This window comes from Lynx canadensis, chromosome X, assembly GCF_007474595.2.
Source record: "Lynx canadensis isolate LIC74 chromosome X, mLynCan4.pri.v2, whole genome shotgun sequence".
Lineage (NCBI taxonomy): Eukaryota > Metazoa > Chordata > Mammalia > Carnivora > Felidae > Lynx > Lynx canadensis.
The window spans coordinates 102,695,247-102,767,335 of NC_044321.2; the positions used below are offsets into that span (position 1 = coordinate 102,695,247).

The 72,089-nt window shown below is 36.8% G+C and overlaps 1 long non-coding RNA gene across 1 annotated transcript; it reads right to left on the reverse strand.

Moving 5' to 3' along the window:
* Positions 1–13,446: 13,446 nt before the first annotated feature.
* Positions 13,447–30,695, reverse strand: LOC115507421. Its single transcript, XR_003966645.1, has 3 exons — positions 30,618–30,695; positions 29,471–29,476; positions 13,447–13,457 (listed from the first exon to the last, which is right to left on the reverse strand). It is a non-coding gene; the product is annotated as an uncharacterized LOC115507421 (long non-coding RNA).
* Positions 30,696–72,089: the final 41,394 nt, after the last annotated feature.

Here is a 72,089-nt window from a genome sequence, read left to right on the forward strand (position 1 = left end):
TTTTATACATCCTACATGTATCTAATTATATTGACTTTTTGTATATATATTTCCATGCAGGTAAGTTACAGTGTAAGTCCATTACATCATTTAATCTTCTGAAAGTAACTAATCATCTAACCTTTTTCTTTACCTTCATTGTTCAATTTTATCATGCCCTCCAAGTCCAAATTTTCTTCCAATTTTGTTTACATATTGATCATATTTGTCCCTCTTATTTTTTTTCCTTTATAGACTTGTAGATTTGGAACATTATTCGAGGTTTAAATACACTGTATGAAAACATCAATTTGCCTAATTGTTTCAATCTTAAAAAGAAGATCTATCAAAACTTTAAAAACCTTTAGGGGAGCCTGGGTGGCTCAGTCAGTTAAGTGTCCGACTTCAGCTCAGGTCATGATCTTGTGGTTCACAAGTTCAGGACCGCCGCCTCCACCCCACCCCCATCTCTGCCAGGGCTCTGTGCTGACAGCTCAGAGCCAGGAGCCTGCTTCAGATTCTGTCTCCCTCTCTTTCTGCCCCTCCCCCACTCGCGGTCTCTTTCTCTCAAAAATAAATAAACATTAAAAAAACTTTAAAAACCTTTAAGATCTCAGTTTCTATGAGTGAATTTTCAAGAAAGAGAAAGAAGAAATGGGGAGAGGGAGGGAGGAGGAGGAGGAGGAGAGAGAGAGAGAGAGAGATTGCAGCCAAAGATACCTACTCATAAGGAAGTATATTAAAGTGAGGTTTTTTTTTATTTATTTTTTTGATACTGCCATTGCATGAGTTTAAAGTTTCTGGAAATATATGAATTTTTTATGTTTGTTTTAACATCCATTTTGAGATTTGCAATGGATATATTCTACTCCTTAGAAGAATATTCTTTCTTTTTTTAAGGTCAATTGGACCTGGCTTATAATTTGGAAAAATATTTCACCATAACAAAAGTACTAAGAAAATTACCATATTAAATCACTTCTACTTTGCAATGAATCTTATTGTATGTTCCTGAATATAAACTCCATTAATTTAGTTGGTGAAGCAAAGTAACTTAAAAAGTTGTTTTCCTTCAACAAATGATAGAATTCTTCAGCAAACTGACTACCTTCTTAACATATAACCATATGGTTCTCTTTTATTCTAAAGAACAGAATATCTTTTATTCTCTCTTCATTCTCTATTTATCTTTATCATTAATCAAGGCTCTGATATCACATTCCAAAGATAAACTCTGTATATGCTTTCTGAATATTTTTTTTGGATTATCATAGTCATCATGGGTATTAATTGAGCACTTAAAATCATATTATAATCACATAATCTCTGGAGTTAAATTCTATTTTTTCCCCAATAGGCTAGATTTAAAACATAATTTTTGTAGGCTAATTTAAACTACATGAGATGGAAGGAAAAAAATCTGTATTTCCATCTGGAAATCTGAAATTTTATAGAATAAAAAATAAATAATAAATCTAGATGCTCTAATCATTTTTCCTTTCTCTAGAGGATTTTTTAAATCATTGTCATTCAGTATATCTTTAATTCACTTAATGTCTGTCTTGGAAGTTATTCAAAATTTTCATCTTAAGGTATACATGAAATGTGGAAAATATGTGTTTAGCTATGAAATATGAAATGTCCCCTAATTTGTGATGGTGCTGTAGGACCATTCATTTAAAACTGTTTATGTAAGCGCATCCTACTTTTGCCTAACAGAGGTTACAATATGATTTGGTTAAAATGGGCTCCTGGCACTAAATTCGGGACATAAAATTTAGCATATATTTGTGAACTGTAAATACATTTTATGGTGAAACAATTGGACAAGTCACATCGTCATTAGGCTTCAGGTTTTATTTTTATATCTAATAGAAAGTTTGGGACTTATCTCTTTAGGAACTTTCTAGCCCTAACAGTCCTTAGAGTTAATCTAAGAACTTAATTATGTGAGTCTGTCTGTAAAATTGAGAATAACTCGTTGACTTGCATATTCTTCCTGATTGCTATAGATACATACTTGATTTTTAGACAAGATGTGTGGTGAGAAGAGCGGCAAGAACTCCACCTGCCATCCATCAATTTAAAAAAAAAAAACCCAAAACAAACAAACAAACAAACAAAAAAAAAACATTGAATCGCGGCTAGTAGCGTTCCCACAGGAAATAGACAAACCTGTATGTCACTTTTGTGATCACTGCAGGCAAAGAAGGTATGTCTTATCTCTGTAAGAGACACATATTTACTTCAAGGCAGAACCAAAACCCTGCTTATAGGATACTGTTTTTTTCTTCAACACACACGTAGACTATGCTATTTCTGATTAAAAGAAAGAAATAATATTTTACCTTCAGATATGTGCACATTTAATAGGCCAAGTAAGAAAAGAACTACTAGGCTAAGAATTTCCACTGCTTGAGATATTGAAAATGAAATCATCATTGAAGAATCTGAGAAATAGGTAATTCTAATACCCCTCCAACTGAAGCAATCTGGGGTTTGGGGAGTTACTATTTACTATGATTTTAATGTATGTGTTCCCCCCCAAATTCATAAACTGAAATCCTAATGCCCAATGTGATGGCATTAGGAGGTGAAGCCTTTAAGAGTTACTTAAATTATAGAGTTAAGCCCTTATGAATGGGATTAGTGCCTTTATAAAAGAGACTCCTTCCACCAAACTCCTTCCATCATATGTGGGCAAAATAAAAGGTCTGTGTTTTGCAAGACAGCCTCCACCCAATCATACTTACATCCTGATTTCAATTTCAGCCTCCAGAAGTGTGAGCAATACATTTCTGTTGTATTACTCCTCCAAACTACGTCCCCACACTTCCTACCTTCTTCAATGTGGCTTCTTCTCTCTTCTTAGTTGTGGAGTTCTTCTTTAGTTCTTCCAGTCTTCAGGTTCGTTTCTGGGGTATTTAGAATAATTTGATAGTTATCTAGTTGTGTTTGCAGGACAAGATGAGCCTAGGGTCCTCCTACTCCACTGCATCTTATTTATCTCCATTTCTTTTGTTTATAAGCCACCAAGTATATGGATTATTTTGTGTGGTATTTTGCTATGGTTACCTGAATTGACTAAGACACTATTCAAAGTTCAAAGTTAAAACTGTAGGACTCAGTAAGGATTTTTTCTTTTCTTTTCTTTTCTTTTCTTTTCTTTTCTTTTCTTTTCTTTTCTTTTTGTAACTCCAGAAAGAGGGAGAAATCAAGAATGGAGGTAGTGTTTCTGACTAAAATACTTGAAGAAAGGGGTTCTTTCAACCTATAAGTACAAAACTGAAGCAGCAGACCCAGAATTGAAATGGAGAAAGTATTCATGGGAAAAATTGTCTTTGAGAAAGCCTATATTATGAGGAACTTAAAGGGATATTCAAATTAACTAGTACTTTCATTTTGTCCCTATCCCATCATAATTTTGATATTAAATTTTTCTATCTCTATGATAAGGAACTTTAAATAAGAACACACATTTTGGTGCATTAGGCTTGTAGAGGCTGAAGGATCATTGTAGCAGAAAAGAGGAAGCATGTTGTACCACATTCCATCTAAGATCCAGCTGGAAAGAGTAATTTCCCCATAAGGTTGTTGCATGAAATTAAATGTGTTGATAAAGTATTTCAATTATATTAAGTAACTCTGGCTAATTCTAGTTTTGAGGCTCAATGAGTGATAATTAAATCAACATAAGTTAACTAAGGCTTTTTCCTTAAGAATGGAAGGAGTCACTGAATTATTATGCATTATATTTTCTTAAGGATAGATATGCTAAATGACTTTTGAGTTGACCAGAATTAGCAATCATGGTAAATCTTTGTCATTGTTGTTGACTGCTGACAAAATCACAATGTTTGGGAATGTTCCACCTTATGCTGCAGAATTTTCTCTCATTACAAAGACTTTTTTTTCTCAAATTTTTTTATTATATTTTGTTTAGTTAAGATATAGTGTAACATTGGTTTCAGGAGTACCATGTAGTGATTCATCACTTACATATTCATTACAAAGACTTAAAATGCCAGATATTTAATTTTGCAGATTCCATTGCAATGAGAGTGCAGGGATATGACCTAATATTGACAAACTGAAAGCACTATTTCATATTTTGAATAAGAAACAACCGGCTAGAAGAGACGGGGCCACTGCATAACTGACTGTAATGAGAGTAAGGTATTAGCAGCAGATACATCCAATTTCTAGAGGCTGGATGGCATTAGGTCTAGCAGTAGCATTAGTCAGTGTTCTTGTTAGTGGCTGTAGCAAGCTGTGGTATCTGTGAACAGTAGCAATAACTATGTGGATTTTAGAAACCTAACACTGTGGTATTATTTGGAACATATTTTCTAGCACATAGACTCCAAGCTTTGTTCTTCTGTCTTCCTATAAATACTTTGATCTTTCAAATATCTTCAAGAGATATTCTCTGCTTAAATTAATCAGGGGTTGTTTCTGTTGTTTAAACCTAAAAACTCAACTGACACACAATAATCAACAAATAGAATCATCAGCTCTTATTCTGTAGATACCATATTGCTTACTATACAGCTATCTATATATGACTCATGGTGAATTGAGCCCTATAATACAAACAATAATTGTAGCTCTTTCTTTGGGAATGATCTACATGAACTTCATGTAAGATTACACATAATAAACTATAACAAATGAAACCCATAATGTTAGTAAGTTTTTTTAGATGCAATGTTGTTAAGGCTTTTTAGATATCTGATAGTGAATCTTCTTTCTCAATTTCTTTCTCTCTCTCAAGTTAGTTGGCTGGGTAGATGGCCAAGTGGGAGGACCCTAAGCTCAACTCATCTGGCAGATACCACTAAATAGCACCCACATCTGCATAAATAACCCAGGAAACACCCAAAAACTGGCAGGACGATGTCTACACCTAAAGATAGGGAAGAGGCCATATCAAAGAAGGTAGGAAAGGTGAATATGTGGTCTGAGTGAAATTTGTCATGGTTCTCCATGGTGGAGAGGATGCCTATGGCATGAAGAAGGGCAGAAAACAGAGTTTTATACCAGGATTCCCACAAACAGGAAGGACAAATCTCTGTAATATTTTACCTTGAAAGTGATAGGTGCTGATTTTTGTGAGTTCTCAAAACCAGCAGGACTTAAAGTGTGCAATTTAAAAGATCCACAGCCCTGGCTTTGGGAAGCCTAGAATGCATTAGGAAGCAGTGTCCCCATCCTTAAAGAGACAGCACAGCATATAGTCCCTAAAGACACAGTGTAGAACCGGCAGTTTGAAAAAATATTAGGAACAGGCAGGAAGGAAGTGACTTGCTCATCTCAGAGCATGTCCTGGAGACACAGGGATCATTGGGAGGCAGTCATAAAAGGGAAGTATATAGCAATCCAGGCCTTCCTAAAGAAGGAAGAAAGGTCTCAGATACATAACCTAGACTTACACCTTAAAGAGCTGGAAAAAGAACAGCAAATAAAACCCAAAACCAGCAGAAGATGGGAAATAATAAAGACTAAAGCAGAAATCAATGCTATTGAAACAAAACAAACAAACAACAACAACAACAACAACAAAACAAAACAATGGAACAGATCAATGAAACAAGAATCTGGTTCTTTGAAATAATTAACAAAACTGATAAACCACTAGCCAGTTTGATCAAAAAGAAAAAGGAAAGGACCTAAATAAATAAAATCAAGAATGAAAGAGGAGAGATCACAACTAACACAGCAGAAATAAAACAATAATAAGAGAATATGATGAGCAATTATACACCGATAAAATGGGCCATCTGGAAGAAATGGACAAATTCCTAGAAACATATAAACTACCAAAACTGAAACAGGAAGAAATAGAAAACTTGAACAGACACATAACCAGTAAAGAAATCTAATTAGTACTCAAAAATCTCCCAAAAAACAAGAGTCCAGGACCAGATGGCTTTCCAGTGGAATTCTACCAAACATGTAAGGAAGAGTTAACACCTATTCTCTCAAAGCTGTTCCAAAAAAATAGGAATGGAAGGAAAACTTCCAAACTCTTTCTATTCATCCAGAATTACCTTGATGCCAAAACCAGACAAAGAACCCACTAAAAGGAGAACTATAGACCAATTTCCCTGATGAACATGGATACAAAAATCCTCAACAAGATATTAGGCAACTGGTTCCAACAATACATTAAAAATATTATTCACCACGAACAAGTGGGATTTATACCTGGGATGCAGGGCTGGTTCAATATCCACAAAACAATCAATGTGATTCATCACATCAATAAAAGAAAAGACAAGAACCACATGATATCTCAACAGATGCAGAGAAAGCATTTGACAAAATACAGTATCCTTTCTTGATAAAAATCCTCAGGAAAGTAGGGATAGAAAGATCATACCTTGAGACCATAAAACCTATATATGAATGACCCAACGTTAATATCATCCTCAGTGGGGAAAAACTGAAAGCTTTCCCCCTAAGGTCAGGAATCAGACAGGGATGTCCACTCTCACCACTGTTATTCAACACCAATCAGACAACACAAAGAAATAAAAGGCATCCAAATCAGCCAGGAGGAGGTCAAACGTTCACTATTCACAGATGACATGATACTCTATATGAAAAACCCAAAATATGTCACCAAAAAAACTGCTAGAACTGATTCATGAAGTCAGCAAAGTGGCAGATTTCAATGCACAGAAATCGGTTGCATTCCTATACACCAATAATGAAGCAACAGAAAGAGAAATCAAGGAATCGATCCCATTGACAATTGAACCAAATACCATAAAATACCTAGGAATAAATCTAACCAAAGTGGTGAAAAATCTATACGGTGAAAATTATAGGAATCTTATGAAAGAAATTGAAGAAGACACAAAAAATGGAAAAATATTCCCCGGTCCTGGATAGAAAGAACAAATATTGTTAAAATGTCAATACTACCCGAAGCAATCAACATATTCAATGCAATCCCTATCAAAATAACACCAGCATTCTTCACAGAGTTAGAACAAACAATCCTAAAATGTGTATGGAACCAGAAAAGACCCCAAATAGCCAAAGCAATCTTGAAAAAGAAAAACAAAGCAGGAGGCATCACAATCCCGGACTTCAAGCTGTATTATAAAGCTGTAATCATCAAGACAGTATGGTACTGGCACAAAAACTGACACTCAGATCAGTGGAACAGAATAGGGAACCCAGAAATGGACCCACAAACATATGGCCAACTAATCTTTGACAAATCAGGAAAGAATATCCAATGGAACAAAGATAGTCTTTTCAGCAACTGCCACTGGGAAAACTGGACAGCGACATGGAGAAAAATGAACCTGGGCCATTTTCTTACACCATACACAGAAATAAACTCAAAATGGATGAAAGAGCTAAATGTAAGACAGGAAGCCATCAAAATCCTAGAGGAGAAAGCAGGCAAAAACCTCTTTGACCTCAGACGCAGTAACTTCTTACTCAACACATCTCCAGAGGCAAGGAAAACAAAAGCAAAAATGAACTATTGGGATCTCATCAAAATAAAAGCTTCTGCACAGCAAAGGAAACAATCAGCAAAACTAAAAGGCAACCGATGGAATGGGAGAAGATATTTGATAATGACATATAAGATAAAAGGTTAGTATCCAAAATCTATAAAGAACTTATCAAACTCAACTCCCAAAAAACAAAAAATACAGTGAAGAAATGGGCAAAAGACATGAATAGACATTTTTCCAAAGAAGACATCAAATGGTAAAGATACATGAATAAATGCTCAACATCACTCATCATCAGGAAAATACAAATTAAAACCACAATGAGAAACGACCTTACTCCAGTCAGAATGGATAAAATTAACAACTCAGGCAACAACAGATGTTGGTGTTGGCAATTAACAAAGAAAGAGGATCTCTTTTGTACTGCTGGTGGTAATGCAAACTGGTGCAGCCACTCAGGAAAACAGTATGGAGATTCGTCAAAAAACTAAAAATAGAACTACCCTATGACCCAGAAATTACACTACTGTGTAGTTATGCAAATTTTCAGGTGGCAGATTTGAAGGGGCACATGCACCCCAATGTTTATAACAGTGCTATTGAAAATAGGCAGAGTATGGAAAGTGCCCAAATGTCCATCAACAGATGAATGGATAAAGAATATGTGGTGTGTGTGTGTGTGTGTGTGTGTGTGTGTGTGTATCCAATGGAGTATTACTCGGCAATCAAAATGAATGAAATGTTGCCAATTTCATTAAGGTGGATGGAACTAGAGGGTATTATGCTAAGTGAAATTAGTCAGAGAAAGACAAATATCATATGACTTCACTCATATGATGACTTTAAGACACAGAAAAGATGAACATAAGGGAAGGGAAGCAAAAATAATATAAAAACAGGGAGGGGGACAAAACATAAAAGTCTCATAAATATAGAGAACAAACGTCACTGGAGGGGTTGTGGGAGGGGGGATGGTCTAAATGGGTAAGGGGAATTAAGGGATCTACTGTTGAAATAATTGTTGCACTACATCTAACTAACTTGGATGTAAATTTAAAAATAATAAAATAAAAAGTAAAAAATCAAAAAAAATAACATTCTAAAAATAAATAAATAAATAAATAAATAAGCAGGAGACATGAATAGACATTTCTCCAAAGAAGACATCCAGATGGCCAACAGACATATGAAAAGATGTTCAACATCCCTCATCATCAGGGAAATGAAAATCAAAACTACAATAAGATATCACCTCACACATGTCAGAATAACTAAAGTCAACACAAGAAACATGTATTGGCAAGGATGTGGAGTAAAAGGACTCTCTTACACTGTTGGTGGGATGTGGAAAACAGCATGGAAGTTCCTCAAAAAAATCAAAGAAAGAAATACTCAAAGATCCAGAAATTCCACTACTGGGTATTTTTACCTAAAAAATACAAGAACACTAATTTAAAGGGATACATGCACCCCTGTGTTTATTGCATCGTTATTTACAATAGCAAATCTATGGAAGCAGCCCAAGTGTCCAACAGTAGGTGAATCTGTGAAGAAGAGTTGTATATATATATATATATATATATATACACACACACACACATATACACACACACATATATATACATATATATGGAACATTATATACATTATATACATATATATATATATATGGAATACTCAGCCATAAAAATGAAATTTTGTTATTTGCAATAACATGGAAGAAGCTAGGGAGTATAATTCTAGGTGAAATAAATCAGCCAGAGAAAAACAAACACCACATGATCTCACTCATATGTGGAATTTAAGACAAAACAAACAATCAAATCAAAGAAGAGAGAGAGAGAGAGAAACCAAGAAACAGACTCAACTATAAAGAACAAACTGATGGTTACCAGAGGGGAAGCAGGTGGCGGTTTGGGAGAAATAAGGGATTAAGATTAAAGAGTGCACTTATTATGATGAAAAATAAATAAAATAATTGAAAAATAAGAAACTCAAACTCTCTTTCATACTTCAGATTGTCAATATCAATTAATTCTATAATCTTTCCAAAGAGTTATGCTAAATTCTACTAGTTCCAGGGAGCACAGCATGTAAAAGAATGAAAGAAAGAAAAGCAAAGAAGAAAGAAAGAAAGAAAGAAAGAAAGAAAGAAAGAAAGAAAGAGAAAGAAAGAAAGATGGAGGGAGGAAATAAGGAGAGTAAGAATGGAAGAAACAACAGAAGAAAGAGCAAATGGAAGAAACTAATTAAGAAATGAAAGAAAGAAAGAAAGAAAGAAAGAAAGAAAGAAAGAAAGAAGGAAAGAAAGGGAGGAAGGAAGGAAAGAAGGGAAAGAAAAGAGAGAAAGAAAGATATATCTTCAGGTAAATTGTTGAAAGCCCTGAAAATCAAGACCGTTTCTAATTAGACCCTATCTATGGGAACCTACAAAAAGTGGTATAATTTTAAAAATCATAAAATTTCACTTGTTCTTCCGAAAATAATTATTAAATTTCATTTCTTTTGTGATTTTAATACCTTAAGAAGAGATATAGTTTACAATAAAACCACCATCTTTTAAGGAAACAGAAAAAAAAATAACCGTATTCATTTCTGAGACATCCTTTCTCTATAACCAGAGGAACAAAAGAAAACTATGGAAAGTTATGTTAAAAACAGAAAGAAGATATTATATTCATTAGGATTTGATTTTCTTTATCTTCACCTTCACTTTGCCTTCACCTTCAGCTTTACCTTCACAGTCCGAGGTGTCTTAATACTGGTATTTTTGCTTATACACAAGGTTAATATTTCTAATTCATGGGCACAGAAAGGGCCTTCTCTTAAATTTAAAAACATAATGCCATCTATTGACATTGATATCTTCTCATCCTCTTTACCTTGTTGCACCTTCTAAAGAGACGTTTTTGTCTATCACTGGACCTGATGGAGAAAAAAAAAGCTTCCCATACTTTTATATCAATCAATCATACACGCATGGTTTGGTAACACATACTCTTTTACTACAAACACGGACCTAGATACTTTAATGAAGTGAAGAAGAGCACACAGAAAATTATCATGTATGTATGTACAAAAATGAGGGTTTCAGCAGCTGCAAATTAGCTTGTAGCCCAGCCATAAAAAGAATAAAGATCATAATCATTCCCCTGTCACAGAAGTGTGGTGAGCTGCAGGCCATTGATGATTCTTATTTTAAAAAAAAATGTAGTTCTTCTTAGAATGAAGATCCCTAAGATTAAATACAAAACACAAAGAAAACAATAATATAAATTTTATCTATTTTAGTGATATGAATTATCATTTTTATGACACCTGAGTAATGAACACTTAGCTAGGAATCCAGTAACACCAGACATGTATATATATATGTTGAGTGACATGCTGATCTGACAAAGAAATTTAGAACAAAGAGGAAGGTGAAAGATATAGGACTGAAATGTAACTGTGGAAGGGAAGTTGCCCCTTAAATACTAATTTGTTAGAAAAAAGTAAAGTGCACTGTATATGCCTAATTGCATAAATATCCTAAAAATGAAATGTCCCTGAATACTAGTTGCATGATTAATGTATAAACTAGTACAACCTCTGAAGCTATAAGTATATAATTCCTGATCACATAGTGAGATTAAATCATTCAGTTTTATCTGAGCCATCACTACCTTTTATTTTTATTTTTATTTTTTTGAGTATACAAATATTGACACACAATATTACATTAGTTTCAGATGTACAAAGTAGTGATTTGACAAAATTATACATTATGCTATGTTCTTCACAAGTGTAGCTACCATTGGGCCCTATATATTGCTAATACAATATCATTCACTATATTCCTTATGCTGTGCCTATTATTCCTGTGACTTATTCATTCCATCAGTGGAAGTCTGTATCTTCCATTCCCCTTCACTCATTTTTCCCAACCCCTAGTCCCCTCCTCTCTGACAACCATCATTCCTTTCTCTATATTTATAGGTCCAATTCTGATTTTTGCTTATTTTTTTGGATTCCACTTGTGAGTGAAATCAGATGGTTTTTGTCTTCCTCAATCTGACTTATTTCACTTAACATAATACTCTGTAGGCCCATCCAAGTTCTCACAAATGGCATGATCTCATCCTTTTTATGGCTGCATTATGTTACATCATATATATTCCCCCATATATCCCTTATCCATTTGTCTATTTATGGACATTTAGGTCGCTTCCATATTTTGGCTGTTGTAAATAATGTTGCAATAAACATAGGGGTGCATGAATCATTTTTAATTAGTGTTTTCATTTTCTTTGGGTAAATACCAAATAGTGGAATTATTGACTCATAAAGTATTTCCGTTTTTATTTTTTTCGGTAACCACCTCACTGGTTTCCCAAGTGGCTGTACCATTTTACATTCCCAACAATGTGTGAGTCTTCCATTTCTCCACATTCTTGTCATCAACACTTACTATTTCATGTCTTTTTTATTTTAACCATTCCAACAGATGTAAGGTGATATCTCATTGTGGTTTGGATATGTATTTTCCTCATGATGAGTGATGTTGCGCATCTTTCCATGTGTCTGTAAGCTATCTGTACATGTTCTTCAGAGAAATGTCTGTTCAGATATTCTGCCCATTTTTAATTGGATTATTTGCGGGGGTGGTCTTGAGCTATATAATTTATTTTTATATTTTGGATATTTACTGCTTATCAAAAAAGCACTTGACAAAATTCAACATCCATTCATGATAAAAACTCTTAACAAAGTGGGGTTAGAAGGGACATATCTCAACATAATAAAGGCCACATATGGAAAACCTATAGCTAACATCAGACTCAATGAGGAAAACCTGAAAGTGTTTTCTCTAAGATCAGGAAAAAAACAAGAATGACCATTCTCTACGCTTTTATTCAACATAGTACTGGAAGTCCTTGTCATAGCAATCAGACAAGAAAATGAAATAAGAAGCATCCATATTGGTAAAGAAGAAATTAAACTGTCAATATTTGTGGGCAACATGATAATATAAAGAGAAAATCATAAAAACTCTACAAAAAACTGTTAGGATGAATAAATGAGTTTAGTAAAGTTGCAGACACAAAATTAATACGCAGGAATCAGTAGTATTTCCATACACAAATAATAAAGTATTGGAAAGAGAAACTAAGAAAACAATACCAGAATTCCCGGAAGATGGCGGCTTAGGAGGACACTGGGCTTTCCGCGCGTCCTGCTGATCACTTAGATTCCACCTACACCTGCCTAACTAACCCAGAAAACCGCCAGAGGATTAGCAGAATGGAGTCTCTGGAGCCAAGCACAGACGAGAGGCCCACGGAAGAGGGTAGGAAGGGCAGAGAGGTGGTGTGTGCTCCACGGACTGGCGGGAGGGAGCCGGGGCGGAGGGGCGGCCTGCCGGCCAAGCAGAGCCCCTGAGTCTGGCTGGCAAAAGCGGAGGGGCTGGATGGAGTGTGTTCTGACAGCAAGCTCGACTTAGCCTCTGGGAGGTCATAAGTTATCAGCTCTGTTCGGGAAGCGGGAAGGCTGGAGGACAAAGGGAGGGAGAGTTGCTGAGCCCCCTGAGGACAGAGCTCAGCTTGGCAGGGAACAAAGGCGCTCACCAGCGCCATCTCCCTCGCCCATCCCCCAGCCAAAATCCCAAAGGGAACCAGGTCCTGCCAGGGAACTTGCTCGCTCAGCGCAAACAACCAACTCTGTGCTTCTTCGGAACCAAACCTCCAAAGCGGATCTGACTCCCTCCCGCTGCCACAGGGCCCCTCCTGAAGTGGATCACCTAAGGAGAAGCGAGCTAAGCCTGCCCCCCCTGCCCCTGTGCACCTTGCCTACCCACCCCAGCTAATACGCCAGATCCTCAGCACCACAAGCCTGCAGTGTGCAAGAAGCCCAGATGGGCCATGCCACCCCACAGTGAATCCCGCCCCTAGGAGAGGGGAAGAGAAGGCACACACCAGTCTGACTGTGGCCCCAGCAGTGGGCTTAGGGCAGACATCAGGTCTGACTGCAGCCCCGCCCACCAACTCCAGTTATACACCACAGCACAGGGGAAGTGCCCTGCAGGTCCTCACCACACCAGGGACTATCCAAAATGACCAAGCGGAAGAATTCCCCTCAGAAGAATCTCCAGGAAATAACAACAGCTAATGAACTGATCAAAAAGGATTTAAATAATATAACAGAAAGTGAATTTAGAATAAGAGTCATAAAATTAATCGCTGGGCTTGAAAACAGTATACAGGACAGCAGAGAATCTCTTGCTACAGAGATCAAGGGACTAAGGAACAGTCACGAGGAGCTGAAAAATGCTTTAAATGAAATGCAAAACAAAATGGAAACCACCACAGCTCGGATGGAAGAGGCAGAGGAGAGAATAGGTGAACTAGAAGATAAAGTTATGGAAAAAGAGGAAGCTGAGAAAAAGAGAGATAAAAAAAAATCCAGGAGTATGAGGGGAAAATTAGAGAACTAAGTGATACAAAAAAAGAAATAATATACGCATACTTGGTATCCCAGAGGAGGAAGAGAGAGGGAAAGGTGCTGAAGGGGTACTTGAAGAAATTATAGCTGAGAACTTCCCTGAACTGGGGAAGGAAAAAGGCATTGAAATCCAAGAGGCACAGAGAACTCCCTTCAGACATAACTTGAATTGATCTTCTGCACGACATATCATAGTGAAACTGGCAAAATACCAGGATAAAGAGAAAATTCTGAAAGCAGCAAGGGATAAACGTGCCCTCACATATAAAGGGAGACCTATAAGACTCGTGACTGATCTCTCTGTTGAAACTTGGCAGGCCAGAAAGAATTGGCACGAGATCTTCAGTGTGCTAGACAGCAAAAATATGCAGCCGAGAATCCTTTATCCAGCAAGTCTGTCATTTAGAATAGAAGGAGAGATAAAGGTCTTCCCAAACAAACAAAAACTGAAGGAATTCCTCACCACTAAACCAGCCCTACAAGAGATCCTAAGGGGGACCCTGTGAGACAAAGTACCAGAGACATCACTACAAGCATAAAACATACAGACATCACAATGACTCTAAACCCGTATCTTTCTACAATAACACTGAATGTAAATGGATTAAATGCACAACCAAACAACATAGGGTATCAGAATGGATAAAAAAACAAGACCCATCTATTTGCTGTCTACAAGAGACTCATTTTAGACCTGAGGACACCTTCAGATTGAGAGTGAGGGGATGGAGAACTATTTATCATGCTACTGGAAGCCAAAAGAAAGCTGGAGTAGCCATACTTATATCAGACAAACTAGACTTTCAATTAAAGGCTGTAACAAGAGATGAAGAAGGGCATTATATAATAATTACAGGGTCTATCCATCAGGAAGAGCTAACAATTATAAATGTCTATGCGCCGAATACTGGAGCCCCCAAATATATAAAACAATTACTCACAAACTTAAGCAACCTTATTGATAAGAATGTGGTAATTGCAGGGGACATTAACACTCCACTTACAGAAATGGATAGATCATCTAGACACACGGTCAATACAGAAACAAGGGCCCTGAATGAGACATTGGATCAGATGGACTTGACAGATATATTTAGAACTCTGCATCCCAAAGCAACAGAATATACTTTCTTCTTGAGTGCACATGGAACATTCTCCAAGATAGATCATATACTGGGTCACAAAACAGCCCTTCAAAAGTTCACAAGAATTGATTATACCATGCATACTTTCAGGCCACAATGCTATGAAGCTTGAAATCAACCACAGGAAAAAGTCTGGAAAACCTCCAAGTGCATGAAGGTTAAAGAACACCCTACTAAAGAATGAGTGGTCAATCAGGCAATTAGAGAAGAAATTAAAAAATATATGGAAACAAATGAAAATGAAAATACAACAATCCAAATGCTTTGGGACACAGGGAAGGCAGTCCTGACAGGAAAATCCATCGCAATCCAGGCCTATCTCAAGAAACAAGAAAAATCCCAAATACAAAATCTAACAGCACACCTAAAGGAAATAGAAGCAGAACAGCAAAGGCAGCCTAAACCCAGCAGAAGAAGAGAAATAATAAAGATCAGAGCAGAAATAAACAATATAGAATCTAAAAAAACGGCAGAGCAGATCAACGAAACCAAGAGTTGTTTTTTTGAAAAAATAAACAAAATTGACAAACCTCTAGCCAGCCTTCTCAAAAAGAAAAGGGAGATGACCCAAATAGATAAAATCATGAATGAAAATGGAATGATTACAACCAATCCCTCAGAGATACAAACAATTATCAGGGAATACTATGAAAAATTATATGCCTACAAATTGGACAACCTGGAAGAAATGGACAAATTCCTAAACACCCACACTCTTCCAAAACTCAATCAGGAGGAAAGAGAAAGCTTGAACAGACCCATAACCAGCGAAGAAATTGAATTGGTTATCAAAAATCTCCCAACAAATAAGAGTCCAGGACCAGATGGCTTCCCAGGGGAGTTCTACCAGACGTTTAAAGCAGAGATAATACCTATCCTTCTCAAGCTATTCCAAGAAATAGAAGGGGAAGGAAAACTTCCAGACTCATTCTATGAAGCCAGTATTACTTTGATTCCTAAATCAAACAGAGACCCAGTAAAAAAAGAGAACTACAGGCCAATATCCCTGATGAATATGGATGCAAAAATTATCAATAAGATACTAGCAAATCGAATTCAAAAGCATATAAAAAGAATTATTCACCATGACCAAATGGGATTCATTCCTGGGATGCAGGGCTGGTTCAACATTCGCAAATCAATCAACGTGATACATCACATTAAAAAAAAAAAAAAAGAGAAGAACCATATGATCCTGTCAATCGATGCAGAAAAGGCCTTTGACAAAATCCAGCACCCTTTCTTAATAAAAACCCTTGAGAAAGTCGGGATAGAAGGAACATACTTAAAGATCATAAAAGCCATTTATGAAAAGCCCACAGCTAATATCCTCAATGGGGAAAAACTGAGAGCTTTTTCCCTGAGATCAGGAACACGACAGGGATGCCCACTCTCACCGCTGTTGGTTAACATAGTGCTGGAAGTTCTAGCATCAGCAATCAGACAACAAAAGGAAATCAAAGGCATCCAAATTGGCAAAGATAAAGTGAAGCTTTCGCTTTTTGCACATGACATGATACTATACATGGAAAATCCGATAGACTCCACCAAAAGTCTGCTAGAACTGATACATGAATTCAGCAAAGTTGCAGGATACAAAATCAATGTACAGAAATCAGTTGCATTCTTATACACTAACAATGAAGCAACAGAAAGACAAATAAAGAAACTGATCCCATTCACAATTGCACCAAGAAGCATAAAATACCTGGGAATACATCTAACCAAAGATGTAAAGGATCTGTATGCTGAAAACTATAGAAAGCCTATGAAGGTAATTGAAGAAGACTTAAAGAAATGGAAAGACATTCCCTGCTCATGGATTGGAAGAATAAATATGGTCAAAATGTCAATACTACCCAAAGCTATCTACACATTCAATACAATCCCAGTCAAAATTGCACCAACATTCTTCTCAAAACTAGAACAAGCAATCCTAAAATTCATATGGAACCACAAAAGGCCCTGAAGAGCCAAAGTAATTTTGAAGAAGAAGACCAAAGCAGGAGGCATCACAATCCCAGACTTTAGCCTCTACTACAAAGCTGTAATCATCAAGACAGCATGGTATTGGCACAAAAACAGACACATAGACCAATGGAATAGAATAGAAACCCCAGAACTAGACCCACAAACATATGGCCAACTCATCTTTGACAAAGCAGGAAAGAACATCCAATGGAAAAAAGACAGTCTCTTTAACAAATGGTGCTGGGAGAACTGGACAGCAACATGCAGAAGGTTGAAACTAGATCACTTTCTCACACCATTCCAAAAATAAACTTAAAATGGATAAAGGACCTGAATGTGAGACAGGACACCATCAAAACCCTAGAGGAGAAAGCAGGAAAAGACCTCTCTGACCTCAACCGTAGCAATCTCTTACTTGACACATCCCCAAAGGCAAGGGAATTAAAAGCAAAAATGAATTACTGGGACCTTATGAAGATAAAAAGCTTCTGCACAGCAAAGGAAACAACCAACAAAACTAAAAGGCAACCGACAGAATGGGAAAAGATATTTGCAAAGGACATATCGGACAAAGGGCTAGTATCCAAAATCTATAAAGAGCTCACCAAACTCCACACCCGAAAAACAAATAACCCAGTGAAGAAATGGGCAGAAAACATGAATAGACACTTCTCTAAAGAAGACATCCGGATGGCCAACAGGCACATGAAAAGATGTTCAACGTCGCTGCTTATCAGGGAAATACAAATCAAAACCACATTCAGATATCACCTCACACCAGTCAGAGTGGCCAAAATGAACAAATCAGGAGACTATAGATGCTGGAGAGGATGTGGAGAAACCGGAACCCTCTTGCACTTTTGGTGGGAATGCAAATTGGTGCAGCCGCTCTGGAAAGCAGTGTGGAGGTTCCTCAGAAAATTAAAAATAGACCTACCCTATGACCCAGCAATAGCACTGCTAAGAATTTATCCAAGGGATACAGGAGTACTGATGCATAGGGGCACATGTACCCCAATGTTTATAGCAGTACTCTCAACAAGAGCCAATTTATGGAAAGAGCCTAAATGTCCATCAACTGATGAATGGATAAAGAAATTGTGGTTTATATGCACAATGGAATACTACGTGGCAATGAGAAAGAATGAAATATGGCCTTTTGTAGCAACGTGGATGGAACTGTAGAGTGTGATGCTAAGTGAAATAAGCCATACAGAGAAAGACAGATACCATATGTTTTCACTCTTATGTGGATCCTGAGAAACTTAACAGAAACCCATGGGGGAGGGTAAGGAAAAAAAAAAGAGGTTAGAGTGGGAGAGAGCCAAAGCATAAGAGACTGTTAAAAACTGAGAACAAACTGAGGGTTGATGGGGGGTGGGAGGGAGGAGAGGGTGGGTGATGGGTATTGAGGAGGGCACCTTTTGGGATGAGCACTGGGTGTTGTATGGAAACCAATTTGACAATAAATTTCATATATTAAAAAAAAAAAAACAGGCCAATGGAGTCAATATTTGACCAAAATGACCTATATGAAAGTGAAAGCCCTTTTTTTAAGTTTATTTATTTATTTTGAGAGACAGAGAGCATGAGTGGGGGGAGGGGCAGAGAGAGAGAATTCCAAGCAGGCTCATTGTTGTCAGTTCAGAATCCAACTCACGGTTTGAACTCATGAACCATGAGATCACGACGATAGCTGAAACTAAGAGTTGGATGCTTAACCAACTGAGCCACCCAGGCGACCCATGAAAGGCCTTTTTAATGACACTATAAACACTACTTTATTGAAAGATATATCTCCTTTTGGAGTTTTCAAGACAAGAGAATATTTAAATCTGGGTTATTTCTGGGAGTTTTCAAAAGCCACTTTATGTCTGTGTGTGGGGAACCCCTTATTAAAAAAAACTTTAAACATTTTGTTTTGGGGGCACCTGGGTGGCTCAGTCAGTTAAGCGACTGGCTTCAGCTCAGGTGATGATCTCACAGTTTGTGAGTTCAAGCCCCACATCAGGCTCTGTGTTCACATCTCAGAGCCTGGAGCCTGCTTCAGATTCTGTGTCCCTCTGTCCCTCTGTGTTTCTGTCTCTCAAAAATAAGTAAACATTAAAAAAATTAAAATAAATAAATAAATAAATATTTTGTTTTGTTATGCTCTTATTGGTACTTAGCAATAAGGCTAACAATATAAAAAATAAATGGAAATCCTGTTGCAGATATTCATGCAATCTGTTATTCTTCCGATTCTATGACAGAAGTACATTCCAGTGAATTGAAATAAACACACGGCTGCCAAAATAATCTTTTCAGGTAATTGTTTCAAAAAGATGTTATATATTAACATCTGAGGCTCACTGTGAAAACTTTCTTCTGGGCTTTAACTTAGAATCATAATTTAGTTTAAGACTTCTTTCAAGTTGGGTAAAAACAGCAGGATTAGTTTTGTGGGCCCACTGATTAAAAACTCTGGTACTCCTAGAACATATATAAAGACGTATCCATTAGTATCAACAAACATTTAAAACAGAAGTGACTACTGAGAATTTTATAGAAATTTTCCTAATACAATTAAGACAGAGGAAATTTATTCACTATAGGAAAAAAAAAAACAAAACTAAACTCCGTAAATTTCCAAGATCAAGTCATCATTATATTTTGACAAGGATAAATGAAAATGTATTCAAGTATTTTACTTTACTCAATTAAGATTCATATTCCACTTATTTTCCAATACATGAGGATGCTCTGTCATAATTACAATGGAGTCAGCATTGTTAGAAACATATCTGGATCACTATAAAAGAGAACATATTTAAGGAAGAAAAAAATGAATAAATGTGTAGCTTTATATAGTTTTCAATTTTCAAAGAAAGGAAAGTGAGAAAATTAATAAAGACAATGCTTTTCTTCATTTAAAACCATTTTTATTGAGATATAATTGACATGCAACATTATATTAGTTTTAGGGGGCACCATAATGATTTGATATATGTCTATATTGTGAAATGATTATCACAATAAGTTTAGTTAACATCCTGAACTGCACATTTTTTTCTTGCAATGAGAATGTTTAACATTTACTTTTTAAGCAACTTTCAAATACAAAATACAAAATTGATAACTATAGTCACCATGATGTATATTACATCCCCAGGATGTATGTATTTCATAAGTAGAAGTTTTCACCTTTTGGCCAACTTCACACATTTGGCCCACCCCCCTGCTTCCACCTGTGGCAACCACCAATGTGAACTCTGTATCTATTTGTTCAGGCTTTTTTGGTTTGGTTTGGTTTTGGTTTTGGTTTTAAGATTAATCATTTAACTGATATAATAAAGCATTAATATTTCTCTAAATTATTTAATTTAGCATAATGCCCTCAAGGTCCATCCATGCTGTCACAAATGACAAAATTCCTTTCATTTTTATAGCTGATTAATATTCCAGTGCCAGTGTGCTACACACACACATTTTATTTTTTCTTTTTCTTTTTTAATTAAATTGAAGTTAGCATATAATATAGTATTGGTCTTGGGAGTAGAATTTAATAACTCCTCACTTGCATATAACACCTTGTGCTTATGCCAGTGAGTGTTCTCCTTAATGCCCATCACCCATCTAGCCCACCCCTCCCCACATACCTTCCAGCAACCCTCAGTTTGCTCTCTGTAAGAGTCTCTTTTGATTTGTTTTTTGTTTTTATTTTATTTTATTTTTCCTTTCCTTTCCCTACGTTCATCTGTTTTCTTTCTTAAATTCCACATGAGAGAAATCATATGATATTTGTTTTTCTCTGTCTGACTTATTTTGCTTAGCATAACACACTCTAGTTCCACCACATTATTGCAAATGGCAAGATTTCATTCTTTTTGATCAGTGAGTAATATTCCATTCTATGTATATACCATATCTTATTTATCCACTCATAAGTTAATGGACATTTGGACTCCTTCCATAATTTGGCTGTTGTTGATAGCGCTGCTATAAACATTGGGGTGCATGTGCCTCTTCAAATAGACATTTTTTGGTACTCATTGGATAAATAAATAATAGCACAGTTGCTGGGTCATAGAGTAGTTCTATTTTTAGTTTTTTTGGGGGCCTCTGTACTATTCTCCAGAGTGACTACACAAGTTGCATTCCCACCAATAGTGCAAGAGGGTTCTTCTTTCTCCACATCCTCACCAACATCTGTTGTTTCCTGAGTTATTAATTTTAGCCATTCTGACTGGTCTTACTGTGATTTTGATTTGTATTTCCTTGATAATGAGTGATGATGAACAACTTTTCATGTGTCTGTTAGCCATCTGGCTCTTCTTTGGAAGTGTCTATTCATGACTTCTGTGCATTTCTTCACTGTATTATTTTTTTTGGGGGGGTGTTGAATTTGATAAGTTCTTCATAGATTTTGGATACTAACCCTTTATCTGATATGTCTTTGGAAATATCCTCCCATTCTGTCAGTTGCCTTTTATTTTTCCTGATTGTTTCCTTTGCTGTGAAGAAGCTTTTTATTTTGGTAAGATCTCAATAGTTCATTTTTGCTTTTGTTTCCCTTGTCTCTGGAGATATGTCCAGTGAGAAGCTCCTGCAGCTAAGGTTAAGGAGATTGCAGCCTGTTTTCTTTTTTCTTAAGCATTTTTTTTGTTTATAGAAAGAGCATGATTGGGGGAGGGGCAAAGAGATAAGGAGATGGAGAATCTCAAGCAGGCTCCACGCTTTAAGTGCAGAGCCTGATGTGGGGCTTGAACTCACAAACCGTGAGATCATGACCTGAGCAAAAATCAAAAGTCCGACACTTACCTGACTGAGTCTCGCAGGCACCACCACTGCCTGTTTTCTCCTCTAGGTATTTGATGATTTCCTGTCTTAAATTTAATTCTTTCATCCACTTTGCATTTATTTTTGTGTATGGTATAAGAAAGTGGTCCAGTTTTATTCTTCTGGATGTCACTGTCCAGTTTTCTCAGCACCATTTGCTGAAGAGACTGCTTTTTTCCATTGGATATTCTTGCTTTGTCAAAGATTAGTTGGCCATACATTTGTGGGTCCATTTCTGGGTTCTGGGTTCTATTGTCTTCCATTGATCTATGTGTCTTTTTGTGTGTGTGTGCCAATACCATACTGTCTTAATGATGAAGCTTTGTAGTAAAGTTTAAAGTCTGGAATTGTGATGCCGCCAGTTTTGCTTTTCTTTTTCAACAATTACTTTGGCTATTTGAGGTCTTTTCTGGTTATATACAAATTTTAGAATTGTATATTCTAGTTGTGTCAGGAATGCTGGTGTTACTTTGGTAGGGATTGCATTGAATATGTAGATTGCTTGGTGTAGTATAGCCATTTTAAGAATATTTGGTCTTTTTGTCCATGAGCATGAAATATTTTTCCATTTCTTTGTGTCTTCTTCAGTTTCTTTCATCAGCATTCTATAGTTTTCAGCATTCAGTGGCACCTGGGTGGCTCAGTTGGTTAAGCGTCCGACTTCAGCTCAGGTCATGATCTTGCAGTCCGTAAATTTAAGCCCCGTGTCAGGCTCTATGCTGACAGCTGAGAGCCTGGAGCCTGCTTCAGATTCTGTGTCTCCCTTTCTCCCCCACCCCCCTATGCTTTGCCTCTCTCTGTCTCTGAAAAATGAATAAACCTTAAAAAATGTATAGTTTTCAGCATTCAGATTTTTTACCTCTTTAGTTAAGTTTATTCCTAGGAATTTTATTACTTTTGTTGCAATTGTAAATGGGATTAATTCCTTGATTTCTCTTCCTGACGCTTAATTGTTGGTGTATAGAAATGCAACAGATTTCTGTATGTTGATTTCATATCCTGCAACTTTGTTTAATTCAAGTCTGAGTTCTAGCAGGTTTTTTTTCCTTTTTTTTTTTCCTTTTTTTTGTGGAATCGTTTGGGTTTTCCACATAGAGTATCATGCCATCTGTGAAGAGTGAAAGTTTGACTTCTTCCTTGCTGATTTGGATGCTTTTTATTTCTTTTTGTTGTCTGATTGCTGAGGCCAGGGCTTCCAGTACTATGTTGAACAATAGTGGTGAGAGTGGACATCCCCCTGTCGTGTTCCTGACCTCAGGGGGGAAGCTCTTAGATTTTCCCCATTGAGGATGATATTAGCTTTGGGGCTTTCATATATGGTCTTTATTATGTTGAGGTATGTTATTTCTATCCCAACTTTCTTGATGGTATTTGTCAAGAAAGGATGATGTATTTTGTCAAATGTTTTTTCTGCCTCAATTGAGAGTACCATGTGGTTCTTATCCTTTCTTTCATTTATGTGAGGTATCACATTGATTGATTTGCAGATATTAAACCACCCATACAGCCCATAAATCCCACTTGATCTTGGTGAATAATTCTTTTTAATATATTATGTGAGTCAATTTGCTAGTATCTTGTTTAGAATTTTTGCATCCTGGTTCATCAGGGAAACTGGTCTGTAATTATTCTTTATATTGGGGTCTTTGGTATTTGAATCAAGGTAATGCTGGCCTCAGGGAATGAGTTTGGAAGTTGTCCTTCCATTTCTTTTTTTTTTTTTTTTTGCGGGGGGGACAGTTTCAAAAGAATAGATATTAACTCTTATTTAAAGGTTTTGTAAAATTCCTCTATGAAGCAGTCAGGCCCTGGACTCTTGTTTGTTGGAAGATTTTTAAATACTGATTCAATTCCTTTACTTGTATAGGTCCATTCAAATTTTCTATTTCTTCCTATTTTAGTTTGGGTAGTTTCTGTTTCTAGGAATTTATCCATTTCTTCTAGATTGCCCAGTTTGTTGGCATATAATTGCTTATAATATTCTTTTTATTGATTGTATTTCTGCAGTGTCAGAAATTCATTCTTTTTGATTGCTGAGTAATACCCCATTGTGTGTGTATATGTGTGTGTGTGTGTGTGTGTGTGTGTGTGTGTGTGTGTATATATATATATATATATATATATATATACACCACATGTTCTTTATCCATTCATCCATCGATGGACATTTGGGCTCTTTCCATACTTTGGTTATTGGTGAGAGTGCTGCTGTAAACATTGGGGTGCATTTGCCCCTTCGAAAAGGCATACCTGTATCTCTTGGATAAATACCTAGTAGTGCAATTTCTGGGTCGTAGGGTAGTTCTGTTTTTAGTTTTTTGAGAAACCTCCATAGTGTTTTCCAGAGTGGCTGTGCCAGTTTGCATTCCCACCAGAAGTGCCAAAGAGATCCTCTATCTCCACATCCTCACCAACATCTGTTTTTTCCTGAGTTGTTAATGTTAGCCGTTTGAACAGGTGTGAGGTGGTATCTCAGTGTGGTTTTGATTTGTGAGGTGGTATCTCAATGTGGTTTGATTTCCCTGATAGTGAGTGATGTTGAACATTTTTTCATGTGTCACGTGGCCATCTGGATGTCTTCTTTGGAGAAGTGTCTATTCATGTCTTTTGCCCATTTCTTCACTGGATTATTTGTTTTTTGGGTGTTGAGTTTGGTAAGTTATTTATAGATTTTAGATTTTAACCCTCTATATGATAGATCTTTGGAAATATCTTCCCATTCTGTTAGTTGTCTTTTAGTTTTGCTGATTGTTTCCTTTGCTGTGCAGAAGCTTTTTATCTCGATGAGCTCCCAATAGTTCATTTTTGCTTTTGTTTCCCTCACCTCTGGAGATGTGTTGAGTAAGAAGTTGCTGTGGCCAAGGTCAAAGAGGTTTTGCCTGCTTTCTCCTGGAAGATTTTGATGGCTTCCAGTCTTACATTTAGGTTTTTCATCCATTTTGAGCTTATTTCTGTGTATGGTGTTAAGAAAATGGTCCAGGTTCATTTTTCTGCATGTCACTGTCCAGTTTTCCCAGCACCACTTGCTGAGGAGACTGTCTTTATCCCTTGAATATACTGTCCTGCTTTGTCAAATATTAGTTGGCCATACATTTGTGGCTCCGTTTCTGGGTTCTCTATTCTGTTCCATTGATCTGAGTGTCTGTTTTTGTGCCAGTACCATACTGTCTTGATGATTACAGTTTTGTAATACAGCTTGAGGTCTGGGATTGTGATGCCACCTGCTTTGTTTTTCATCTTCAAGATTGTTTTGGCTATTTGGGGTCTTTTCTGGTTCCATACAAATTTTAGGATTGTTTGTTCTAGCTCTGTGAAGAATGCTGGTATTATTTTGATAGGGATTGAATTGAATATGTTGATTGTTTTGGGTAGTATTGACATTTTAAGAATATTTGTTCTTATCCAGGAGCATAAAATATTTTTTTCCATTTTATTGTGTCTTTTTCAGTTTGTTTCATAAGCTTTCTATAGTTTTCAGTGTATAGATTTTTCACTACTTTGGTTAGATTTATTCCTAGGTATTTTATGGTTTTTGGTACAATTATCAATGGGATCGATTCCTTGATTTCTCTTTCTGTTTCTTCATTTGGTGTATAGGAAGGCGACCAATTTCTGTACATTGATTTTATATCCTACCACTTTGCTGAATTCATGGATCAGTTCTAGCATTTTTTTGATGGAATTACTTGGGTTTTTCATATAGACTATCATATCATCTGCGAAGAGTGAAAGTACAACCTCCTCCTGGCCGATTTGGATGCCTTTTATTTCTTTGTGTTGTCTGATTGCAGAGGCTAAGACTTTAAATACTGTGTTGAATGACAGTGGTGAGAGTGGACATCCCTGTCTTGCTCCTGACCTTAGGGGGAAAGCTCTCAGTTTTTCCCCATTGAGGATGATATTAGCGTTGGGTCATGGATATATGGCTTTTATGATCTCGAGGTATGATACTTCTACCCCTACTTTCTTGAGGCTTTTTATCAAGAAAGGATGATGTATTTTGTGAAGTGCTTTCTCTGCATTTTTTTGAGAGGATCATGTGGTTATTTTCCTTTCTTTTATTGATGTGATGAGTCACATTGATTGTTTTGTGGATATTGAACCAGCCCTGCATCCCAAGTATAAATGTCAATTGGCCATGGTGAATAGTTCTTTAATTTGTATTGTTGGAACCAGTTGGCTAATATCTTGTTGAGGACTTTTGCATCCATGTTCATCAGGGAAATTGATCTATAGTTCTCCTTTTTAGTGGGTGTCTGTCTGGTTTTGGAATCAAGGTAATGCTGGCTTCATAGAGAGTTTGGAAGTTTTCCTTCCATTTATATTTTTGGAACAGCTTCAAGATAATAGGTGTTAACTCTTTCTTAAATGTTTGGTAGAATTCCCCTGGAAAGCCATCTGGCCCTGGACTCTTGGTTTTTGGGAGATTTTTTTTTTATTACTAATTCGATTACTTTACTGGTTATGGGTCTGTTCATATTTTCTATTTCTTCGTGTTTCAGTTTTGGTAGTGTATATGTTTCTAGGAATTTGTCCATTTCTTCCAGAGTTCCTATTTTATTGGCATGTAATTGCCATTATATTGTCTTATTTTTGTTTGTATTTCTTCTGTGTTGGTTGTAATCTCTCCTCTTTCATTATTGATTTTATTTATTTGGGTCCTTTCCTTTTTCTTTTTGATCAAACTGGCTAGTGGTTTATCAATTTTGTAAATTCTTTCAAAGAACCAGCTTATGGTTTCATTGATCTGTTCTACTGGGTTTTTGTTTGTTTGTTTTGTTTTGATAGCATTGATTTCTGCTTTAATTTTTATTATTTCCTGTCTCTTGCTGGTTTTGGGTTTTATTTGCTGTTCTTTTTCCAGCCATTTAAGGTGTAAGGTTAGATTGTGTATCTGAGACCTTTCTTCCTTCTTTAGGAAGGCCTGGATTGCTATATACTTCCCTCTTATGACTGCCTTTGTTGAGTCCCAGAGGTTATGGGCTGTTGTGTTATCTTTTTCATTGGCTTCCATGTAATTTTTAATTTCCTCTTTAAATTCTTGGTTAGCCCATTCATTCTTTAGTAAGATATTCTTTAGTTTCCAAGTATTTGTTATCTCTCCAAATTTTTTTCTTGTGGTTGATTTCAAGTTTCACAGCATTGTGGTCTGAAAATATGCACGGTATGATCTTGATCTTTTTGTACTTGTTGAGGGCTGATATGGTCCCAATATGTGATCTATTCTGGAGAACGTTCCATGTACACTTGAGAAGAATGTATATTCTGCTGATTTAGGATGAAATGTTCTGAATATATCTGTTAAGTCCATCTGGTCCTGTGTGTCTTTCAAAGCCAATGTTTCCTTGTTGATTTTCTGTTTAAATGATCTGTCCATTTCTGTGAGTGGGTTGTTGAAGTCCCCTACTATTATGGTATTATCATCAAAGAGTTTCTTTATGTTTGTTATTAGTTGATTTCTATATTTGGGTGCTCTCACATTTGGAGCAGAAATGTTTAGAATTGTTAGGACTTCTTGGTGAATAGACCCCTTAATTATGATATAATGCCCTTCTTCATGTCTTGTTACAGTCTTCATTTTAAAGCCTAGATTTTCTGATATAAGTATGGCTAGTCTGCCTTTCTTTTGTTGACCATTAGCATGATAGATGGTTCTCTATCCCCTTACTTTCAATCTGAAGGTGTCTTTAGGTCTAAAGTGGGTCTATATGCTTGTAAACAGTATAAAGTTGGATTTGTTTTCTTACTATTCTGTTACCCTATGCCTTTTGATTGGAGCATTTAGTACCCACTTTAGAGTGAGTACTGAAAGATATGAATTTATTGCCATTATGTTGCTTGTAGAGTTGGAGTTTCGGGTGGTTTTCTCTGGTCCTTTCTAATCTTTATTGTTTTTGGTCTTTTTGTTTTTTTCCTTCTTTTGTCCCTTCAGAGTCCCCCTTAAAATTTCTTGCAGGACTGGTTTAGTGGTCACGGACTCCTTTAAATTTTGGGGGGGAAACTTTTAATCTCTCCCAATTTGAATGACAGCCTTGCTGGATAAAGAATTCTTGGATGCATATTTTTCTGATTCAGCACATTGAATATATCCTGCCACTCCTTTCTGGCCTTCCAAGTTTCTGTGGATAGGTCTACTGCAAACCTGATCTTTCTTCCCTTGTAGGTTAAAGACTTTTTTTCCCTTTCTGTTTTCATGATTCTCTCCTTGCCTGAGTATTTTGTGAATTTGACTATGATATGTCTTGTTGATGGTCAGTTTTAGTCAAATCTTATGGGAGTCCTCTGTGCTTCCTGGATTTTGATGTCTGTCTTTCCCCAGGTTAGGAAAGTTTTCTACTATGATTTGCTCACATAACCCTTCTACCCCTTTTTCTCTCTCTTCATCTTCTGAGAGTCCTATGATTCTGATGTTGTTCCTTTTTAATGAACCACTGATTTTCCTAATTCTTAAATCGTGCTCTTTTGCATTAGTCTCCCTCTTTCTCTGCTTCATTTTTCTCTATAAGTTTGTCCTCTATATCGCTGATTCTTTGTTCTGCCTCATCCATCCTTGCCCCTGTGGGAACCATTTGAGATTGCAGCTCAGTTATAGCATTTTTTTATTTCATCCTGACTAGCTTTTCCTCCTTTTATCTCTGCAGAGAATGATTCTAATCTCTTTTTGGCCCCAGCTAAGAGGGATTCTAATCTATATTTAACCCCAGCTAGTATTCTTATTATCATGATTCTAAATTCTGGTTCAGATTCTTGCCTGTATCTGTGTAAATTCCCTGGCTGTCGTTTCTTCCTGCTGTTTCTTTTGGGGTGATTTCCTTCATTTCATCATTTTGAAGGAAGAAAAGGAATTAATAAGGTAAAAAATTAAAATTAAAAATTTAAAACAACACACATACACACAAAAAAAATCAAATAAATGATGCCGGATCCTAGATGTGTTTGGTCTGGTTATTGAAAAGAGCTTGATAGATTAGAGAAAAAGCGGGGGGGTGGGGAGAGGGAGGAAAGAAAAAAAAAAGAAAAAAACAAGAAAAAAAGGAAAACTTTTGAAAATTTGAGAAAATGAATACAATGAAATAGAATAAAATGACATGATGGAAGTAAAATAGAATTTGAAAAATTTACAAAAAAGTTAAAAAATATATAGTAGAAAAAAATTAAGAAAAATATTTTTAATAAAAATTGAAAAGAAAAATATTTTTTTTCTCTTTCTGTATTCAAGAAAAAGAAAAGACATAAAAAAATTGAATGGATGAACCACCGAGCATACTAAAATATGATTGAAATTACATTATTTTCTCCTAGAAGTCAAACTATGAAGCACTTTACAGTCCTTAAACTAAGCAGGCAGAGAGATTTTTGGTGTTCCTGAAGAGCGAGGTTGGCCCAGTTGGGCGGGGCTTCTGTAATGGCTCCGTTCTCCACTAGATGGCGCCACTTAGCTTACTGGAGTGGATTGTTGTTGCTCCTGTAGTTGTGTATATGCATGCATGGGAAGGGTGAAAATGGCTTCACTCAGCTACCCAGTCTCTAGTATTGGAACTCTGTGCTCTCCCCGACCAGCAATTGCATACCTGTCCTTTGCCTGTGGCTTCTGTCCACTCCCCTCTTTTACACTGTGACCAAGCTGTCAGGTTGACAGGTGGCACCTCCCTCCTGAGTTTTATCTCAGATGCGACTGTGTTTCCCAGCCCCTCACTTCTGTGAGACTGTTGGTTTGACCCACTCAGATACTCTAGGGAAAGGTCTCATCGAGCAATGGCCAGGTGCCGGCCACACCCAGGAGTGTTTGTGGGACCATGCTACTGCTAAAGCCCAGAGACTGCGGTGGGGCACCAGCCCACCCCAGAAAAAGTTCACACAATTGTGTAGCAGCAGCATTTCAGGGATTATGGAAAATCACAACACACATCTGGCACCAGCCTTCCCCCTTAACATCCTTGTTCCAGCACCAGCGAATGTGGTTGTTCTCTGGGGTCTTCTGGGACTGGGTGGCTGCACAGCCTCTACCAAACATCCTCCCAGCAGTGGAACTACTTCTCCCTATGTGACTCAAGGACCTCCTGGACCCCACTCTGCTCCTAGGGATTCGCTCTTCCCACCAGAGCACTGCCAGGTATTGAGTTGCACAGTTTCAGACTCTGTGCTCCCCCTGTTTATAGAATCTTAATGGAATTTGTACCCTGTCCTCCTTTCTCCCTTTTTAGTTCAGTCCCTGCAGCTGTTTCCACTTTTCCACTTTCTCTCCAGCTGCTTTGGGGGGAGGTGTGCTTTTCCCATACTTGCCCCCTCCCATCTCTGTCCTCTTTCTACAAGCAAAAACAGCTCCCTGCCCTCTGCGTCTTCTCTCTCCCCCAGGTCACCTCTCCATGCCACGTAACTGTTGAGTTATGTTATTCAGGTTGTGCAGATTCTTGTCTTAATCCTCAAATCAGTTTTCTAGGTGTGTAGGATGGTGTAGTGTTGATCTGGCTGTATTTCATGATGCGAGACACAAAAAATACTTCCATGCTGTCCTTCCATCTTGGCTCAGCCGCACTTGGTTCAGCTGCACAGAGCACATTTTCTTTATCCATTCACCCATCAATGGATAATTAGGTTGTTCACATTTCTTAGCTATTTGAAATAATGCTGCAATACTAATAGCTGCAAAAAAAAACCACACATGAAGGTACAAATGTCTTTTCAACAGTGATTTTATTTCTTTCACATCAATACTCAGAAGTGAAATTGGTGTTTGATGGGCCACATGGTAGTTCTAGTTTTAATTTTTTGAGGAACCTCCTTGCCATTTTCCTTTAATGGCTGCACCAATGTACATTCCCACGTATAATATGAAATGGCCTCCTTTTTCCTACATCCTTGTCAGCAAGAGTTATTTCTTGTCTTTTGACAATAAACATTCCAACTAGTGTGAAGGAATATATCATTGTGGTTTTGGTTTGAATTTCCCTGATGATTAGTGATGTTGAGCACCTTTTCACATACCAGTAGGCCATCTTTATGTTTTCTTTGGAAAAATGTCTATTCAGATCCTCTGCCCATTTTTGAATCAGACTGTTTTTTATATATTGTGTTGTGTAAGTCCTGTATATACTTTCCAATAATACCTTAAAGATATATCACTTGCAAATATTTCCTTGCATTCTGTAGGTTGCCTTTTCATTTGTTTCCTTTGCAGTACAGAAGCTATTTAGTATGATGTAGTCACACTTGTTTATGTTTGCTTTTGTTGCCTTTTCTTTTGTCATAAAATTAAAAAAAATAATTACCAAGACTGATGACAAGGAGCTTAACACTTAGGTTTTTGTTTAGAAATTTTATGATTTCAGGTCTTATGTTAATTCTTTCATCCATTTTGAGTTTATTTTTGTTTATGATGTAAGACAGTGGCCTAGTTTCAGCCTTTTTTCTGTAGTTTTCAAATTTTTCCAGCAAAATTTATTGAACAGACTGTTCTTCCCTCATTGTATATTCTTGGATCCTACATTATAAATTAATTTGTCATATATGGATGTTTTATTTCTGGGTTCTCTATTCTGGTTCTCTATTTTTATGTAAACACCATAGTGTTTTGAATATAATAACTTTGTAATATAGTTTGAAATCAGGAAGTTTGATGCCTCCGGCTGTGTGTGTATATATGTGTGTGTGTGTGTGTGTGTGTGTGTGTGTGTGTGTGTGTGTTTAATGATAGCTTTGGCTATTTGGGGTCTTCTGTAGTTACATACAATTTTTTTTTTTAGTTGGTTCCAGTTCTGTGAAAAACACTGTTGTTATTTTGATAGGGATTACATTAAGTCTGTAGATTGCTTTGGGTAGTATGGAAATTTTAACAATATTTTTTCTTCCAATGCATGAGCATGGAGTATCTTGCCATTTATTTGTGTCATCTTTAATTTCTTTCATCAATGTTTATTTATTTTTTATTTTTTTACATTTATTTATTTTTGAGAGACAGAGAGAGACAGAGTGTGAGCAGGGGAGGGGCAGAGAGAGAGAGAAACACAGAATCTGAAGCAGGCTTCAGGTTCTGAGCTGTCAGCACAGAGCCCGATGCAGGGCTTGAACCCATGAACTGTGAGATCATGACCTGAGGTGAAGTTGGACGCTTAACTGACTGATCCACCCAGATGCCCCTTTTTCATCAATTTTTAATAGTTTTCACAATACAATTCCTTTTTAACTCCTTAGTTAAGTTTATTTCTAGGTATTTTATTATTTTGGTGCAATTGTAAATGGAATTGCTTTCTTAATTTCTCTTTCTGCTGCATCATTATTAGTATGTAGAAATGCAACAGATTTCTGTATATTGACTTTGTATCCTATGCGTTACTGAATTAATGTATCAGTCCTCGTGTTGTTTTTTTTTTTTTTTTTTTGGTGGGGTCTTTATGGTGTTCTATATATAGTATTATGCCATTTGCAAATAGGGAAAATTTTACTTCATAAACAATTTGGACGCATTTTCTTTCTTTTTGTTATCTGATTTTTGTGGTTGTGACTTCTAGTACTGTGTTAAATAAAACTGATGAGAGTGGACATTTTTGTTTTGTTCCTGAACATGGGAGGAAAGCTCTCAGTCTTTCACCATTGAGTATGGTTTCAGCTGTGGGCTTTTCATATATGGCCTTTATTATGTTGAGGTATATTCTCTCTAAACCTACTTTGTTGACAGTTTTTATTGTAAATGTATATTGTACTTTGTCAAATGTTTTTCCCACATCTATTGAAATGATCATGTTTTTTTTTTACTCTTATTGATATTATGCATCACATTGATTCATTTGCAAATATTGAAACACTCCTCCACATAGGAATAAATCCTACTTGGTCATGGTGAATGATTTTTTAATGTATTGTTGGAATTCTTTTGCTAATATTTTATTGAGCATTGAGCATTCACCAGAGGCATTGGCCTATAGTTTTGTGGTTTTTTTTCTTGTTTTGTTTTGTTTTATTTGTAGTGTCTTCATCTTGTTTGGGTGTCAGATTAATGCTGGCTTCATAGAATTAATTTGGAAATTTCCTTCTTTTTCTATTTTTTGAGATAGTTTAAGAAGAGTAGGTATTAACTTTTCTTTAAGTATTTGGTAAAAATCACCTGTGAAGCCATCTGTTCCTGAACTTTCATTTGTTGGGAGTTTTTTGATTACTGATTAAATTTCATTCCAGGCATTCAGTTTATTCAAATTTTCTATTTCCTCATGATTCAGTTTGGGAAGTTTATGTTTCTAGGAATGTATACATTTCTTCTTTGTTGTCCAATTTTTTGGCATGTAATATTTTAATAATATTCTCTGATAAATTTGTATTTCTATGGTTTGGGTTGTCATTTCTTCTCTTTCATTTCTGACTTTGGTTGAGCCCTCATTCTCCCCCTCTCTCTCTCTTTTTATGAGTCTAGCTATACATTTATCTTGTCAATATTTTAAAAAAACCAGCTCCTCCTGGTTTAATTTAACTGTTCTATTGTGTTTTTATTTTCTATTTTTTTTTAATTTCTTCCCTAATGTTTATTATTTCCTTCCTTGAGATGGCTTTTATTTCTTTTTCTTGTCTAATTGCTTTGGCTAAGATTTCAAGTACTATGTTAAATAAAAGTGATGAGAGTGGATATTCTTGCCTTGTTCCTAATATTAGAGGAAAAGCCTTGAGTTTTTCACTGTTAGGTACAATGATAACTTTGGTTTTTTCATATATGGCATATATGGCCTTAAGCCTGTTTAAGTGTGTTCTTTCTATACCTACTCCTTTGAACGTATTTATCCTGAATAGATGTTGAATGTTTAAAAAAGTTTTAATACATTTTTGAGATGATCATATTGTTTTTATCCTTAATTTTATTAATGTGTTGTGTTATATTGATTGATGTTGATGTTGAACCATCCTTGTATCTCTAGAATAAACCCCTTTGGTCTTGGGATCATGGGATATAATCTTTTTAATGCATTGTTGGATTTAGCTTGCTAATATTTTATTGAGAATTTTAACATCTATGTTTATCAGGCATATTGGCCTGTCATTTTCTTTTCTTATAGTATCTGTCTGGTTTTTATCAGGAAAATGTCAGCTTCATAAAATGGGATTGTGTTTCCTCCTCATATTTTTGGGAACAGTCTGAAAAAGATTGATATTAATTCTCTAAATATTTGCTAGAATTCACTGTTGAAAGCAGATGGTCCTAGACTTTTGTTTGCTGGAGGTTTTTGACTACTGATTCAATAAATCTTCTTACTAGTAATCAAACTGTTCACATTTTATATTTCTTCATTATTCAGTCTTCATAGATCATGTTTTTAGAAAAAAAATTGCATTTCTTCTTGACTGTCCAATTTGTTGGTGGATAATTATTCATAGTAGTTTCTTAAGATCCTTTGTATTTAAGTGATCAAGTGTAATGGCTCTTTGATTTCTAATTTTGAATCTTCCTTCTCTTCTTTTGTTGAGTCAGGATATAGGTTTGTCAGTTTTGTTTATGTTTTTTTAAAAAAACAAGCTCTTAGCTTCATTGATACTTTCTATTGTTTTTTTCTTGTTTCTATTTTGTTTGTTTCCATGCTGTTTTTTCTTATTCCCTTCCTTTTTCTAACTTTTATCTTTGTTTTTCTTCTATTTCCCATATCCTTGAGGGATAAAGTTGTTTATTTGTGATCTTTCTTTTCCTTTTCTTAATGTGAATGTTTATTACTATGAATTTCCCTCTTGGAACTGATTTTTCTGTCTTTTATAAATTTTGTTACGTTATGTTTTCATTTTTATTTGTCTGAGCATTATTTTTATTTCTCTTTGATCTCTTCTTTGTTTTTTTTTTTAATTTTTTTTTCAACGTTTATTTATTTTTGGGACAGAGAGAGACAGAGCATGAACGGGGGGAGGGGCAGAGAGAGAGGGAGACACAGAATCGGAAACAGGCTCCAGGCTGCGAGCCATCAGCCCAGAGCCCGATGTGGGGCTCGAACTCACGGACCGCGAGATCATGACCTGGCTGAAGTCGGACGCTTAACCGACTGCGCCACCCAGGCGCCCCTGATCTCTTCTTTGAAACATTGGTTGTTCAGTAACATATTGTTTAATCTCAATATATTTGTGAATTTTCCACTTTTTTTCTTATAATTTATTTCTACTTTCACATCACTGTGGTCAGAAAATATGCTTGATATTATTTCAATTTCCTTAAATTTATTAATATTTATTTTGTGGCCTAACATATTATCTATTCTGGAAAATGTACCATGAGTACTTGAGAAGAATATGTACTCTGCTGCATTTGGATGGGACATTGTTGAAATATCTATTAAGTCCATCTGGGGTATCATGTAGTTTATTTCCAATGTTTCTGTGTTGATCTTCTATTTAGATGATTTATTTATAGATGAAAGTGGATAAATTAAGCCTCTGCCTATTATTGTATTGTCTATTTTTCCCTTTAGGTCTGTTAAAATTTGCTTTATGTATTTAAATTTTTTTTTAATATTTACTTATTTTTGAGACAGAGACAGAGCGTGAGCAGGGGAGGGGCAGAAAGAGAGGGAGATGCAGAATCTGAAACAGGCTCCTGGCTCTGAGCTGTCAGCACAGAGCCTGATGTGGGGCTTGAACCCACGAACTGTGAGATCATGGCCTGAGCCAAAGTCGGACACTTAACCGACTGAGCCACCCAGGTGCCCCAAATTTGCTTTATATATTTAGGTGTATTTATGTTGGGTGCATAAATATTTATAAATGTTATATCCTCTTGTTAGAGTGCCCTGCTTATCATTATGTAATGCCCTTTTTGGTCTCTCATTACTGTCTTTGTTTTAAAGTCTGTTTTTTGTCTGATATAAATGTATATACCCTTGCTTTTTTTTTGTTGTTTGTTTGTTTCCATTACCTTAAATGTCTCCATCCTTTCACCTTCAGTGTGTGTGCCCTTACATCTCTTGTAGGCAACATATATTTGGGTCTTGCTTATTTATTTATTTTTGGTTTTAATTTATTTAGCTACTCTTTGTCTTTTCTTTGGAGAATTCAGCCCATCTACACTTAAAATAATTATTGATGTGTATGGATTTACTCTTATCATTTTGATAATTCTCTTCTGGATTTTTTGCAATTCATTTGCTCCTTTCTTGTTCTTTTTCTTTGTGATTTTATAATTTTCTCTAATGGTATGCTTAGATTCCTTTCTTTTTTGTTTATCTACTATAAGTTTTTTGAGTTGTACATACCATGAGGCTTACATAAAACATAGCGCTAACAGTTTTTTAAAAAAGTTCTGAAACCAACTTAAATGTAAATACATTATAAAGCTCTCCATTTTTACTCTCCCATAATGTTTTATATTTTGGATGTCATAATTTGCATCTGGTTAGCTTTTGTATCCATTAACAAATTATTATAAGTATTTTTACTACTTTTGTCTTTTAACTTTCATACTATATTTATAAGTGATTAACATACCACCATTACAACTTTAGATTATTCTAAATTTAATTATATATTAATTTTGCAAATGAAGTTTATATTTTCAATTTTCCTATTGCTAATAAATGACCTTTCATTTAAGATTAAAGAAGTTCTCTTAACATTTCTTGTAAGGCTGGGGATGACTGGGAAGCTCAGTCAGTTAAGCATCCACCTCTTGATTTTGGCTCAGATCATGATCCCAGGGTGGTGGGATTGAGCCCAGTGTCAGGCTTTGCACTCAGTGCTGACTGTGGAGCCTGATTAATATTCTGTCTTTCTCCCTCTGCCCTGTTCCCCTGTTCATCTCTCTTTCTAAAATAAATATATAAATAAATAAATACTCTTAAAAACATTTCTTGTAAGGCTGGACTAGTGGTGATGAAATCCTTCAGCTTTTGTTTGTTTGGAAAACTCCTTATTTTTTCTTAGTTTCTGAAGGACAACTTTGCTGGGTAAAGTATTCCTGGTTTACAAGGTTTTTTTTTTTTTCCTTTCAGCAATGAATATATAATTTACCCCTTCAAAGTTTCTGCTGAAACATCTGCTAGTATCTTATGGGGGTTCCCTTGTATGTAACAGCTTGTTTTTTCTTGCTACTTTTAAGATTCTCTCTTTTTCTTTAACTTTTGACAATTTAATCATAATTTGTCTCTGAGTTGGTTCCTATTCATTCATCTGATTTGGAATCTATGGGCTTCTTGGATCTGTATATGTTTCCCTCTAGGTTAAGGGAGTTTTCAGCTATTATTTCTTCAAATAAGCTTTCTGCTTCATTCTCTCTTTTCTTCTCCTTCTAGGACCCTTATGATGTGAATATTTATCTGCTTAACATTGTTAAGCTATCTTCACTCTTTTGTTTGTTTGCTTTTGCTCCTCTGAGTGGATGAATTCGACTACCCTATATTTGAATTTGCTGATCCTTTCTTCTGCTGATCCTTTCTTCTGCTTCATGTGGTATGCTATTAAAACTGAAATTTTTGGGGTGCCTGGTGGCTCAGTCAGTTAAGCATCCACTCTTGGTTTCAGCGCTAGTCATGATCTCATGGTTTGTTAGTGCAATACCACATCACAAACAGAGTCTGCTAGGATTCTCTCTCTCCTTTCTCTGCCCTTCCTTTCTCTTTCTCTCTCAAAAATAAATAAATTAACTTTAAAAAAACCTGAAATTTTTATTTCAGTTGTTGTATTCAGCTCTATAACTTCTGTTTTATACTACTTACTTAGATTTTCCATCTCTTTGTTGAAATCTCCATCTTGTTTATCCACTGTTCTCCTGACATTGGTGATCATCTATATGACCAGTATGTTGAACTCTTTATCAGGTAAGTCACTTATCTCCATTTTATTATGGTCTTTTTCTGAGGCTTTATCTTGTTCTTCCAATTGGAATACAATCCTTTTTTTTTCTTCATTTTTCTTGACTCTCTATGTTGCATTCTGTGCATTAGATAAAACAGCCAAGCTCCTAGTCTTAATAGAGTGGTCATGTGTATGAGATAAACCTTATTATTCAATCCTGCCTGTGGAGAATAAGTTTAGGAATTCTCTGAGCTTACACCAATAGGTTAACAATGCTTAGAGTGGAAAGCAGCCACAGGAAAAAAGCTTCCAAGAATAGGTAATCAGGTAAATAGGGCGGTAGACCACCACAGTAGGATGAAATTGCCTGGAGCTAATTACCAAAAAAAAAAAAAAAGTGCCTTGTTGACCCTGAGGTAGCATGCTCTGTCTTATCCCCTAGGCAAGTTAAGGTAAACAGACACAGCGCCTGGTGCCTACCATAAACAGCCATCTGCTCAGCCTGGTGATTTTGTTTTGTATTGATCCAAACCCCTAACACTGCATATCTTTGAAACCCCTTTTCTGTCACACTCTTGAGTTGATGATCACTGTTTCATTGTCTCTTTCTGCATGTCCATCACGTTTATAAGCCTTATGATCCTAATAAATATGGAGCAAGGACCCTTACTTGGGTCTCTTGTCTACTCCTGGGCATTAGCCTCTCTCATATTCAATTCTGAGTCTGATCTCTTCCTGGACAAGAGAGAACTCAAAGGCTCAAAGTCTGCAACACCTAATCTAGCTGTTGGTTGTCTCTCAAACATTTGTGACTGTCCAACCAGACTTCTTTGTTTTTAGTGGCTCCAAACATTTGAGAATGTGCCAAGACTTGTCAGTGTCCCAAAGGAGAGGATCTCAGTCAGTACCTAAATGCAGGCTGGTTGGAAGGCAGACCCTCAGGCAGTGGCTTTTAAAGTACACAATATACATCTTTCAGGAAGACTGGGAATTATTTCTGTCTTCTGCACTGACCCTGGGGAGACAACAGTTACAGATAGTTTTTTGCTACCATCCAGGTAAACTCATGAACACAAGTCTCCTTGGCTATCAGAACCAGTATATCAAAGGATGTGTGCTCTGGGAAGCACCCATAAAATCCAGGGCACTAGACATATGTACAAGCTCCTTTTATGGAGACACCAGTGACCTGGTGTGGTAGAGAGAGAGAGAGAGAGAGAGAGCTCAGAGATGGCATCTACTGACCTCACCAGTCTTTGGAGAGCATTGAAATCGGCCCTTAAGTGTATCCTAAAGAAGCCTTAAGCAGCAGTTTTTAACATATGCTAATATGCCTATTTCATAGAAAAACTATTTAGGTCTCCTGACTCTATGCTGGGTTGGGATGGGGGAGGATAGCCATGGTGAGTCCTATTAGACCATTAAGAACTGCTTCCTTGTTCATTGTAGCCTTATGGGTCTCATGGACACAAGCCCCATTGGCTTTCAGAGCTACCTGCTTGGGGGGCCTCTCAGGTGGCTGTCTCAAAAGATGGGATGCTAGATGTTTTGGCCCAATCATTTTTACTCCTTGGGGAGAATCTGAGAGTTGTTATTTTCCTCCCAAGTGTGTGTCACTGTCCTGTGGGTAGGCTTTCTGACAAGATTTTATCTCAACTTCTTCTACCCAATTCAATATAGATTTTTTTAGTTCAATCAATATGTAAAAGCTACTCAGCTAGTATGGATGGTTTTATAAAAGGTAACTGTTCTGTATGAAGTTACTGATTGTGTGTGTCCATGGGAGAAGGTGAAATCAGAAGCCTATTATATTACTAAATTGAACCAGAAACTCAAAAACAATAATTTCTTGTAATTAAATTCAAGAAGGAATTTATCATGTGGAATATTGCATAAAGGTATTCTGTAACACCATAAGTGATCATCTCAAGCTAGAATTTTATTAAAATGCAAACATGAAAAACAAAAAAAATATTCACTCTACAATAGAGTATATTTAAAAATCATTTACTACTTATACATAGCAGTTACAATTTTTTTGTTTCTTTGATACATGATTAAAATTTTATTTTATTGTATTAAGAACACTTAACATGATATCTATCTTCTTAAATCTTTAAGTGTGTGATACGATATTGTTAAATATAGGCACTATGCTGTACAGAAGATCTCTAGAACTTATTCTTTTTGCATAACTAGAACTTTATACTTGTTACATAGCATCTTACAATATGTACAGTCTCCAGACCTTGACAATCACCATTATATTATATGTGTCTATGAGTTTGATTATTTAAAATACCTCCTATAAGTGAATTCCCATTTGTAATAGCTATGTTGGGCTTCTCATGCATCTGAATCAACAGGGAAATAGAGGAGTTATAGTGTTGGTTGAGTGATTGATCCTGACTACCAAGGGGAAATTGGATGGCTACTCCACAACTGAGGTAAGGAGTGTGTCAGGAATACAGAAGATCTCCCAGGACACTCTTAGTATTACCATGCCCTGTGATTTAGGTCAATGGAAAACTAAAACAATTCCATCTAGGCAGAACTACTAATGGTTCAAAACTCTGAAAGGTGAAAGTTTGGGTTATCCCAGCAGGTAAAGAACCATGACCAAATGAGGTGCATATTGAAGGAAAATGAAATACAGGATGCATAGTGGAAGAAGGTAATTAAAATACTGGCTATAACCATATCATGACTTACAGAAATGAGAACTGCAATTATTATGATATTTACCCTTGAGTCTTCTATGGTGTATGCGTGTATTCATTGTCTTTCCTTGATTATCCACTTATATAACATAAAATATATTGCTTTTATATTACAACATTTAAGTATTGTTAATTTTATATCATAGTATGAAGTTATAATATATCAAAGAGAGTAAACATCATTTAAGGACTTTACCTCTTCTGGGGAAACAGTGCGTTTTCATTTGTATGCAGTATAGTTGAATCATGTTAGGTGGACTTATGACATTGTTATTGTCTTTATTTGGAGACTAAGTATATAGTTTAAAGGGATGTATATGAGTGCCATGTTGACAAGGGTGGACTTGTGATGGTTAATTTTATGTGTTTACATGAGTGGCTACAGGATGCCCAGGTTACTATATCTGGATGTGTCTGTGATACTGTTTCAGGATTAGATTAACATTTGAATCTATGGACTCAGTAAAGTCAGTTGGCTCCCCCAATGTGGATGAGCATCAAACAATCCATAGAGGGCCTGAGTACAACAAAAAGTAGAGGAAGGATGATTTGTTTCTTTATCCTGTGTCACTGTTTGAGTTGGGACATCTTGTCTCATTTTCTCCTGCGTTCAGACTGGGATTATACCATTGGATCCTCTGATTCTCAGCCCCTTAGACATGGACTGAATTACTCAACCAATGTTTTTATGTCTTCAGCTTGCATATGGCAGAAGATGGGGCTTCTCATTCTCTATAATTGTGTATGCCATTTTCTCATAATAAATCTCTCTCTCCCCCCCGTCTCTGTCTCTTTCTCTCAATATAGGCAAACTAGATATAGATATAAATGATGTAGATATAAATATATGTAGATATAGACTTAGATATAGATAGATAGATAGATAGATAGATAGAGATAATATTTCTATTTCTCTGGAGAACCTTACTAATACAGGTTTTGTTATCAGAAGTGGTTCTAGAGGAAAATAATCTTAAAAAATAAAATTTCTGAATTTTCTCTGGATTTTCTAGAATCAGCCCTCTAATTTGATTAAATTAAAAGACTAATGGTATTTTAAGTAGTAAACAGAGCACTGATAGTCTCTGTCATGATGTGGCAATAAGGACAAACAAAATATCATCATTTAATATTCCCAAACAATTATGAGTCAAGGATCTTGGTGGCCATGTATATGATATCTGCAACATTTTTGTCAAACTAAGGAGTATAAGGAGATTGGCTTCTTGTTCCAAATGTCCCTGGACAAAGTGGGTAAAGAAAAGCATGAACTCAGGGGCTTGAATTTACACCTCAAGGGCCATATAAATGACCTGAGAGCTTCTATATTTGTCCTTAAAAAAAGAGAGACTCTTGTCTTCAGTAATGGCAGATCTGAGATTTCTGAAAATCAAACACACTACATTTTGTCTGGGGCTAAATTGAAGTGCAAATTAAACTATCTGACTTGCAGCATGTGTACTTTTGAAATTAAGGGCATTACTTGGGAGGGAATGATATGAAAGTTGGAATAATGACATGTGAGAAGGTTTTGATAAATCTGGGGACACTAAGCCCTTTAAATTCTGAAGAGACTTCTATTCAAGTAAAAGTAATATCCATCTGAGATTAACCCTGCATTACCTGAAGAAACTATACTAGTTTCACTTGAGGCAAATTTTCCTTAGTATCCACTCCCACCACCCTTTTCCCATTACCTATAATTAGACTGAAATCCTAGAAGACCCCTGAAGAAGAGAAGTTGATTCCCCTTGAAGAAAGACTCCAACACACTATCAAAAATTTATGCTGATGACCTTTATCCCACTCTTCCCTAAAAAGACTTACAGCCTTTTACCAGAAAGACTGTGCATTAGGGAAAATGAAACAATCAGAATTTCAGGGACTACTGAACACTGGCTCTGAAGTGACACTAACTTCAGGAGACCAAAAATATCACTGTGATCTACAATCAAATCAGCCCTTCCTTTTGAAAATAATAACTCTTTGGGTCTGATTTTTACTTCTCCACAAGGATTTTAGTTGAATCTCAAATTACACAGTCCTAGAAAGAATGACCATAAGATATTGCTTAATAATTGTGGTGTCTCACTGTTTTTCTTCCTAAGTTGTTTGGCTTTTGTTGTGGTTGTTTCTAATTTTCCTATAAGCTTCTTTAAAGAAATATGTATTTGATATCCACATTAAAAAAAAGACTGTTTTTTACACAGTTTCCTCACTTTCAGGAAGATAGGGTTATATTATCTGATTTCTAAAGTGTTTGCAGTTCTAAAATACTATGATAATTATAAATTGATAGATGTATTTTTCAATTACTATTTAGTGTATTATATTATTATTTCTATAAGTACTATGATAATTATAAATTGATAGATGTATTTTTCAATTACTATTTAGTGTATTATATTATTATTTCTATAAGTCATCCAAACTTTCAGCTAGTTCAGTTCACAGAAAAAAAAAATGATGGAAAGTGACACAGTTGACTGCATTTTTCAATTTTCACTTTTCAACAGGTTGTATTTATATCATACTGACACACTAAAAAGAAAAATCAGTAAAAATAATTATGTCAGGTGATAAAGAACTGGTTAAGGAAATTATATATATAATTACATATAATAGATATAATTATATAAAATATTATTTATATATAATTGTATATACACATATATATAATTATATCTATAATATCTACCTCAGTCTTTTAACTAACTTTATAATATCTTTAATGTAAAAGTAAAATGTGTTAATGGAAGACAGTATTGAAAATACAGATAAGCAAAAGAAACCTAGGAAAAACTTATTTTAATTCCAACATCCAGGGATACACATTTTTTATAGTATATTTTCTCTAATCCTTCTCTCTGTTTTACTCCTCACCCCTGGCATACTATACATGAAATTCTGTTATCTGGTTAATAATCTCAATATTGTATTATGGTGTTTTTCATGTGAATAAAACGACATGCCAATCTTTTATGTGTCTTTCATAAAAGTCCTTTGATTTGATGTACTATTATTTAACTAACCATTTTTGATATGTTATTATCAACTTTGATTTTTAGTTAGGTCCAATATAGCTGTAATGTATTTTTTTTATTTTTATTTTTATTTTTTTTTATTTTTTTATATATATGAAATTTATTGACAAATTGGTTTCCATACAACACCCAGTGCTCATCCCAAAAGGTGCCCTCCTCAATACCCATCACCCACCCTCCCCTCCCTCCCACCCCCCATCAACCCTCAGTTTGTTCTCAGTTTTTAACAGTCTCTTATGCTTTGGCTCTCTCCCACTCTAACGTCCTTTTTTTTTTTTTTTCCTTCCCCTCCCCCATGGGTTCCTGTTAAGTTTCTCAGGATCCACATAAGAGTGAAACCATATGGTATCTGTCTTTCTCTGTATGGCTTATTTCACTTAGCATCACACTCTCCAGTTCCATCCACGTTGCTACAAAAGGCCATATTTCATTCTTTCTCATTGCCACGTAGTATTCCATTGTGTATATAAACCACAATTTCTTTATCCATTCATCAGTTGATGGACATTTAGGCTCTTTCCATAATTTGGCTATTGTTGAGAGTGCTGCTATGAACATTGGGGTATAAGTGCCCCTATGCATCAGTACTCCTGTATCCCTTGGGTAAATTCCTAGCAGTGCTATTGGTGGGTCATAGGGTAGGTCTATTTTTAATTTTCTGAGGAACCTCCACACTGCTTTCCAGAGCGGCTGCACCAATTTGCATTCCCACCAACAGTGCAAGAGGGTTCCCGTTTCTCCACATCCTCTCCAGCATCTATAGTCTCCTGATTTGTTCATTTAGGCCACTCTGACTGGCGTGAGGTGATACCTGAGTGTGGTTTTGATTTGTATTTCCCTGATAAGGAGCGACGCTGAACATCTTTTCATGTGCCTGTTGGCCATCTGGATGTCTTCTTTAGAGAAGTGTCTATTCATGTTTTCTGCCCATTTTTTCACTGGGTTATTTGTTTTTTGGGTGTGGAGTTTGGTGAGCTCTTTATAGATTTTAGATACTAGCCCTTTATCCGATATGTCATTTGCAAATATCTTTTCCCATTCCGTTGGTTGCCTTTTAGTTTTGTTGGTTGTTTCCTTTGCTGTGCAGAAGCTTTTTATCTTCATAAGGTCCCAGTAATTCACTTTTGCTTTTAATTCCCTTGCCTTTGGGGATGTGTCAAGTAAGAGATTGCTACGGCTGAGGTCAGAGAGGTCTTTTCCTGCTTTCTCCTCTAAGGTTTTGATGGTTTCCTGTCTCACATTTAGGTCCTTTATCCATTTTGAGTTTATTTTTGTAAATGGTGTGAGAAAGTGGTCTAGTTTCAACCTTCTGCATGTTGCTGTCCAGTTCTCCCAGCACCATTTGTTAAAGAGGCTGTCTTTTTTCCATTGGATGTTCTTTCCTGCTTTGTCAAAGATGAGTTGGCCATACGTTTGTGGGTCTAGTTCTGGGGTTTCTATTCTATTCCATTGGTCTGTGTGTCTGTTTTTGTGCCAATACCATGCTGTCTTGATGATGACAGCTTTGTAGTAGAGGCTAAAGTCTGGGATTGTGATGCCTCCTGCTTTGGTCTTCTTCTTCAAAATTCCTTTGGCTATTCGGGGCCTTTTGTGGTTCCATATGAATTTTAGGATTGCTTGTTCTAGTTTTGAGAAGAATGCTGGTGCAGTTTTGATTGGGATTGCATTGAATGTGTAGATAGCTTTGGGTAGTATTGACATTTTGACAATATTTATTCTTCCAATCCATGAGCAGGGAATGTCTTTCCATTTCTTTAAATCTTCTTCAATTACCTTCATAAACTTTCTATAGTTTTCAGTATACAGATCCTTTACATCTTTGGTTAGATTGATTCCTAGGTATTTTATGCTTCTTGGTGCAATTGTGAATGGGATCATTTTCTTTATTTGTCTTTCTGTTGCTTCATTGTTAGTGTATAAGAATGCAACTGATTTCTGTACATTGATTTTGTATCCTGCAACTTTGCTGAATTCATGTATCAGTTCTAGCAGACTTTTGGTGGAGTCTCTCGGGTTTTCAATGTATAATATCATGTCATCTGCAAAAAGCGAAAGCTTGACTTCATCTTTGCCAATTTTGATGCCTTTGATTTCCTTTTGTTGTCTGATTGCTGATGCTAGAACTTCCAGCACTATGTTAAACAGCAGCGGTGAGAGTGGGCATCCCTGTCGTGTTCCTGATCTCAGGGAAACAGCTCTCAGTTATTCCCCTTTGAGGATGATGTTAGCTGTGGGCTTTTCATAAATGGCTTTTATGATCTTTAAGTATGTTCCTTCTATCCCGACTTTCTCAATGGTTTTTATTAAGAAAGGGTGCTGGATTTTGTCAAAGGCCTTTTCTGCATCGATTGACAGGATCATATGGTTCTTCTCTTTTTTTTGTTAATGTGATGTATCACGTTGATTGATTTGCGAATGTTGAACAAGCCCTGCATCCCAGGAATGAATCCCACTTGATCATGGTGAATAATTCTTTTTATATGCTGTTGAATTCGATTTGCTGGTATCTCATTGAGAATTTTTGCATCCATATTCATCAGGGATATTGGCCTGTAGTTCTCTTTTTTTACTGGGTCTCTGTCTGGTTTAGGAATCAAAGTAATACTGGCTTCATAGAAGGAGTCTGGAAGTTTTCCTTCCCTTTCTATTTCTTGGAATAGCTTGAGAAGGATAGGTATTATCTCTGCTTTAAACGTCTGGTAGAACTCCCCTGGGAAGCCATCTGGTCCTGGACTCTTATTTGTTGGGAGATTTTTGATAACTGATTCAATTTCTTCGCTGGTTATGGGTCTGTTCAAGCTTTCTATTTCCTCCTGATTGAGTTTTGGAAGAGTGTGGGTGTTCAGGAATTTGTCCATTTCTTCCAGGTTGTCCAATTTGTTGGCATATAATTTTTCATAGTATTCCCTGATAATTGTTTGTATCTCTGAGGGATTGGTTGTAATAATTCCATTTTCATTCATGATTTTATCTATTTGGGTCATCTCCCTTTTCTTTTTGAGAAGCCTGGCTAGAGGTTTGTCAATTTTGTTAATTTTTTCAAAAAACCAACTCTTGGTTTCGTTGATCTGCTCTACAGTTTTTTTAGATTCTATATTGTTTATTTCTGCTCTGATCTTTATTATTTCTCTTCTTCTGCTGGGTTTAGGCTGCCTTTGCTGTTCTGTTTCTATTTCCTTTAGGTGTGCTGTTAGATTTTGTATTTGGGATTTTTCTTGTTTCTTGAGATAGGCCTGGATTGCAATGTATTTTCCTCTCAGGACTGCCTTTGCTGCATCCCAAAGCGTTTGGATTGTTGTATTTTCATTTTCGTTTGTTTCCATATATTTTTTGATTTCTTCTCTAATTGCCTGGTTGACCCACTCATTCGTTAGTAGGGTGTTCTTTAACCTCCATGCTTTTGGAGGTTTTCCAGACTTTTTCCTGTGGTTGATTTCAAGCTTCATAGCATTGTGGTCTGAAAGTATGCATGGTATAATTTCAATTCTTGTATACTTATGAAGGGCTGTTTTGTGACCCAGTATATGATCTATCTTGGAGAATGTTCCATGTGCACTCGAGAAGAAAGTATATTCTGTTGCTTTGGGATGCAGAGTTCTAAATATATCTGTCAAGTCCATCTGATCCAATGTCTCATTCAGGGCCCTTGTTTCTTTATTGACCGTGTTTCTAGATGATCTATCCATTTCTGTAAGTGGGGTGTTAAAGTCCCCAGCAATTACCACATTCTTATAAATAAGGTTGCTTCTGTTTATGAGTAATTGTTTTATATACTTGGGGGCTCCGGTATTTGGCGCATAGACATTTATAATTGTTAGCTCTTCCTGATGGATAGACCCTGTAACTATTATATAATGTCCTTCTTCATCTCTTGTTACAGCCTTTAATTGAAAGTCTAGTTTGTCTGATATAAGTATGGCTACTCCAGCTTTCTTTTGGCTTCCAGTAGCATGATAAATAGTTCTCCATCCCCTCACTCTGAATCTAAAGGTGTCCTCAGGTCTAAAATGAGTCTCTTGTAGACAGCAAATAGATGGGTCTTGTTTTTTTATCCATTCTGATACCCTATGTCTTTTGGTTGGCGCATTTCATCCATTTACATTCAGTGTTATTATAGAAAGATACGGGTTTAGAGTCATTGTGATGTCTGTATGTTTTATGCTTGTAGTGATGTCTCTGGTACTTTGTCTCACAGGGTCCCCCTTAGGGTCTCTTGTAGGGCTGGTTTAGTGGTGACGAATTCCTTCAGTTTTTGTTTGTTTGGGAAGACCTTTATCTCTCCTTCTATTCTAGATGACAGACTTGCTGGATAAAGGATTCTCGGCTGCATATTTTTGCTGTCTAGCACCCTGAAAATCTCGTGCCAATTCTTTCTGGCCTGCCAAGTTTCAAAAGAGAGATCAGTCACGAGTCTTATAGGTCTCCCTTTATATGTGAGGGCACGTTTACCCCTTGCTGCTTTCAGAATTTTCTCTTTATTCTTGTATTTTGCCAGTTTCACTATGATATGTCGTGCAGAAGATGGATTCAAGTTACGTCTGAAGGGAGTTCTCTGTGCCTCTTGGATTTCAATGCCTTTTTCCTTCCCCAGTTCAGGGAAGTTCTCAGCTATTATTTCTTCAAGTACCCCTTCAGCACCTTTCCCTCTCTCTTCCTCCTCTGGGATACCAATTATGCGTATATTATTTCTTTTTAGTGTATCACTTAGTTCTCTAATTTTCCCCTCATACTCCTGGATTTTTTTATCTCTCTTTTTCTCAGCTTCCTCTTTTTCCATAACTTTATCTTCTAGTTCACCTATTCTCTCCTCTGCCTCTTCACTCCGAGCCGTGGTGGTTTGCATTTTGTTTTGCATTTCATTTAAAGCGTTTTTCAGCTCCTCGTGACTGTTCCTTAGTCCCTTGATCTCTGTAGCAAGAGATTCTCTGCTGTCCTGTATGCTGTTTTCCAGCCCAGCGATTAATTTTATGACTCTTATTCTAAATTCACTTTCTGTTATATTATTTAAATCCTTTTTGATCAGCTCATTAGCTGTTGTTATTTCCTGGAGATTCTTCTGAGGGGAATTCTTCCGCTTGGTCATTTTGGATAGTCCCTGGAGTGGTGAGGGCCTGCAGGGCACTTCCCCTGTGCTGTGGTGTATAACTGGAGTTGGTGGGCGGGGCCGCAGTCAGTCCTGATGTCTGCCCCCAGCCCACCGCTGGGGCCACAGTCAGACTGGTGTGTGCCTTCTCTTCCCCTCTCCTAGGGGCGGGATTCACTGTGGGGTGGCGTGGCTCGTCTGGGCTACTTGCACACTGCCAGGCTTGTGATGCTGGGGATCTGGCATATTAGCTGGGGTGGGAAGGCAAGGTGCACGGCGGCAGGTGGGGGCAGGCTTAGCTCGCTTCTCCTTAGGTGATCCACTTCAGGAGGGGCCCTGTGGCAGCCGAAGGGAGTCAGATCCGCTGCTGGAGGTTTGGCTCCGCAGAAGCACAGAGTTGGGTGTTTGCGCGGAGCGAGCAATTTCCCTGGCCGGAACCGGTTCCCTTTGGGATTTTGGCTGGGGGGTGGGCGGGGGAGATGGCGCTGGCGAGCGCCTTTGTTCCCCGCCAAACTGAGCTCTGTTGTCCGGGGGCTCCGCAGCTCACCCTCCCTTTGTCCTCCAGCCTTCCCGCTTTCGGAGCAGAGCTGTTAACTTATGACCTCCCAGACTCTAAGTCGCGCTTGCTGTCGGAACACAGTCCGTCAGGCCCCTCCGCTTTTGCAAGTCGGACTCGGGGGCTCTGCTTGGTTGGCGAGCCGCCCCTCCGCCCCGGCTCCCTCCCGCCAGTCCGTGGAGCGCGCACCGCCTCGCAGCCCTTCCTACCCTCTTCCGTGGGCCTCTCGTCTGCACTTGGGTCCGGTGACTCCGTTCTGCTAATCCTCTGGCGGCTTTCTGGGTTATTTAGGCAGGTGTAGGTGGAATCTAAGTGATCAGCAGGACGCGCGGTGAGCCCAGCGTCCTCCTACGCCGCCATCTTCCCAGAATCCCCCTGTAATGTATTTTTTGAGAGGCTGAAAAAAATTCTGATGTGTATATCCTGGCTTTTTTTCTTTTTTTTTTTTTTAGATTTTTACTTATTTTTTTTTCAATATATGAAGTTTATTGTCAAATTTGTTCCATACAACACCCAGTGCTCATCCCAAAAGGTGCCCTCCTCAATACCCATCGCCCACCCTCTCCTCCCTCCCACCCCCCATCAACCCTCAGTTTGTTCTCAGTTTTTAACAGTCTCTTATGCTTTGGCTCTCTCCCACTCTAACCTCTTTTTTTTTTTTCCTTCCCCTCCCCCATGGGTTTCTGTTAAGTTTCTCAGGATCCACATAAGAGTGAAAACATATGGTATCTGTCTTTCTCTGTATGGCTTATTTCACTTAGCATCACACTCTACAGTTCCATCCACGTTGCTACAAAAGGCCATATTTCATTCTTTGTCATTGCCACGTAGTATTCCATTGTGCATATAAACCACAATTTCTTTATCCATTCATCAGTTGACATTTCAGCTCTTTCCATAATTTGGCTATTGTTGAGAGTGCTGCTATAAACATTGGGGTACAAGTGCCCCTATGCATTGGTACTCCTGTATCCCTTCGGTAAATTCCTAGCAGTGCTATTGCTGGGTCATGGGGTAGGTCTATTTTCAATTTTCTGAGGAACCTCCACACTGTTTTCCAGAGCGGCTGCACCAATTTGCATTCCCACCAACAGTGCAAGAGGGTTCCCACTTCTCTGCATCCTCTCCAGCATCTATGGTCTCCTGATTCGTTCATTTTGGCCACTCTGGCTGGCGTGAGGTGATACCTGAGTGTGGTTTTGATTTGTATTTCCCTGATGAGGAGAGACGTTGAGCATCCTTTCATGTGCCTGTTGGCCATCCGGATGTCTTCTTTAGAGAAGTGTCTATTCATGCTTTCTGCCCATTTCTACACTGGGTTATTGGTTTTTTGGGTGTGGAGTTTGGTGAGCTCTTTATAGATTTTGGATACTAGCCCTTTGACCGATATGTCATTTGCAAATATTTTTCCCCTTCCGTTGGTTGCCTTTTAGTTTTGTTGGTTGTTTCCTTTGCTGTGCAGAAGCTTTTCATCTTCATAAGGTCCCAGTAGTTCATTTTTGCTTTTGATTCCTTTGCCTTTGGAGATGTGTCAAGTAAGAAATTGCTACGGCTGAGGTCAGAGAGGTATTTTCCTGCTTTCTCCTCTAGGGCTTTGATGGTTTCCTGTCTCACATTCAGGTCCTTTATCCATTTTGAGTTTATTCTTGTGAATGGTGTGAGAAAGTGGTCTAGTTTCAATCTTCTGCATGTTGCTGTCCAGTTCTCCCAGTACCATTTGTTAAAGAGACTGTCTTTTTTCCATTGGATGTTCTTTCCTGCTTTGTCAAAGATTAGTTGGCCATACGTTTGTGGGTCTAGTTCTGGGGTTTCTATTCCATTCCATTGGCCTATGTGTCTGTTTTTGTGCCAATACCATGCTGCCTTGATGATGACAGCTTTGTAGTAGAGGCTAAAGTCTGGGATTGTGATGCCTTCTGCTTTGGTCTTCTTCAAAATTACCTTGGCTATTCGGGGCCTTTTGTGGTTCCATATGAATTTTATGATTGTTTGTTCTAGTTTTGAGAAGAATGCTGGTGCAATTTTGACTGGGATTGTATTGAATGTGTAGATAGCTTTGGGTAGTATTGACATTTTGACCATATTTATTCTTCCAATCCATGAGCAGGGAATGTCTTTCCATTTCTTTAAATCTTCTTCAATTACCTTCATAAGTTTTCTATAGTTTTCAGCATACAGATATTTTACATCTTTGGTTAGATGTATTCCTAGGTGTTTTACGCTTCTTGGTGCAATTGTGAATGGGATCAGTTTCTTTATTTGTCTTTCTCTTGCTTCATTTTAGGTGTATAAGAATGAAAATGGTTTCCATACATTGATTTTGTAACCTGCAACTTTGCTAAATTCATGTATCAGTTCTAGCAGACTTTTGGTGGAGTCTATTGGATTTTCCATGTACAATATCATGTCATCTGCAAAAAGTGAAAGCTTGACTTCATCTTTGCCAATTTTGATGCCTTTGATTTCCTTTTGTTGTCTGATTGCTGATGCTAGAACTTCCAACACTATGTTAAACAACAGCGGTGACAGTGGGCATCCCTGTCGTGTTCCTGATCTCAGGGAAAAAGGTCTCAGTTTTTCCCCGTTGAGGATGATGTTAGCTGTGGGCTTTTCATGAATGGCTTTTATGATCTTTAAGTATGTTCCTTCTATCCTGACTTTCTCGAGGGTTTTTATTAAGAAACGTTGCTGAATTTTGTCAAAGGCCTTTTCTGCATTGATTGACAGGATCATATGGTTCTTCTCTTTTTTTTTTATTAATGTGATGTATCGCATTGATTGATTTGCAAGTGTTGAACAAGCCCTGCATCCCAGGAGTGAATTCCACTTGATCATGGTGAATCATTCTTTTTATATGCCGTTGAATTCGATTTGCTAGTATCTTATTGAGAATTTTTGCATCCATATTCATCAGGGATATTGGCCTGTAGTTCTCTTTTTTTACTTGGTCTCTGTCTGGTTTAGGAATCAAAGTAATACTGGCTTCATAGAATGAGTCTGGAAGTTTTCCTTCCCCTTCTATTTCTTGGAATAGCTTGAGAAGGATAGGTATTATCTCTGCTTTAAACATCTGGTAGAACTCCCCTGGGAAGCCATCTGGTCCTGAACTCTTACTTGTTGGGAGATTTTTTTTTTTAATTTTTTTTCCAACGTTTATTTATTTTTGGGACAGAGAGAGAGCATGAACGGGGGAGGGGCAGAGAGAGAGGGAGACACAGAGTCGGAAACAGGCTCCAGGCTCTGAGCCATCAGCCCAGAGCCCGACGCGGGGCTCGAACTCCCGGACCGTGAGATCGTGACCTGGCTGAAGTCGGACGCTTAACCAACTACGCCACCCAGGCGCCCCGTTGGGAGATTTTTAATGACTGATTCAATTTCTTTGCTGGTTATGGGTCTGTTCAAGCTTTCTATTTTCTCCTGATTGATTTTTGGAAGAGTGTGGGTGTTTACGAATTTGTCCATTGCTTCCAGGTTGTCCAGTTTGTTGGCACATAATTTTTCATAGTATTCCCTGATAATTGCTTGTATCTCTGAGGGATTGGTGGTAAAATTCCATTTTCAACCATGATTTTATCTATTTGGGTCATCTCCCTTTTCTTTTTGAGAAGCCTGGCTAGAGGTTTATCAATTTTGTTTATTTTTTCAAAAAACCAACTCTTGGTTTCGTTGATCTGCTCTACCGTTTTTTTAGATTCTATATTGTTTCTTTCTTCTCTAATCTTTATTATTTCTCTTCCTCTGCTGGATTTAGGCTGTATTTGCTGTTCTGTTTCTATTTCCTTTAGGTGTGCTGTTAGATTTTTTATTTGGGATTTTTCTTGTTTCTTGAGATAGGCCTGGATTGTGATGTATTTTCCTCTCAGGACTGCCTTTGCTGCATCCCAAAGCGTTTGGATTGTTGTATTTTCATTTTCGTTTGTTTCCATTTATTTTTGATTTCTTCTCTAATTGCCTGGTTGACCCACTCATTCTTTAGTAGGGTGTTCTTTAACCTCCATGCTTTTGGAGGTTTTCCAGACTTTTTCCTGTGGTTGATTTCAAGCTTCATATCATTGTCGTCTGAAAGTATGCATGGTATAATTTCAATTCTTGTATACTTATGAAGGGCTGTTTTGTGACCCAGTATATGATCTATCTTGGAGAATGTTCCATGTGCACTCGAGAAGAAAGTATATTCTGTTGCTTTGGGATGCAGAGTTCTAAATATATCTGTCAAGTCCATCTGATCCAATGTGTCATTGTTTCTGTATTGACCGTGTATCTAGATGGTCTATCCATTTCTGTAAGTGGAGTGTTAAAGTCCCCTGCAATTACCACATTGTTATCAATAAGGCTGCTTATGTTTGTGAGTAATTGTTTTGTATATTTGGGGGCTCCTGTATTCGGCGCATAGACATTTATAATTGTTAGTTCTTCCTGATGGATAAACCCTGTGATTGTTATATAATGCCCTTCTTCATCTCTTGTTACAGCCTTTAATTTAAAGTCTGGTTTGTCTGATATAAGGATGGCTACTCCAGCTTTCTTTTGACTTCCAGTGGCATGATAAATAGTTCTCCATCTCCTCACTCTCAATCTGAAGGTGTCCTCAGGTCTAAAATGAGTCTCTTGTAGACAGCAAATAGATGGGTCTTGTTTTTTTATCCATTCTGATACCCTATGTCTTTTGGTTGGCGCATTTCGTCCATTTACATTCAGTGTTATTATAGAAAGATATGGGTTTAGAGTCATTGTGATGTCCATAGGTTTCATGCTTGTAGCGATGTCTGTGGTACTTTGTCTCACAGGATCCCCCTTAGGATCTCTTGTAGGGCTGGTTTAGTGGTGACGAATTCCTTCAGTTTTTGTTTGTTTGGGAAGACCTTTATCTCTCCTTCTATTCTAAATGATAGACTTGTTGGATAAAGGATTCTGGGCTGCATATTTTTTTCTGTTCATCACATTGAAGATATCCTGCCATTCCTTTCTGGCCTGCCAAGTTTCAGTAGAGAGATAGGTCACGAGTCTTATAGGTCTCCCTTTATATGTGAGGGCACGTTTACCCCTTGCTGCTTTCAGAATTTTCTCTTTATCCTTGTATTTTGCCAGTTTCACTATGATATGTCGTGCAGAAGATCAATTCAAGTTCCATCTGAAGGTAGTTCTCTGTGCCTCTTGGATTTCAAAGCTTTTTTCCTTCCCCAGTTCTGGGAAGTTGTCAGCTATTATTCCTTCAAGTACACCTTCAGCACCTTTCCCTTTCTCTTCCTCCTCTGGAATACCAATTATGTGTATATTATTTCTCTTTAGTGCATGACTTAGTTCTCTAATTTTCCCCTCATGCTTCTGGATTTTTTTATCTCTCTTTTTCTCAGCTTATTCTTTTTCCATAATGTTATCTTCTAGTTCACCTATTCTCTCCTCTGCCTCTTCAATCTGAACTGTATTTGTATCCATTTTATTTTGCAACTCGTTGATAGCATTTTTTTGCTCCTCCTGGCTGTTCCTTAGTCCCTTGATCTCTGTAGCAAGAGATTCTCTGCTGTCCTTTATACTGTTTTCAAGCCCAGCGATTAATTTTATGACTATCACTCTAAGTTCTCTTTCTGTTACATTGTTTAAATCATTTTTGATCAGTTTGTTAGCTGTTGTTATTTCCTGGACATTTTTCTGAGGGGATTTCTTCCGTTTCACCATTTTGGATAGTCCTTGGAGTAGTGCGGGACTTCGGGGAACTTCCCCTGTGCTGTCTTGAATAACTTGCATTGGTGGGAGGGGCCGCAGTCAGATCTGATGTCTGCCCCTAGCCCACCACTGGGGCCACAGTCAGACTGGTGTGTGCCTTCTCTTCCCCTCTCCTAGGGGCGGGATTCACTGTGGGGTGGTGTGGCCCATCTGGGCTACTTGCACACTGCCAGGTTTGTGGTGCTGGGGATCTGGCATATTAGCTGGGGTGGATAGGCTAGGTGCACGGGGGCGGGAGGGACAGGCTCAGCTCGCTTTTCCTCCGGAGATCCGCTTTGGGAGGGGCCCTGAGGCACCTGGAGGGAGTTAGACCCGCTGGAGGGATGGATCCTCAGAAGCACAGCATTGCATGTTTGCGCAGTGCAAGCAAGTTCTCTGGCAGGAACTGTTTCCCTTTGGGATTTTGGCTGGGGGATGGGCAAGGGAGATGGCGCTGGTGAGCACCTTGCCAAGCTGAGCTCTGTCATCCGGGGCTCAACAACTCTCTCCCTCCCATTGTCCTCCAGCCGTCCCATTCTCCGAGCAGAGCTGTTAGCTTATAACCTTCCAGATGTCAAGTCCCTCTTGTTGTCGGAACACACTCCATCCGGCCCCTCTGCTTTTCCCAGCCAGACTCGGGGGCTCTGCTTGGCCGGTGGGCCGCCCCTCAGCCCCGGCTCCCTCCCGCCAGTCTGTGTAGTGCGCACAGCCTTGCCGCCCTTCCTACCGTCTTCCTTGGGCCTCTCATCTGTGCTTGGCTCCGTAGACTCCTTTCTGCTAGTCTTCTGGCGGTTTTCTGGGTTATTTAGGCAGGTGTAGGTGGAATCTAAGTGATCAGCAGGAGGCGCGGTGAGCCCATCGTCCTCCTATGCTGCCATCTTCCCAGGATCCCATTATCTCCTGGCTTTAAACTACGACTTCAGTATACATAGAATACATTTAAGTATAAAATATGAAATATATGTATAGAAATGTATAAAACATGAAATATATATATTATAAATGACTATTGATTCTAATATACTTGACTGAATAATAGCTCTTTTCCATTCTAATTTGATATGCTCTATTTATCACATACTAAATAATTATCTTCTCTTTACCCCTCTATAATTGTTATTTTGTTCAATTACTCTGTATGCTCATACTTACACTGGTATGTCACAATTTTTATATAGTTTTATGCCAACTGATTTTACATTGTGTAGGCAATTGTTATAATTGTTGCAGCAAGAAAAATTATCTATGATAAACAGTTCATACCTATTATATGTGAGAGACAATATTAGTAATGTCCTGACAGATGCACTGATAGCTAGTAAATCCATTTGTTTTTATTCATTTTGGTGTGACATTTTTACTGATGGTCTTTGTGCTGGTATGTGACTTGGACTGCTGCTTACAATTAAGAATGACAAGCAAGAGAACTCTCCCTAGATGTAGAAATGCAATTCTCTGGAGATAACTCTGATGGTGAATTGAAACCCAGTAAGTCAAGAACATGTTATTTTACTCATTAGTCAATCCAAGGTTATTTGAGGAAGTAGAAATTTTTAAATATTTTTGCATAAGTGTTTTTCCTATTTTTGTAATATAATAAATCCTGAGTATTCTTCAGTGTGGATCAAAAGCGTGACATCAAAAACACTCAGAAACATTGAACAAAAGACATTATTTTCAAGTCTGTCATTCTATTATTAATAATAGTACACCAGGAAATGGATAATAAAAACAGACAATAATATCATAATTCCATTATTCCCTTAAGCAAAAAGATACAGTGATTAAATAGTTGAATTTTTTTTCTTAAACATGACAATAAAACAAGGACCTAATGAAATATGATCTTAACATTTTTATCCATAAGGGAAAATCTGAGCTATAATAGAACCTCAATTTTTTTCACTAAAAATCAGTTCCTGAGACTAATTACAACTTATAAATATGTCTCAAAAAGGCATTTTCGGTCCCTTAGGTCCCAGCAAAAGTGTGTTCAAGACAAAAACGACAGCAAAAGAGAGAATAAAAGGACAAAATCAGAGAAGCTACATTTGTCCTTGAAAAATTGCAGAAATGTAGGTAATGGGTTATCTTTTACTGGGCTAGATGACAATGTATACATTTTTTTTTATTGGTTTATTTATTTATTTATTTATTTTTTTATATATATGAAATTTATTGACAAATTGGTTTCCATACAACACCCAGTGCTCATCCCAAAAGGTGCCCTCCTCAATACCCATCACCCACCCTCCCCTCCCTCCCACCCCCCATCAACCCTCAGTTTGTTCTCAGTTTTTAACAGTCTCTTATGCTTTGGCTCTCTCCCACTCTAACCTCTTTTTTTTTTTTCCTTCCCCTCCCCCATGGGTTCCTGTTAAGTTTCTCAGGATCCACATAAGAGTGAAACCATATGGTATCTGTCTTTCTCTGTAAGGCTTATTTCACTTAGCATTACACTCTCCAGTTCCATCCACGTTGCTACAAAAGGCCATATTTCATTTTTTCTCATTGCCACATAGTATTCCATTGTGTATATAAACCACAATTTCTTTATCCATTCATCAGTTGATGGACATTTAGGCTCTTTCCATAATTTGGCTATTGTTGAGAGTGCTGCTATGAACATTGGGGTACAAGTGCCCCTATGCATCAGCACTCCTGTATCCCTTGGATAAATTCCTAGCAGTGCTATTGCTGGGTCATAGGGTAGGTCTATTTTTAATTTTCTGAGGAACCTCCACACTGCTTTCCAGAGCGGCTGCACCAATTTGCATTCCCACCAACAGTGCAAGAGGGTTCCGGTTTCTCCACATCCTCTCCAGCATCTATAGTCTCCTGATTTGTTCATTTTGGCCACTCTGACTGGCGTGAGGTGATACCTGAGTGTGGTTTTGATTTGTATTTCCCTGATAAGGAGCGACGCTGAACATCTTTTCATGTGCCTGTTGGCCATCTGGATGTCTTCTTTAGAGAAGTGTCTATTCATGTTTTCTGCCCATTTCTTCACTGGGTTATTTGTTTTTCGGGTGTGGAGTTTGGTGAGCTCTTTATAGATTTTAGATACTAGCCCTTTGTCCGATATGTCATTTGCAAATATCTTTTCCCATTCCGTTGGTTGCCTTTTAGCATAAAATACCTAGGAATAAATCTAACCAAAGATGTAAAGGATCTGTATGCTGAAAACTATAGAAAGCGTATGAAGGTAATTGAAGAAGATTTAAAGAAATGGAAAGACATTCCCTGCTCATGGATTGGAAAAACAAATATTGTCAAAATGTCAATACTACCCAAAGCTATCTACACATTCAATGCAATCCCAATCAAAATTGCACCAGCATTCTTCTCGAAACTAGAACAAGCAATCCTAAAATTCATATGGAACCACAAAAGGCCCCGAATAGCCAAAGGAATTTTGAAGAAGAAGACCAAAGCAGGAGGCATCCCAATTCCAGACTTTAGCCTCTACTACAAAGCTGTCATCATCAAGACAGCATGGTATTGGCACAAAAACAGACACACAGACCAATGGAATAGAATAGAAACCCCAGAACTAGACCCACAAACGTATGGCCAACTCATCTTTGACAAAGCAGGAAAGAACATCCAATGGAAAAAAGACAGCCTCTTTAACAAATGGTGCTGGGAGAACTGGACAGCAACATGCAGAAGGTTGAAACTAGACCACTTTCTCGCACCATTTACAAAAATAAACTCAAAATGGATAAAGGACCTAAATGTGAGACAGGAAACCATCAAAACCTTAGAGGAGAAAGCAGGAAAAGACCTCTCTGACCTCAGCCGTAGCAATCTCTTACTCGACACATCCCCAAAGGCAAGGGAATTAAAAGCAAAAGTGAATTACTGGGACCTTATGAAGATAAAAAGCTTCTACATTTTTTTTAATATATGAAATTTATTGTCAAACGGTTTCCATACAACACCCAGTGCTCATCCCAAAAGGTGCCCTCTTCAATGCCCATCACCTACCCTCCCCTCCCTCCCATCCCCCATTAACCCTCAGTTTTTTCTCGGTTTTTAAGAGTCTCTTATGCTTTGGCTCTCTCCCACTCTAACCTCTTTTTTTTTCCTTCCCCTCCCTCATGGGTTTCTGTTAAGTTTCTCAGGATCCACATAAGAGTGAACACATCTGGTATCTGTCTTTCTCTGTATGGCTTATTTCACTTAGCATAACACTCTCCAGTTCCATCCACGTTGCTAAAAAGGGCCATATTTCATTCTTTCTCATTGCCACGTAGTGTCAATGTATACATTTTTATGTTGGTTTTCTTAAATATAAAATGGTCTATATAAAATGGTCTATTGTAAACCATTTTAGGTTTAAGACTCTATCTCCTATGTTCCACTTAAGCCTGCAGAATTTCTCAGTTCTTACAGCTCACTGGGGATTTAGTCATAGTAAAAATTCATTCAGAAAGTAAATTCATCAAGGCTATCACTAGACAATGTATAAGAAGAATATAATGTGTTTCAATTACACAAATTATGGTTATGCTCTTTAGGAAGAACAGAAATATTAAGACTCTAATAAATAATTTAATATAACTAATCACGTATAAGATCATAAAGTAATACATTGATGTATTTCATTGTACATAGCAGAATCCCTCCTCCCCCCCCCCCATTCTCTTTTTGAAAGATAGGCTTTGGACCTTTGTCTGAGGACCTTCAGTTGTTAAATAACCCATCTTTCTTTTTTTTTTTTTTAATTTTTTTTTCAACGTTTTTATTTATTTTTGGGACAGACAGAGACAGAGCATGAACAGGGGAGGGGCAGAGAGAGAGGGAGACACAGAATCGGAAACAGGCTCCAGGCTCCGAGCCATCAGCCCAGAGCCTGACGCGGGGATCGAACTCACAGACCGTGAGATCGTAACCTGGCTGAAGTCGGACGCTTAACCGACTGCGCCACCCAGGCGCCCCAATAACCCATCTTTCTTATAAAGTAGTTGTTTTGTGTTTATCTTAGTCTATCAATAGTGATGCTATTGATTAGGAATGCCTGAAGCACTCATCTGTGGCATTCCCCACAGGCATATTCCTAACCAGAGTCAGTGCCATGGCTGAAAATGCCCTTGTGGTTTGTATTGTGATTACAAGGCACACATCAGGAAACACACACACACACACAGAGTTTTGAATAAAAAATGATCTGTTACTTACAGATGCCAGAGGATACATGGTACACCCAAAGCCCATTTGGCCAAGTCCCTGGGGATAAAGAGAGAGAGAGAGAGAGAGAGAGAGAGAGAGAGAGAATAGTGAATGGATTTGGGGGAGGGGTCTGCCTTTACTGGGGTCCAAAGGAAGGGTGCCTAGGGTTTCACAGGTTCACTCTTTATTGGTGAACTTAAAGCATACGAGTGAATGGGAAAAACAAGGTGACTCAAGCAGTCCGTTATCTAAGCTACCCAGGACTTACAAAAGGGGTACCACGAGGGTGAAGCAGCCTTGTTTATCTAGCTGTTTTATTAGTAGCTGTGCCACAAAGCTGGCAATATGTTTATTCAAGATAGTTGTCTTTGAAATGGATGCCTTGGCAGTCAAAAGCTTAATATCAGGCACTAACATTACAATAAAAAAGCTTAATGTCAAGCACTTATACCCCAGCAGTTATACCAATGCAGTAATGTCACCTTTGAAGAATAGGCATTAAATACAATGCAAAAGAAGGGCATTGGTATTTTCAGGACACCTGACATTCTCCCCTCTATTCCATAATTCCCATTACCACTTAAGTTCTCTCTGAAACCAATTTTGATCATGTATTCCACTGCTAACTCTCTTCTGTTGGGTCCTGACTGCTTAGAGAAAAAGTTCAAACTCATCCTGATAGGATGCAGTTTATACTCAAATAAAATGATATATTTTTAAATTACCTAATAGCCCATTTACTGTCATGCATTTATGTCATTTTCTATCTGTTCTATTTGTACAAAATGTCCTTTTACCTTTTTAGCCTTGATCAAATTCAAATTAGGAGCAGACAGCATTTCTATTCATATGTTAAGTTTTATTCAACTTATTGATCAAAACTAAAACCCTTCACTTGTGATATCATAGTGTCTGGTTTATTCTTCTATGTTGAATAGTTGAATGCATAATAATCTAAACTTAATATAATTTGTCATGCCCATGCTTGCACTAGTCACTAGATTGTGAACACATTGGAAAATTGACCACAACGTATTCATCTTATCACTCTGCAAACAAATGTAGATTGTTGTATGTAGAAGGAAATTATGAGTATTAAACAAACTATAAAGTTTATAATAAAATCAATTCTCATTATATGATATACTATTATGTATGATAAAATAAAATAATCTTCTACCTAATCCAAGTATCATTACAACAGAACTCATAGTTACTAAAGATTGGGGATTGCAGTTCCTCATATAAGATTGTAAGCATAAAGCATGTTACACAACATTCTTATAACACCAAGACATTGTACAGTGCTCAAATGATAGTAGATAATAATATAGTAGATAGTAGAAAGTTGTAAGGATAGTAAGTACCTAAAGATAGGAGGTAGTTGATAAATAATTGCTGGTGAATGAAATGTACCTTACCATCAACTGATGCAAGGGTTCATACGTCCCTATTCAATTTGAGGAAAAATAAACTTTAAGAAACAGTAAAAGCACATGTAATTCCTAAATTGAATAATTAAGAAGATAAAATTGGATTAATTATGTTTTCCAAAAGTAGCCATCCCTTCAAACATTATAATAATGAGACTATATCAACATATGATATGAGACATAAACATCATTCTAGGTATTTTTTAAAAATGGGATTTGATGCAGGAAATTAAGTTCTTAAAACCATTGATAGGTTTGGTAGTCAGTTGTGAAGTACCAGTGGCTTTTAGGGATTTTTAGTTTTAGTTTTTGTTATTTTTAAAAATTTGGTATATTATTTTATTCTGCATTGCATCCAAACATTATGTTTTACTCTGATCATTATCTCTACAAAATTCTAATTGTTAAATAAAGTCTAGTGTCTAGATACTAATACTTCATACCTAAAAAAAATGACATTTTACAGAGCTTTTAGATACTATACCCCAGGAGAGGTGGTCAACATTCAAAAGCTAGATTTTCTTGTATTGCCCAAGTGATCAGGAATAACCAATATGTTTTAAATGAATTAAAATTATTTATGCTCAGAAAAACACTTGAAGGTAAATCCCAGGAATACAAACATAGGAGGATAAAAATGAGCATGGGATACATTCTGTATCATCCAGTAATACTTGCTACAGTGAGTTCATTTTCAAGGCAAATTCTTGGGTTTTTGCTGCTTTTAATGGAGACCTGTATGAGAGGATTCTGATTTTGAGAAATGTCATGTGGAATTATCCTGGTTTGTAAAATGAGTGCAATCCCTGGTTTGTAAAATGAGTGTAATTCAAATACTCAGCCTCTGTCATGATAGGTGGTGGTGGCTGTACTGGCTTATTATTCTTAGAACAGTGAGGATCATCACTCTCTTTTGACTTTGAGAGTTCCAATTTAGTAGTTTTTGGCTTCCAATCAGGGTCCTGCTTTCTTTTATCCAGAGATGATTTATCCTGCTCCTTGGCTTTCCTGTAATCTTTCCTTTCTTCAGCTATGAGAAATCTAGCAATTTCCTCATCCTGGGCTATTTGAGCTGCTCTCATGTCCACCTGGATAGCCAAATTTTCTTCTTCTAGCATTTTTCTAGCAATTTCAGCACCATACCACTCCGGATCCCTGTGGATCACTCATGATGGAGTAGAGAGGCAGCCTCTTTCATCCCTCTTGGCTTCATTCCCAAAACTGCCCAGCAAAAACTCCCCTTTCACATAGTTTACTCAACAGCAGAAAATCACTCAATAAACTGTAAGTGAGGCTTTTGCAAAATAACAAGTGAAAAAATGGTTAAGTTACTGAAATAAAAAAGAAATTAGTCATATCTCGTAAATCCAGTATCAATATTTATTTATTTATTTATTTGGAGAGCGTGGGAGGGCCAGAGAGAGAGAGAGGGAGAGAGAATCCCAAGCAGGCTCCACAATCTCAACACAAAACCCAATGTGAGGCTCGAATCCATGAACCTAATGGTGAGATCATGACCAGAACTGAGACCAAGAGTTGAGTGCTTAATCAATTGAGCCACCCAGGTGCCCTTCTCTCTCTCTCTCTTTCTAAAAAAAAAAAAAAAAAAACAAAAAAAAAACAAAAAACAAAAACAAACAAACACCTAATGGCAAAAATGTGAAAATGGTTCCTTAGTGCCAATTGCCATTCCTTGAATAATAATGTAATGACAACTGTGTAACAATCCTTAAATTTGAAGCAAGGAAAATAGGATCTTTTCCTGTAGTTTTACTAAACACTAAATAGAAGCTTCAGATCTCTTTCACTCAATCCTTTCTACTACTCTCACTCACATACTATCTTTAATTTTCTCCCTGAACTATGTCATTTGTTAGATGAAGATATGTAAATTCTAGTTACTGGTTTTCTCAGCAAACTAGTGACTATATAAGATTTTTCTTACGGAAAAAGAAAAAAAAGCTTTCATTAAAAAAGGTGTCTTTTGGTCTTACCATTCCAGTAATGAAGATATATCACTGGTAATTCCTCAGTCAATTCTATTTGTATATTATGTCTTCATCAGTCTATTGCAAACTGGAAGGCCCTTAAATTACATGAACATCTAATGATCTTAATTCCACTGCAGTTGTATTTGATACATATAAAAATACTTTATCATTTTTATGTAATTTGTTTGTTTGTTCACTGTTATTTCCAAACAGGTTCTGATAGTCTTTACAATAATGGTATGAGAAAATATAACATCACCTTACTTTCATCTGCCATAACTCTGGTTGGGCTTTCAAAAATAAAAGATTACAGAAATAAAATTTAAACTCAGCATTTCTCCTGGTTAATTAAATGAATAGAATTTACTTATGCTGAAAATTATTTTTGAATATGAACAGGCTTTTTAGGAAAATTCTAGAGTAGCTATTATTCTCCTGTTCAATGAATACCTTCCAATAATATTCTGCATACGATGGCTGGAAGTAAGCTTTCTGTGGGTAAATATTTAAAGTCTTACAGAGTTGTACCCAAATAGACAGTGTTGTATTGTTTCATATTTTCACTTACACCTCAGTACACTGAGGAAAACATATAGTGCATTACTGCCCAGTTTCCTCAAACCAAAACACAGGGAAAAAAAAGTGTGTGTGTGCTTCAGTTTTATATTTCAAGTTTATTCCCTTTCTCAGGAACAACTAAAATAAAGCAGATGACTATAGAATTTAATTTATGTAATGCTCTAATCTTGGGAAATACTAATTCCTATAATAACAGCGTTTCATTATGATCACATGCTGCAGTCCATGCTTTCTTGTGATGTCAGGTGTTATTGCCCAAGAGGATACAGAATATCTTCCACTAGCACTGCAATAAACATAAGCAGTCCAGTTGGGGGGTGGGAAGCTACTATTTTCATCCATTAGCTACTTTTTTTAGACCACATTCTTAACAGTGCCAGTCTCTAGATACTGTACTCACTACAAGAACAGCACAATATACAAAAATATCTTAATAATGAAAACATAATCATAGAAATTTAAGGTGATAAGAAGATAATATCAGGAAGTTAAAAAATAAATAACATTTTCAACTTATCACACACACTCATGCATATATACACATATCTTTAACACAAAAATAGAGATATTAGAGCCATGACCTAAGCCTATATCCCACGTCCCCTTTATCCATTCATCCATTGATGGACACTTGGGCTCTTTCCATACTTTGGCTATTGTTGATAATGCTGCTATAAACATGGGGGTGCATGTGCCCTTTGAAACAGCATACCTGTATCCCTTGGATAAATACCTAGTAGTGCAATTCCTGGGTCATAGGGTAGTTGTATTTTTAATTTTTTGAGGAACCTCCATAAAAATTTCTCTTCATATTTAAGTACAATCTGTATATACAATATACAATATTTAGTTGATATACAAATAATAAATATACAGTAGATGAATTTTCACAAAGTATATATATGTATAACCATCATTTGGTCCAAGAAATATATTTTTAGCATTACTGAAGTATGTTCACCCAAGGATGATCACTATCCTGACTTTTAGCAACACAAATTAGTTCTTGGTTTTAAACTTAATTTATACTCATATACATATAGTAGAATGGATACTTAGCTTTAGTATATTCAAATAACGAAAACTATACAACAATGAGAATAAACACCATATGAATGAAATGGAAGTCTGTGGCTATTGAGTATTCATGTGGTAAACTACAGTAGCTATTGCCAAACTCTCTTCTGAAGTGGATGTACCAGTTTATTCTCCCATCAGACTTAAATTAGAAGTCAGGTTGTTTTATACCCTCCCCAAAACTTGGTATAATATGATTTTAAAAAATGAGCTATTGAGGCACCTGGGTGGCTCATTGCGTTAATTGTCTCTTGATTGTGACTCAGGTCATGATCTCATGGTTTGTAGGATGGAGCCCCACATTGGGCTCTGCACTGACAGCACAGAGCCTGTGTGAGATTCTCTCTCTCTCTCTCTCTCTCTGTCCCTCCCTTGCTCGTTCTCTCTCTCTCTCTCTCTCTCAAAATAAATAAATAAACTCAAAAAAATAAAAATGAAAATAAAATTTGGCTATTATGATGGGTATTTAATACTATCTCAATATAATTTTAACTAGCATTCCTCTGGTGACTACTTGATGCTGAGTACATGTTAATATATTTGCTGAAGATTTGGAATCACATATAGGGAAAATGTGTTCAAGTTATATTATTAATCTTATTACACTGATTTGAAAGGGTTCGTTATATATTTCAAAGAAAGTAATTTCTTATATATATGTGTCGCTTTTTGTTATTCAGAGCAAACACTGGTGTACTACACAATTCTCCATCATACATGTTCTATCATTTTCTTGCTATATATGCTGCCAACTCTGAGTCCCATACTATTATCACATAGGTATTAAATAAATCCATGCCACTCAATTTGTTTGTATACTTCTGGGACTTTATTTTTTATTTCATTATATATACCATCACAATCACAGTTCCAATAAAATCTTATTTTCATCCTTGCACTTTCAGCTCAGGAATTTATAAGGGCTGTGTTATTATAAAGGTAAGAAATTTTATTACCAGAAAATCCTGTGAGGTAAAACAAAGGACAGGAAGCTAGAGAAGAAGGAAAGTGCCATTATCCCATTCTGCAGGTCTGGCCTCTTTAAGAAAAGAATTACCTAGGAAGAGTGTCAGACTGCAGTACAGTTTTAAGAAAATTTAGGTCATGGCTGATATGGAGTCCTGAGACTAAAGTCCTGTGAGATTAGTCCTATATCTTATAGGAATGGATCTGCCTTAATATTACTGTAGCTTTGTCATTTGCTGGCAGCAGCCCTTGGGAAGCCTAGCCTTGTGCAAACATGGTGATGGATTTAAAACATAGCACCTGGGGTCATCTGTCAGTTACACTCCCTGCATCAGATCTGAGGGCTGCATTTCTTTGGTTACCACAAAAGCTCATTATAAATAACCCGAACAATCCCAAATCCCCAACACTTCACAATCTTAGCCCACTTCTTTTTATAAAGCTTGTCATTTACTACTTCCTACCACAGAATTGTTGCTTCAGTGTTTACTATGTCTTTCTTTTATTCCCCATCTCCTTAACTGCTATTTTTAATTACAGCTTCTGTATTGTATGTTGTACTCATCGGCTATAATATTCTTACACTATAATTTCACTGACCAAAGGCTAACTTTTTTGGCAGTACCCTGCTCAAATTCCATCTCCTCCATTATCTCACTGCATAAATGATCTTTACTGTTCTAAATTACTATAGCATTTATATTCTGAATCCTTTACAGTCTCTGAGTTCTTATTGTTCTGTTAGTGTGCTACTATGTTAATATATAATTTCTTTAATGTATATAAATTATCTGAGAAAAAAATTGGAGGGTTATATCTTCTACAGTATTTTCATGTTCTAGGAATTAGAGCTCCTCATATATGAACTTGCATGTCTCTTATAGTGTCATTTACCAAACTGCATTAGATTCATTTGATTGTTTGATCTGTTAGAGCATCTGTCACACATAACATGCTACAGATATGTTTATTGAATACATTTCTGAATAATTCTAACACTGTAGTTGTTTTATTATTTTCTTCTCTATATGCTTTATATTTAATAACATACATTACGTTGTCACTTAATTTTTCTCAGATTTATAACTTACTTGATACCCAGCATATTGGAATGATATCATTAAGGCATGGAATGTGCCTTTATTGATAAATCGACAACTTAAAGCTGTCTATTTATATTGTCATGCTTTCAATGCAATTGTTCATAGGGATATCTGATTTGTACACGTCTTTTTTAGATTATTGTTAAAGTGTTAGTGAAATTTATAGTTTGGATTGGTAAAGACATGAAATGACTTAATAAAAAATATTTCAGAGCATAAATTTTGAATATTTCCCATTATGTTATAAGAATATAAAACCTCCATAACTACTAAAGTAAACCTAGTACAGAAGATTTGCAAATTTTACTTTAAAAAGATCATGTTTTAATGATCTATAAGCTATATGATCTATATGCTATAATGTTATGATGAATCGACAGTAATGTCAGTAGTGATTACATTTGCTTAAATACAACAGGTCTTTAATGAGATCATGAAAACAAACAAAATAAACAAAGCTCAGCACATTTCCATTTCCATAGCCCAAGATAAAACAAAACTTCACTTTTCTTTTGCAGGACATTTTATAGTTAAAACCCCTGATATGTCTTCTGAATTATTATTTAAAAACTTTTATTTGACTATAGTAAAAATAATGTCATTAAATGAATGTAATTCAGTCAACATCTGATTTATTTTCATTTCAAAGGATAAAAACAAAAATCATACATGGATAAATATTAACAAAGTTGAGTGCAAAGTTATATATGATGAAATCCACATGTGATTAAACTTATAAACATTCTTTAGCTATAGCTTTCTTGAGGAGAGAATAACATCAACTTTATGCCATCATTTTAGAATTATATTGGAAAATAATTTAGAAGTTAAATATATCTGATTATTTTATTATGGACATGGAAAAGGTTTCTTAAAATATGAGTGTGGGACACTTGGGTGGTTTAGTCGGTTGAGTGTATGACTCTTGATTTTGGCTCAGGTCATGATCCCAGGGTCATGGGATGGAGCCCCATATCAGGTTCTGCTGAGCAAGGAGCCTGCTTGAGATTCTCTCTCTCTCTCTCTCTCTCTCTCTCTTTCTCTCCCCATCTCCCCCCTTTCCCCTCTCCCTTGCTTGTCCTTTCTCTCTCTCTACAATTAAAAAAAAAATGGGGAAATGTTTATCTCTGATAAACGAAGGGCATATTTTCTATAGTGTGGTAGGGAGTATGATTGTTCCCCTAAAATGTCCAATTTCCACTCCCTTGAGCCTATAAGTAAATTAGGTAATTACAGCTGCAGGTGGAATTAAGATTGTTAATCAACTGACCTTGAGAGGGGAATATTGTACTGGATTATCTAAATGGGGCAATGTAACCACAAAGGTCCTTACTTGTTAAGGTGGGAAGCTAGAAAGTCAGAGTCAGAGCAATATAATGTCAGGAAGACTCAACTGACCATAGCTTACATTGAAGGTGGAAATGAACCATGAAACAAAGAATGCAGGTATCCACTGGAAGCTGAAAATGATGAGAAAATAGATTGTCTCTAAAATGGTTTGGTGTTAGCCACCAAGAGGTGTCTATGTAAAATCCCTGGATAATGTGGAAACTGAATGTTACCTTATTTGGAAAAAGGAGCTTTTCAAAGGTAATTAAGCTACAGATCCTGAGATGAGACCATCTTGGATTATTTGAGTGAGTCCCAAACCCAATGACAAATGTTCTTACAAAATAAAGGAACAAGAAGCTTTGTGACAGACAAAAGAGAAGAAGGAGAAAGGACAAAGCAATGTAAAGATGAAGGCAGAGATTGAAGTGATGTAGAAACAAGCCAAAGAATATGTGAAGGTACCAGAAGATGGAAGAGGCAAGGAAGGATTCTCCTCTAGAGCCTCCAAAGGGAGTGTTGCATTTTGACACATTGATTTTAGACTTCTAGTTTCCAGAATGTAAGAAAATAAATTTCTAGGTTTCTTTTTTTATCCACTAAATTGCTAGTAGTTTGTTATGCAGTCTTAGAAATCTAATCCCATAAAGCATCCGGAGAACAATGCAGGTCTCCTAAAATATTAATTTAAGCCCATTTTGACCCATTTTGATTTCTGAACTCCAGAACTATGATATATTTTTATTGTTTTAAAAATGTGTTAATTTGTTATGAAAGCTATCAGGAACTAGTATATATAGTTATAAAAAATATGGAGTCTCAAGACACTTCTCTAAAAAGAACACAGACTTCAAGGGAGCCTTCAACATTCCCCTAGAAAACACACCACATTTTTTTCTAGTAAATTTCTGAAAGATCTAAAATGGTAATTTTACACATTCTCCTTGCTATTAAAAGCATCTTCTTTCTGTCTGGCTTATTTCACCTAGCATAATGCCTTCAAAGTCCATCTATGTTGTCCAAAATGGCAGGATTTCCTTCTTTTTATAGATGAATAGTATTTCAGTGTGTGTGTGTGTGTGTGTGTGTGTGTGTGTGTCTGTACTGTGTCTCACATTATCTTTATCCATTCATCTATTGATGGATACTTAGATTGTTCCCAAGTCTTCACTACTATAAATAATGCTACTATAAGCATAAGGATGCAGATATCTTTCCAACATAGTAATTTCTTTTCCTTCAGTATATACCCACAAGATTAATTGCTGAATCATATGGCAGTTCTATTTTCAATTTTTTGAGAAACCTCCATACTGTAGAGTGGCTGTATCAATTTTCACTCCCACAAACCATGTATAAGAAATTCCCTTTTCTCCACTTCTTTGCTTGCATTTGTTATCTCCTGTCTTTTTGATAAATGCAATTCTAACAGGCCTGAGGTGATATCTCATTGTGGTTTTTTTTTTATTGCATTTGCCTGATGATGAGTGATTTGGGGCACCTTTTCATGTATCTGTTTGATGTTTGAATATATTCTTTGGAAAAGTGTCAATTTGGGTCCTTTGCCCATTTTTAATTGTTTTTTATAGTTATTAAGTGGTATGAGCTACTTATATATTTTGTGTATTAACTCTTTATTAGATATATGATTTTCAAATACTTTATCCCATTTCATAGGTTGTCTTTTCTTTTTATTGATAATTTATTTTGCTACGCAAAAGTGTTTTAGTTTGATGTGGTTCCACTTATTTATACTTTTGTTTCCTTTGCTTTTGGTGTCATATCCAAAATATCATTGCCAAGTCCCATGTTTTCTTCTAGGAATCTTATGGTTTCAGATCTTACATTGAAATCTTCAATCCATTGTGAGTCAGTTTTTGTGAGTATTGTAAAATAGGGGTATGGTTCTTTTCTTTTACATGTGAATATCTAATTTCCCTCCCTCCATTTATTGAAGAGTCTGTCTTTTCTTTAATGAGTGTTCTTGGCTCTCTTTTCAAATATATATGCATGGGTTTATTTCTGGGCTCTCAATTCTATTCCATTTGTTCATGTGTTAATATTTATGCTAGTTTCATACTTTTTGATTACTATAGCTTTTTTTTTTCAACGTTTATTTATTTTTGGGACAGAGAGAGACAGAGCATGAATGGGGGAGGGGCAGAGAGAGAGGGAGACACAGAATCGGAAACAGGCTCCAGGCTCTGAGCCATCAGCCCAGAGAACGCGGGGCTCGAACTCACGGAGCGCGAGGTCGTGACCTGGCTGAAGTCGGACGCTTAACCGACTGCGCCATCCAGGCGCCCCTACTATAGCTTTATAATATAGTTTGAAACCAAACTATAATATAGTTTGATGCCTTGCTGTTTCATTTTGAATTGTTTTAATTGCTATATCTTTAAGTTCACTAATTTTTGTTTCATTTGTATTCTAAAATTTTTTTAATTAATTTTTTAAATTTATTTTTTAGAGATAGAGAGACAGAGTGTGAGTGGGGGAAAGGCAGAGAGAGAGGGAGACACAGAATCTAAAGCAGGCTTCAGGCTCTGAGCTGACAGCACAGAGCCTGACTTGGGGCTCGATCTCATGAACCGTGAGATCATGACCTGAGCCAAAGTCGATACTTAACCGACTGAACCACCCAGGTGCTCCTGTTTCATTTCTATTCTAAACTGCATAATCCCATATAGTTATTTTTTTTATTTAATACATTATAATTGTCATTTTTGAAGTTTAATTTGGGTACTTTTGTATAATTCATGTATCTACTTAACACATTCAATTTTCCCCTAACTTCTTGAACATATGGAATATAGTCATGCTAATCATTTTAATGTTTTTGTATATTAATTATATCATTTCCACCTTTCTTGGACTGTTTCTACTAAGTTATTTTTCTCTTTTTGGTATAATATCTTCCTGTTTCTATTTATGCATTGTAACTTTTTATTGAATGTCAAACACTCTGATTTTGCTTTGCTGTTGAATCCTGGATACCATTGTATTCCCACAAATATTGTTTAAGGTTTTTTGGCACAATGATTTTACTTGGAAATAGTTCATCATTTGGGGATTTGAAATAAGTTTATTAGATAAGACCAGAGTAGTCTTTATTCTAGGAATAATTTTGCCTCCCTCCCTACTGAAACAATACCCTCCTGAGTATTCTTTCTGATGCCCCACACATTATGAGATTTCCAACTCTGGCTTGTGGGAACATGAATTATTCCTGAAGCTGAGTTAATAGTATTGTTTCCCTTTTTGGGATCTTTTTGTTTCTCTTTTTGGCTGTTTGTTTCTTTGGCCTCAGGTACATTCCTCACGTGCATGTACTAAACAGTATTCAGCAGAAAGAGTTGAGGGAGACTATCTTCTTATATTGGGATCTGTCTGCCTATGCAGCACTCTGTTATTCTGTCTTGTGAACTTTAGCTGTGTTAGTCTTCCTATACTTGTAACTCTATCTCCTTAACTCCAAGAGATCTCAGGCTCTGGGTTCCTGATCCCTGCACTGAAAGCTGTAAACTTTTTCTAGAAAGTAAGCTGGAACAATTACAGGGCTCATCTTGCCTGTTTCTTCTTTCTTAGGAATTACTGTCCTGTACTACTTGACCACCTGACAAGTATTGTTTCATATATTTGGTCTAAATTTTTAATTGTTACAGGTGGGAAGGTAAGTACAGTTTCTATTATTCAATCTTTACAGAAAGGA